At 45.6% G+C, this 71567-nt stretch overlaps 2 protein-coding genes and 1 pseudogene across 2 annotated transcripts; 1 reads left to right on the plus strand and 2 right to left on the minus strand.

The window, feature by feature from the left end:
* Positions 1–4016: 4016 nt before the first annotated feature.
* LOC125346650 (ral guanine nucleotide dissociation stimulator-like) lies at positions 4017–10450 on the minus strand. The gene is made up of 10 exons (XM_048339403.1): positions 8898–10450; positions 8023–8238; positions 7662–7765; positions 7147–7207; positions 6407–6475; positions 5908–5991; positions 5419–5451; positions 5012–5133; positions 4725–4820; positions 4017–4407 (listed from the first exon to the last, which is right to left on the minus strand). Exons 1-10 carry the CDS (start codon positions 10119–10121, stop codon positions 4149–4151), a joined length of 2268 nt encoding a protein of 755 aa, XP_048195360.1. The 5' UTR covers positions 10122–10450; the 3' UTR covers positions 4017–4148.
* Positions 10451–13376: 2926 nt separating this feature from the next.
* Positions 13377–33847, minus strand: LOC125346651 (biliverdin reductase A-like). Its single transcript, XM_048339404.1, is given in 9 exon segments — positions 13377–14640; positions 14643–14692; positions 17552–17723; positions 19665–19772; positions 20116–20213; positions 21976–22095; positions 24533–24654; positions 30618–30650; positions 33829–33847. Coding segments are annotated over 8 exon segments (888 nt in total). The 5' UTR covers positions 30630–30650; positions 33829–33847; the 3' UTR covers positions 13377–14434.
* A 17305-nt stretch (positions 33848–51152) lies between these two features.
* On the plus strand, positions 51153–57903 carry LOC125344522 (annotated as a pseudogene).
* The last annotated feature ends 13664 nt before the right edge of the window (positions 57904–71567 follow it).

Consider the following 71567-nt stretch of genomic DNA (forward strand, 5'->3'; position numbering starts at 1 on the left):
CATTGCTTTAATATGGTTCATCGTACATGCATCTAACTTGTAATGATTCACTCATACTTATAATGAGGGAACAAGGATATATAGTGGAGGTGAGCTTCTCAGGGCTTCAGGATGCTAAACGGAGACTGCAGAGCCACAGTATAAATGAGAAGGAGGAGTTGCACAATAAGCACCTGCACCCTCAGCCTTTGCAACCCTTGCCTCCTGAGCCTGACAACTGTGTATTTTCTTGCCAAAGCACTTCAGCTTGTGGCATGGTGGGTGAGCTGGCAGGGGCACAACTTTCTCCTCAGCAAGATGGGGTACCAATGTCCACCTCCCCAGTGTAGGAAAGAGCTCAGGGAAGGCAGGAAGGACTTGGTAAAGACCGTGGTCCCCAGTAGCTGCTCAACCGGTGCCTAGATGAAGACAGCAGTGTTGGCATCCTGGCCTGGTCATGGTCTCCTAATTCAGAAGGCTACATGTTTCCCCCTTTCTTTATTTGTGAACATCTTCAGAATCTTTAGTTTCTACAGATAAAACTAAAAAAGGGAATTCTGCTGCTTATCTCCTATAGCAAACCATTCCAAACAAAAACTAGCAGCTTTATATCCTGTATTAATATTTTCACATAGGATATTTTGCGAGGGGAAAAGTGTCCTAAGCAAAATCATTTCCTCTCATGTGTAAACTAACATGTGGACTTGAGGAACTCTTTTCTCCTACAACTGGGCTCTGAATAAAAAACAAAGTTTTGCCTGAATATCTGTAACTAAAGAATAGTCATTGGTAGCTAAGGGTCTTGATGGAACTGTTTTAATAAAAATAATTGCAGTGGAGATTATAATGCTATCAGGACAGAGCCATTATTTTCAGAATTGAAGATTAGTCAGACTTTGTCTTCCTTGTGATTTGATTTCTTTTCCATTTCAATACTATGAGGTCATTTTAATATGGACAGTTTGTATCTGTAGATACTCAAAACACTGTCCTCAATGAGGATCCAGGCAGGACTTAATCAAATGACTTACTTTGCTACCATAGATTCTTGGAAGAAAAAGACAGAGGCAGGATGTGTTCTGTGACCAGGTAGCAGGAAGTGTTAATGTAAAGTCAGTCCAGTAGGCAAGATACAGAGAAGCCACATTTTGAGAGGTCAGATTGGGAGTCAATTAAAAAGCTGCTGCCTGCAGGCAGACTCCTGTCACAGACCTGCAGCCCATGAATATACTTAACATTGTTAGAAAACTGAGCCATGACAGCAGAAGAAAGAGCAGAAAAACAATGCCAACAGCCCTGATCAGCCCCAGTGGGTTGCTGAAGTGGGAGGCCATTTTGATCGGGGGAGAGCCAGGAGATGGGACACAGCACAGGAGGCCTCGCTTAATGGCTTCTGAGCTGTCTGACCCCAAGATAGGGTCAGGTCACAGGGCAGGGTCACAGGAAACTGAGAGTCTTCCAAGACACAGGATTGCAGGGCCACACCCATCACCTGGGAGGTGGGACTTCTCCTTCTTTCACCATGAAGACAGCACCAGTTAAACCCTATTCCCTATCCACCATGTGGCCAAGATGGTACCGGGAGATCCAGCATCCTCTTACTTCACTAAGATGCTAGAGATTGAGAGAATTGCAGTTTGATGCCAGCCTTGGCAAATGGCACTGGAGATCTGGCTTTCACACAATCTTAAACACAAATGAGGTCAGGTTAGAGAAATTCTTTCCTCTCCTGCCTCAGGGAGTGTTTTCATCCTGCTTGGAAGTTGCACTGACTGTGTGAATCTTCCTCCACTGTCCATTGAGATGACCCTCTGGGGTTCTCCATTATCCCATTAGTATGGAAATATGTACTCAATGAATTCCTGTGGAATGTTGAAACTACTGCATTCCCAGGTTAAGAGATGAGGACCTGCTGGATGTTGTTATCCTCTCTTGATCTCCTGCTGGTGTCCCTTTGCCACTGTTCTGTGCAGGATTCTAGGACCACAAGCCCTACTTTCCTTGCTTGTCATGGTTGGAGTTTGGCATACTGCAGTTTGGTCCAGAGAAATTCTGCTTTTGTGAAGTCAAAGGAATTGGGAATGGCTCTGAAGGGGCCAGTCTAAAAGCCCAGGTGACTCCATTTTGACCCCAACCTAGAATGAACTCAGAGTCACCCTGGCTGATGTAGTTTTGCTCGAATTGAGCACAAACCAGAACATCAAGAGTGCGGAACTGCCCCAAAAGGGAGCGGCAATCATTTCCAGACACCTGGGCTGGCTCCTGGCAGCGAAGTCACAATAGGTGATTTTAAAAATAATTAACGATCAACTAGGTAACAGCAACAGTGCCATGGTGAAGTTCTCCTAGTATGATTGTGATCAAAGGTCAGGCATAGCCCTGTGGTTTGTGGTTTTTCCCTATAAATTTATCCTGTAAGATTGAGTCAGGGTGCTCCTGTTCAGGAGTAGCCCTGGCCGGTCAGTTCTTTCTTGATGCTTGGCGCAAAATAAAGCTCTACTTAACTTTTGCATCTTATCAGACTCATTCCTTTGTTTACGGACTTAACAATTCTTGCTCCGGCTTTCTTTTTTTTTTTTTTAATTCCAGATTTTATTATTATTGTTTTGGCAAGTCCTGGGGCTTGGACTCAGGACCTAAGCACTGTCCCTGGCTTCTTTTTGCTCAAGGCTAGCACTCTATCACTTGAGCCACAGTGCCACTTCTGGCTTTTTCTGTGTATGTGGTGCTGAGGAATTGAATCCAGGGCTTCATGCATGCTAGGCGAGCACTCTATCACTAAGCCACATTCCCAAGCCCCCTGCTACCTTTTGAAACTGTTTAGAACAATGATTAGAACTCCTCTTCCTATAATTGGCATGTGTCAATGAGGGCAACGATGCCTTCTTTTTAGGTCAGAAGGCTCTACACTGTTTGTTTCACTGAGGTGATACAGAATATTTCCTAATAGTGTTATGTTACACAGGGATTCAACCAGAGGAAACAGAGAAGCCACATCTTCAAAGGCTGAATTGGGAATCTTTATTAAACGTTGGTGACTGCGGGTAGATTCCTTTCCCAAAGACCTATAACCCTGAATGCAGTTAACACAAGGCAGAAACCACATAACCAGCACGAGAAAAGTGTTATACATAAGCAAAGGAAACACTGGGTAAATAAGACAGAATGGGGAAAGAAAAACTTAACGGGTTTTTGTAAACTGGTGAGGACTTAATTGGCAAGCTGACTCCAACACCTTGGATGGGAACAATTGAGAAAAATCAGGACCCAACTATTTAGGGGAAGCAAGATTCTCCTGGAGCTTAACAACCAATTGAAAGAATCCATCCAGCCATCCCAAGGGACCATGTGGAGACAGTCACAGATTGGTGGTTTATAAGGAAGCTTATTAGTGGGGCCATATCTCCCACGGGAGAGGGAGCAATATGGCATCTGCACTTTATCCTAGGGGTAACTTGTAAGCATGGGGCTAGAAGGGAGGCAGGTAGGTCTGGGTGGAGAGTAGGATGTCTAACTATCCCAGTGGGAACTTCAGGGCAGGGAGTAGTTCAGGTCCAGTTATGCTTTTGTGAGCTGTGGTAGATTGTATCTTCGAAGAATTATTTTATCTCGATGAAATCCCAAGGAAGGAGAATTTGAAACTTAATAACTTATCAGAGAAGCCATGTTCTGAGAGATCGAATTTTGGTGTCCTTATTGAAAGGCCTGGGAAGGCATAGGAGACTCCTGTCTCAAAGACCAGCAGCCTGAAACAGCTTGCACCAAGCTTTTAAAGACAAAGCTACTTGTTGGGTGGAGAACAAGCCTCGCCGAAACAGAGCACAAGGGGTGGGGGACCTGTTCTTCCATACTCTGCAAGACATGACCACAAAGCCTGAGAAGATATCATCTTAGAATTGGATATGTTTGAGTCTCTACCATTAACTTAAAACATACAAAACCTTGCTCTCATAGAAAAACGGTTTAAATGGACTAGGTGTGTTTTAACTCAACATTTTAATCTAAATCACCCACCCACCCACCCACCCTCCTTTATTGGTAAACCATGACATTTGAGGCTTTGCGCTTCACACACTGTGTTTGCCAGGATGCACTGGAAGTTGGTATTTTCTTCTGTTCAAATCTACACCAATGAGTGTATGCAGGCATCTGGGGTGAAGAGATGCAGCTTAGGTTATCTCCTCCTGGCCAACTCTCCTGAAGGTCTGGGGGCTCAGGAGTGGCAAGATTCCATCGTATTCTTGAAGTATCTTTGACCTGTAGATGTTTGGGGCAGACTGGTACAAACGATAGCAGTGGCAGTAAGGACGGGGTGAGTAACCCAGCTGCACGGTGGGTGGAGCGCTGCTAGTCCCACTGCGGAGCCGGTCACTTGTCTTCACCTGGGAGCTGCCATCTCTGCTGAGCTGTCTGGTAGGAGCCTGGAGACTGAACGGAGAGGCTGTCTTAATTCCAGGGACTCCCTGAGCACACATGGCTGCCCCAGACCCCACTGCCCTCCCACCCCCATGCCTGAGGTAGCCTTCATTATTCTGCTCCCTTCCAAGTAGCCCATCTGCCCAGTGCTCTGAGGGCCACCATGTGAGCCCAATGAAGAAAGTGAGCTGGGCAGAGCTCAGGACACACAGCCTAAGCACAAGGTGGCTGTGTGGAAGTAGGTGGGATGCCGGGGCCAGTTTCTCGGGTTCGCTATGCCACCATGCAGACCCTTGTGATTCCCTTGCCCAGTGGGCCCAGGCACTCACTGTCTTGAGGGCTTCCTCATGAGAGGGCTCCACCTGGGGTTCCTGTCCAGGCAGCATGCCCTGACGGGAGGCTCCAGCTCCATAGACAGCTTGGCACTAAGACAGGAAGTGGCTGTGAGGATAGCAGGCTCCACACTGGGGCTCCCTCCCAGGAAGCCTGGGGACTCAGGAGCCCCTGCACCCTGCCTTCCATGGGCCCCAGTGCGATGCTGCCTCAGGATACAGGCTGTCAAGGTTGGTTCTGGACATCCCCATGTTTGCTGCCCCCAGGATCCGCTGCAGCTCACCATTCACTTTCACTGAGGCGTTTCAGATTGGTGAACCATGACACAAAGTTCACCTCAGGAACCACATGGAGCTCCTGACACGTGCCCTGCAGTTCCTTGATGAGGGACATCACCTTGAACTCCTGGTTGAGAGAAAGGCCAGGAAAGTGATGGGCGTAGACCAGAGCAGGATAGGCCTACCCTGGGGTCTTTACCTGGGCTTACTCTCCTCTCTCTGTCTCACACTCAGTGTTCTCCTCATTTTTCTGCCAGGATGCAGTGCCCACCCCCAGGAAGCTGTCCTAGATGCCCCCTCAGGACCCCATGTCCTATCCTCTGTACCAAATGTGGCCATCTTCAGAGGCAAGGAAGGACCTCAGGGGCCTGCACAGCTTGCCTCCCTGTGGTGGAAGGCTTCATCTTCTCACCTCTCGTCTTTGTTTCATGGATATCCAAGTGCCCTGAAAATCAAAGAGCCAATGTGTTTGGAAAATGGGGCTTCCACATTGAAGGCAGCCTGGTCACTTTGTGCCCCCAACTCAGGCTGGCAGAGGGCAGCATGGGTCCACACCTGGACCAGGGTTGCTCTCAGTCTAGGGCAAGGAGTCCCTGGGGTCTCAGGACAGGGATCTGACTGCTCAACAGTCTCTGGACATTGCGTTCACCCAGGCTTCCAGTGACAAGGCCACGCTAACCCCATAGGCTTTGTCACCTTAAAGACCTGGTGTCACATTCTCACCCTCCCTTACCACCCACTGAGAAACGTCCCCAAGTCATCAGCAGGGGGGATGGCTGTGGTGCTTGGCACCCTGGGGCTGGGGAGGACTGTGTCCCTTGCTGGAGGTCAAAGGGTCAAGGTCAGCAAGACACTCCTTTCCCCAATGTGATTTCCCAGCCCGAGCCCCCTGCTCACTCACATTCTTGGAGTCCTTGTCTTTTTGCAGTGAGGCCAGGTGTGTGAGGATGGTGCCCAGGTGAGGGACCGTGCCCTCGGGATAGTCCTGTGGCAGTGGGTGGAGAAAGATCAGAAGGGTCCTCTTAGGCTCCTCCCTGGCCTCCCCACATTTACCCCATCCCCATGGAGCCAGCCACCAGGAAGATCTTGTGATACACAAGCTCATTCCCCCAATGATCCACCCTTCAAGCCCAACCCAAGGCCTCAGCCCTGCATGTGGGAATCACTCTGGGTCTGTTTCATTCCTGGGCTGGCCCTTGACAGATGTGCAAGCTGTGTAGCCCAGACCATCACCTTCCACTGAGGTGGCTGCAGCTCCACATGTTGACTCTGGCAACATGCCAAGTGGACGGAGGCCAGGTGTGATGGGGAATTCAGGGAGTGGGCCAACAGGTTGGCTGGGCTGTGGGAGTCCCCTCCACTCCTCCTCGAAGTGTCTGGCCTCAGGCATATACACTCACCAGTTCCTTCGGTTTCCTCTGGCCTCTCCTGAGTTTCTTCCAAATGGCCATATATTTGGATGGTCGCCCCTGGGAGGATTTCACATGCAGTTAGAAGACACTTATCCTCTCACCATCCAACACTCCAGAGTCCCCACTTGCTATATGTTGGGACAGCCACAGCCTTGTCTCTAGTATCTCAGGCTCCAGGTAGCCATCAGGACTCTTTCCTTGGGATGGTCAGAGATTCGACCAAGGCCTGTCTACACTGTGGTAGTGGACATTTGGATCCCCAAAAAGATTTCCCTCCGGCTGCCTGGTCCCGAGGACTCCCCACCCCTCCATCCCAACCCCATGTTCCTGGCAAGGCCTCTGTCCTGGGATGTGGATCCCACATAGAATTAGAGCAAGGCATGATTGGCTGGGTATAGAGAGGCTAGCCTCTTCATAGGCCACCCAGTAGGAGGAAGGTTGATAGGAAATCCCAGCAGGATGCTGGAGATCTCCAATCCTGACAGTTCCTCCACCTTCAGACACCCAAGTTGGCTCCTCTTACACTCATTCACTGTGTTGCCAGGGTTGGCCTTTTGCTCCCCTTACAATATACCCCATACCCAAGCATAGAATAGATGCTTCTGGTTTCTTAGGAGTCATACAGAATTCATACATGATTCCCACTACAATTTGGGAAAGGGAATCAATGGGGAGAGAAGTCTTGCCCTTCCTCCCCTGGACAAAACTTATTCCAGGGCTCACGGCACCTTGTAAATTGTCTCCTTGGAGAACATCCTCTTCAGCTCCTTGAAGACCGCGAGACTGTCCCTGGAGGATGGGCAGAGACAAGGTAAAGGTGGGAGAAGGAGGGAGAGGAGGAGTGTGAATGGATTTCCTTTTTGAGGACAGACTTTATCCTAATGGGAGAGGAACTTTGGGTGTGGCTCTTGCGGGGCCCTTAGGGCCCATGGTCTGGAGCAAAGCCTTGTGGGAGAACCCACTGAAACCCCCCCCCCCCTGCAAATTCCAGAGTGTCTTTGTTTGCAGAACCCTGTACAGACTGGTGTGGCTACAGTGTCTACAAAGGACAAAGTCCACTGTGGCCTTGTGCCATATGTGACAGAAAAGGAAGCCGAGTCTAGCAGGCAAGTCCTGGGCCAGGCCCCAAGGTGTCTGAGTTGTGCAGAGTTGCAGTGCCTGTGCGGGATATTGCCATGGGGCTCCCAGAGGAGGGCTGCTAGGCTGAGGAACCAACACTTGCCCAGGAGAAAGGCACACCCACCTGGACACAGCTCTCCACGTCCTCTTCAGGCCTTGGAGAGGGCTGCTCTGCAGAGCAGAGAGTACTGCGAAGAGGGAGCAGACATTCCTCAGCAGATGGCACTGCTAGGGATGAGAAATGTGTGAGGTGAGCTGTGGAGCTAGCTCCCGTGCTCCTGCTTGGGCCCTAGGGCTGGGCCTTGTCACTGGGCTGAAGGGTGTGGTGCTTGGGGGAGATGGCAGAGCAGGGTTGCAAAGAGCCCAGGCCAGGGCAGAGCATGGGCAGGGCTTCAGGCCTCAGGCAGGGGGCTGTGAGTGAGCAGCAGCCTCATGGCATGGGTGGGAGAGGGAAGAAGGGTGCCTGGGCCCCGGCTGCAGCATACCAAGGCCACCTCTATCCAGTGTTCCACCACCTCAGCCCTCTCTGCAGCCTGCGCACTGTGGTCCCCCAGACAGGTGGTGATGACACAGCTGGCCACTTGGTCGCAGTGCGTCAGTATGGCAAGCACAGTGGGTGCCAGGCGCTCCTGTCTCTCATCGTTGGGGTCTGCTCGTACGTAGTGCAGGCAGTGGTAAGGCTTGAGCTTCTTGAAGAGCTCCTGGACAGAGGAAGTGAGTGGTCAGTGAGAGTCTGCCCTGAGGCACCCAAAGCCCCTGGCTGGGCAGGGAGGCAGAGCTAGGGACTGGGGCTCAGGAAGCTGAGGAGTGTGTCTAGGGTTTCAGGAATCTCCAGGGTCTGCTTCTGGATCATTGAGAGCCCGGGAATGTGGGTGAACCTAATGAAAGCATGGGGACACAGGAAGGAGGTCACCCTTTTACTAAGGTGATTTCTTTCTGCCAACCTCAGGTGCCTCGGCCTGCACGCCCCAGGCAGGGCCTGATTTGACTTTCCCCATGCACCTCCCTTCTGTCTCCAGTCCCCTGGCATTTGGGCTCCAACCTCAGGCTGATCCTGTGTGTGTGCCAAGAGATGTCTAGAGTCATCAGGACCCTAGTGTGGGCAAAGGGTGCAAAGGCCAGGGGAAAGACAAATGGGACTAGGGTCCTGCCTGCTCCTCCATGTCAATCCTGGAGCCTTTTGGATCCATGTGGACCCTGTGGCTCCCAAGGGCCCTGTGGAAGTGGAGATGGCTTGACTGGGATTGGCAACCGTCAAGCTGGGATATGGAGGAGAAATCTCCTGGGCAGGGAAATGATGTGTTTGGGCAGTAGAGGTGGAAAGGAAAGACTGCAGGCCCACACCTGCCTAGCTCCTCACCACTGCCATGAGGGAGAACTGCTCTGCCTTCAGCTCAGGCAGCCACTCCAGCACGTGTGCTCGGGTCAGGTCATTTTCAAAATCCTTCATGGAAATCTGCGACGGCTCCCTGGAAGAAACCTGAAAATCCTCCAGGTCCAGGAACTCCCTGGGAGCTGGCTCTACTTCAGCAGGCATGTCTGCCTCTCGAGCTGGAGGTGGAGCGGGCTCTGGCTCTGCAGCACAGAGCAGAGCAGGATGGGTCTCATCAGCCACTGGCAGGTCGTGCTGTGCATCCATGGCACCAGCTGCATCCGAGTCACCTCCTGAATCTGTGGCATCCATGTCTAGGTGTGCAGTTGGGACGGCTGCCACATCCAGGGTGGTGGGTAGAGGCTCTCGTGCAGATGGCTCTGGTTCCTCATCAGGAGGAGGAAGCCAGGCGGCCTCTCCAGCAAGCGAGCAAGACTCCTCTTGCTCCACACAAGGACCCAGAGCAGAGTCCAGTCTTCCATCGCCTGGGTCCTCTAGCTCTGGCCCTGTGTTATATGATGCAATCGCCTGGGGAGCCTCTGGCTGAACGGCACATGCTTCCAGTGCTGGAGCGCATGTTGCAATTGGTTCAGCCTTGCCCTGAGGTGGCTGGTACTTTGGAGTGGACACTGACATGGCCTCTCCTTCTGCATGGCCTGGGTCCTCTAGCTCTGGCCCTGTGTTATATGATGTAATGGCCTGGGGAACCACTGGCTGAACGGCACATGCTTCCAGTGCTGGAGTGCATGTTGCAATTGGTTCAGCCTTGCCCTGAGGTGGCTGGAACTCTGGAGGGAACACTGACATGGTCTCTCCTCCTGCATGGCCTGCTGCTTGGATTCCTGGCGCTGAAGTTGTTGGTGCCACTGGGCTAGGTGACCCAGGCACAGAGCTGCATGTCACCCCTCCTAAATCAGATAGAGGAGCTGAGTCTTGGAGTTTAAGCTCCAGACTTGGTGCTGGGGAAGGGGAAAGGCTGTGGGTCATGGACTGACCTGCAGATGGCTCCATCAAAGATGGTGCAGGGGAGCCAGAATATCCATCTCCCAGTGGCTCATGCTGGAGCTCCACAGCATGTCCTGGGCCTGAAGGGGGTTCTGAGGCTGTACTCAGTTCTAAATATGACTGAGATGGGAGGATTGCTTCCATGCTGGGTGTTGGAGCCAGTGCTTCAGGTGCCCATTCTTGTGCACTTGCATTGTCTGCAAGCATTGGGACTGTAGGCACAGCTGCAAGAAAAGATCCACTCCAGGACCGCCTTCCCCTCAGTCTTTCCTAATGCCAGAAGACCCTTGCCTCCCTGACAAGCACCAGTGCCTCCGTTCCACCCCAGGGAGCCTTGCCAGGCTTCCTTCAAGGCCTCTGGATTCCCTGGCTTTCTCTCTCCTGGGCCCATGGTAGGCCTGAGCTTTCTTCAAGTGGACAGAACTCAGAATCTCACAGCGGTTGTCTCCTGCCCAGCCCATGTACTCACCCTCCAGCTCAGGCTGCTTGGCATGCATGTGCTCCAGCTGGGTGAGCAGACGGCGGGCCTGACGCTCCTCCAGGGACCCGGGCATATTGTGGTGTAGGTACTGGACTAGCTGATTTAAGCAAGTCGCATCCTGTGCTTGAAGAAAGTCTTCTGGGTATTCCTTCATCCAGGAACCCAGGATGAATGAGAAGGCTCTAGTTGCAGGGTGGGAGGGGGGAACAGCAGAGTCACAGGCTGGACCTCTCCTCTCAGATCCCCTCAAGCACATGGGTGGGAGCTTTGCTCCTGAGCCTGCTCATGTCCATAACCCAGGGCAGGCCTGCTGACCTGGCTGGGTTCCAGGCAACCTCTACAGGAGGGTGAGACTAGACTTAGATCACAGGTGTGAGCACCACTCTCCCCTTCACCAAAGCCCCACACCCACCTCCATGTGTCCCTGGGTGCCCTTCCCAAAAGGTCAACTCTGGGCTGCGTGGTCCTGTTTCTTGGTACCCCCAGAACCCTGCACGTCCTCACTGAGGCACTTCCAGTATGCTTCATGAAGTCCTTGAGCCTTGTGTGAACTGTCTTTGTCTGACTCTTGATACAAGTAACACATCCTGACCCTTGAGCCCTCACTGAGCCCCAGGAAACCTACTGAATGCCCACGATGAAGCAGGGTGTGCCTCCCCCTTCTGTGTAGCCCTGATGTTTGCCAGGGCAGGCAAATGTGCCTGGGCTGTCCCGGTGCCAGAGGCCTCTCCCACTCTCCTCTGGCACAGAGGATCACAAACCTAGCTCCTTGTGTGGACACATTTCTGCCTGGAATCAAGCCCTCCTCCAGGAATCTCAAGTCAAGTGGGTGCCATTTGCCTTTGCCCAAGCCTCCCCAAGGCCGGCTCTCCAATGTACCCGCCCTGAAGACAGATGGTCTCCATCTTCTCCCAAGCCCACTCACTGTTGAAGCTGCTCCTGCGCTCCTGCCTCCTCATCGTGACGATCAGCAAAAGAGCCGTATCTAGGGGACACCACGACATGTCACTTGCACTGTGTCTGCTGGTGACATCTACACTTCCTGGTGGTCCCTCTGAGCATTGGATGGAGCTCAGGATGACAAGAATCTCCCTGTTCTTTCCACTGAGTGGGGCCAAGGGTCTGCAAATGCATCCCCACACTAGACCGTGAGCCCACTAGCTTCCTTCCACCTAGCTCAATGGGTGCAGGGTCTCTTCGGTGTCCCCATTGGGCTTCCCAGTGTGGTTTAGTTAGGTCAGGAACTGACCTCTCTTCATGAGAGAGGGGGCAACTCCCAGCAACACCCACAGTACTGGCTACCCTGGTGTGTAAGGCCAAAAGTGGGAAAGGCATGTTGAGGGCCCATCCCACTGCTCCAGCCTCAGGCAGTCTGGATGTTGGTCTTAGCATGCTAGGTCCTAGGATGCAAGTGGATTCACACTGGTACAGCCCATGCCGAGCCCTAGCCCCTGGGCCCGTCCGAGTCAGACCTGGCACATACCGATTGAACAGTAGGCTCAATACTTGGTGGGGGGTTGAAAAAGTCCGGTAGGTCCCCAGAAATACGGGGATAAAGGAGGCATCGCCAAAGAGCAAGGAAGGCACCAAATGGTCGACTAACTTCTCCAACTTGCCTCCTGGAATATATCCTGCTTTGCAGGGATCTGAAAGGGTTGGGGCTAAAATCCGCCCATACTAGGGTGAAGAAAGGAGAAATAGATGAAACATGGAAACAACAGCACATTGGGCAAAGGCTCATGGCCATACAATGAAAACAGCCTGAGGCGTACATCTGCATGTACACATAGGTAAGCTCAGTCACACTCACACACACACACACACACACGTGTACACACCCATGTATCCACAGCCCCCACATAAATGGAAACACACAGGGGGTCTGAGGCTGCCAGAGAGTAGTAGGTGAGTGGAGTACCCCTCTTTCCTCTCCTCGGGCTCCCTAGATTCACCTGTGGCATGCATGGTGGATTTCTGCACAGACGACTGGGACAAGGGATGACCCAGCATCGGCGAATTATCTCAAATTCTTCATTTGGATTCGATCTGCGAAATACTGGGCAGCAGCAGGAAAACATGTTGCTGCCCCCAGTTTTCCTACAACAGAACTGACACAGCAGCATAGAATTGTGGGCTCTGCCTTGCCCATTGTGACATCACCTTTGGATTTGGTGTCATCACTGGAAGTCCCTCCCTTTGAGCCTCAGTCTCAATGGACCTCCTCAAAGGTCCACTGTGTGCTGTCTGGGCCCTCTGGTAGGTCAGCAGCAAGACCAGAAGGACACACACCTCCACACACCTCCCCACTGTCTTCTGTCCATGGTTTGGGGGACACACTGACTTGGGTTGAGACTCAGTCACTTCATGCAGTTCAAATGCCTTCCCGGGCACAAGTGTTTTTGCTTCACAGGAGTCCCCAAGTCACCCCACTTCCTCCTAGTGCTTCCACTTAGCATCCGTTTGTGTGGATGTCCTACGCTGAGTAGGACCCTACGTCTATCCTATGATTGCGGATCCCAAGAGTTCATGTCACCATTTGCACTGCACTCATGTACAGATGAGGTTCCTGTACCTTGTGTCCAGAGAGAGAATAAACTGTAAACCAGTTGTGCAGGCCTCTCATTCCCACAGTGGGGAGACTGAGGCAGGAGGATCCCAAATTCAAGGCTAGGTTGATCTTTGCAAGAGTCTCAAAGTCATGCAAGACAACAATGAACCACAGAAAAAAGGGGGGCCGGGAGTGTGTCCTAGTGGCAAGAGTGCTTGCCTCGTATACATGAAGTTTTGGGTTCAATTCCTCAGCACCACATATATAGAAAATGGCTAAAAGAGGTGCTGTGGCTCAAGTGGCAGAGTGCTAGCCTTCAGCAAAAAGAAGCCAGGGACAGTGCTCAGGCCCTGAGCCCAAGCCCCAGGACTGGCAAAATAAAAAATAAAAAATTAAAAAAAACTAAGAACAAAGGGAAAAGCAAGACTTGAGCTCCACATGGGTGTCAGAAATTCACAAGTGCAGACACAGACAAGGACTTCTATATTTGGGAACTTTCCCATGAGAAACTCCCATGTTCAATACACCTATCTATGGAGAGATGTACAAACAGGACCTCATAGATATAAACAGGGCACAATAGTGATGTACTCCCATCTACAGAGACACAGTGGTGATCATGTGTATTCCTCACATTCATGCATTGTAGTGAGATACTGAATTCAGCTCTGCTTGCTGCAAGGTCTGGGTGCTCAAGAAAGGATGGGTGAGAGGTGGGAAGCTCCGGAGGAAGACCCCTGGCATCTGTCTTCCTCTAGAGTCCTAGGCAGGGCCTTTCCTTCAGCATTACATTCTCCCTTGCACCAGATGTCACAGTCAGTGCTGAAGTCTCTGATGATGGCAAATTGTACTCACTGCCACCATTCACACATTGAGAATCAAGGTAGTCTATGTATTCAGCCTGACTTGGAGCCATGGTACAGGCATTTTCTCAGGAAAACCCAAGGCCACCCTCTAACCCGGTGTGCACCACCATCACTGGGACTGTGCTGCCGGTCCAGCCACCCAAGGCGCTAATCCTGTACCCTATCCTGATGCCATATGGTTGACACCTCCTGCCTGTTCTAGGATGTGACGCCTGTGTGAGTGCTACAGGTATAATCCATGCCTGTGACAAAGTACTTGGTGTGCCTTTTCTCATTCTTTTATAATGATGTAGACTTATTCTTTTTTAATTTCCAAAAGCCAATATACCAATAACCTACTCCACGTCACAGCGCCGTAGGGAGGAGAAAACCGAAGCTGTAGTACAGAACAGCCAATTCAGCTCCACCGTGGTAAGTACTTTCTGTGTCTCCACCTCCAGGACCCCATCCCCATGTGTTACTCCCACAGCAAGTAGAGGCATAGGCATCATCTTTCTCCAACACGGGGATCAGGCTACTGGAAAGGAGTGAGGGCAACTCAGCTCCTCTTAAGAATGGAGGGAAAGGGAAACAGCTGAGAACAGCAAACTGGGATCCGGTGCTGCAGTGCCCATTGCTTCCTGTCCTACTTCTCTGGGCGGCAGCACATCTGGACTGCCTCTGCCAGCGCCAGGCAGTGAAGGATGTGCTTCCTTTCTGTGGACAGTTCCTTCTCAGAGACCTGGCCCAAGAGCTTCTGGACAAACAGCTCTTGATCTTTCAGGAAAATCTTCTGGTTGACTCCTACGCTTGGCAGATTCTCCAGTGATCCACATTTGAAATGGAGCTTCAATATCTGTTTCGTTTGAAGCCAGGCCCCTTCTCCTCAATCCAGGTTAGTGGACTGCAAAAAGACAAGAGAATCCTCATGATAAAAAGCACATGACAGGAAAGAGGTGGGAAGGCTTGCCAACCTCCTGGGGCCAGGGCCTCTGTGGGCACCCAACTTCCTTGCAGCTGTGGCTCAACATGTTGGCTCAGTGACATCCAGATGTTCACCTCTTTGCAAGACATTAGGGACTGCGTTTCCAACTTTGGTGCCAACTGCTCTTGATTACTTTGGTCCCAGCATAGCAGAATCTACTCATTGACTTTGTGGAAACAAGTCTGGCATTCAGACCTTTCCTTTTGTGCAGTTCTGGGGCTTGAACTCAGGGCCTAGACACCGTGCCTGAGCTTGCCTGCTATAAGCTAGGCTAGTGCTCTTCCACTTCAACCACAGCTCCCCCTGTGGCTCTCTTGGTGTTTATTTGGAGATAAGAGACTCATGGACTCTCCTGCCTGCAGTGGCTTCTTCATATGGGGTCCTCAGATCCCAGCTTCCTGAGTAGCGAGAATTACACAACTAATCCCTAGCCCAGAGCCTCTCAGGACTTTTTTCCTGGAGTTTTATTGTTCCTTCCAGAGTGTTCATGTATGGAAGACAGGCCATCCAAGTACCACTTGCAATCATGTGTGTTTAAAGTGTGAACATTTCATGAGGAAGGATCCTTAGTGTTCTTCTCATCACAATCTCAATGACTCTCTCACCACCACCTCCCATGCAGGAAAATGCAAACTATTGGTTCAAAATCAGTCCTCTCTATTCTATTCAGATTCTCACTGGAGCACATATCAGAGCTCCTGAAAACCTAAAATCAAAGTCAGATACATGTCAGTTCTTCAAAGTGTGACCCTCCTTTCTCTGAGTTGGTTTTGGTTGTTTCTTTTCTGGATTTCAGGTAAGAGCTGTGATGTCTGCCTGTGCAAAAGGAAGAATCTTTTCCCAGGTAAATTCTGACCTAAAGGAGAGGCCTGGTCCATTCATATTCTGAGTGTGTACAGCAAGTGATTCCACATGGTCCAACAAAGCCAGACGTGGGCTCCCTAGGGCTTCCTCTTTTTCATCCCTCATCAATAGTGACAAATCAAATATTCACCAACCAGAGCACTGACAGTGCCTCGTCCCCTTTGCAGGAAGCTGCCTGGCCACATCCTCTACCCAGTGTCAGCCCCTGTCTGTAGCGCTGCCGAGGTGGCAATTTTCTAGCCAGTCCTGAGGGACCAGGCAGGGCACAGGCCTGTGATCTCCTTCCACAGCACCTTGAGGACCCGGATACAGTCGATTTAGTCACTGCTTATATACTGGATAGCTGCATGAGTTTGGCTTAAGCAATATCTGAATGCATAGCCATAAAAACAATTGAAAAACTGCCAGTAAGTTAGGAGGGACTAGAGTTTGGGAGTAAGCAGCACTGAAATGTCCTAACTCCCTCTGGGATGTGGGGCCGGTGACCCTTCCCCTCAATGCTAAGTGAGCACTGTGAGGAAGTACAGACAGTAACTCCCGAAGTCTAAACTTGTTTTAGTGTGCTTCCAGCACTGTTAGGGAGAATTCACACAGCTTGAGTGCTGCAAAAAGCAACTGGCCTAGGGACTTCAGAGCCCTGTATCAGTTAGTGGTTGAAGAGAAAATGGCTGCATAGTGTCCCAAGTTGAAGGCTCGCTCCTTTGTTGTGGGTCTATTTGGGGAGGTGCTGAAAACCTATGAGTTAGGGTCTAGTGCAAGGAGATCACTGGGTGTGTGTCTGACCCTGCCCCTTCATGGACTGTGCAGCCTGCTTTGGCCGCAGGAGGTGAGCAGCCTCTGCCACTGCTCACTCTTGATTTCATGATGTCAGCCTCACCACCAGCTCATCACAACTGTGCCTGCACTGAAAGGCCTGAAGGGGAGCCAAAACACACCTTTCCTCCTGAAATCAATTTCTCTCTGTCATTTGTTCCAGACAAGGAAAGGTCTAACAGCGTCCTTGGGAAGACTCTTGGATGCCCACCTCACTAAGCTGGTATAAAGACTGAGTTTGCAAACGCTCGTGAATGGCCAAGCCATGCTAGCCACAAAGCATCGCCTTAGACTGCATTTGTACAACAAGGGTCGGATGGATGACCGCTACTTTTCTAGGTATTCTGTGGGCCATTTTCACGATTACTTTGTGTTCTCATTCACTCAACTACACTGTCTGAAGGTAACTTGAGGAATTCTGTCCTACGACAACAATTATCAGTAGCTCCAAATGTGTGCCCAGACAGTTTCCTTCTTGGAGCTGAAGTGTCTCATTCTAGCTTACAGAATCAGATGAGGGGGAAGGAAGAGAGAAAATAACTGGACACATGCCAAAGCATTCCTCCAAGGCACAGTCACAAGCCAGTCACAGGCTAAGAAGACAGCTGAAAGACAGTGGATAGAACCTGAGGTAATATAAATACTCTGAGTTATCTCAGAAAATTTCTCAAGTCCTTCAAATTTGAGGCAGTGAAGAATGTCAAGATGTTTCTTACACCTCCATTTCCACATCAATAAAGCTACAAGAAAGGAGCTGGGAGCAGGGGTGCAGGCCTAGAGTCCAAACTACTTGGGAGGGTGAGGCAAGAGGATTACCTGAGCCAAATAGTTCGGGACCTTCCTGGGAAAACAGTGAGAACCCCATCTCTAAAGTAAGTACACAAACAAAACCACAGTAAACATGCTTCAATTCCATAAGCCACGACCCACTCACTGGCAAATGGAGACAGCACAAGTGAGGATCCTTCCTAGACTTTGGAAGCTGCCAGCTCTCTGCAGTAAACACCTGGCTGTGCCCCTTGGGGTTTTCTCTATTGTCATCCTTGTGAACAATGGACACATCCCAAAGTCTCCTTCCTATTACTGTCTCTCACAACTTACCATTTGTCCTTGGTCTCCAGATGCACAGTCATTTTCATATATTGCTCCTCTTTTCGCTCTTCCAAAGTGGCAGACACCAGAGAAAGCTCACCAAAGAGGGACACCAGCCAAGTCAGACGAGAGATGCCACTAAATGCAGGAAAGCCAAACTGCGCCTCTTCCAATGGGCCAGCTGTGGGGAAGCACAAATACTGTAAGGACTAGCAAGAAGAGAATGCCTGACAAAGGGCCAGTGGTGGGGAAGCACAAATGCTGAGGGGACTGGCAAGAAGAGAATGCTTCACAAGGGAAAGAGTCCAGCAGCCAGGGGAGAGCAGATGGACACAGGGACCTTGCCTTACCTGGTGGCTAAATGTGGACTCACAAAAACAACTCCCTTTTAATTTTGAAATTCCATTTTGCTAGTAAAATGAGACATGCTACTGGCAGCAGCACTCAATTCAGCTAAAGAGGGTAATAAGGACTTTTAGGCTTCTAATATATTCAGCATATTTTCATGTCCATATATAGCCCCATATGCGTGTGCGCACAAGTGCGTGCACACACACACATACACACATATCTCCATGCTCTTCAATAAATGACTGAAAGTCATCCAGCAGCCAAGCACAGTGGTGCAAACCTGTAATATCACCTACAGGACAGGGACACTTTTGCCCAGGCCAGCCTGGACAAAAGTTAGTAAGATTCTATCTCAAAAAGCAGGACCTGTAGTCCTAGGTAGTCAGGAGGCAGAAGGGGTAGGAAGATCACTGACTCAGGCTGGCACCAGCTAAATGTGCAAAACCCTATCTGAAAAACAAACAAACAAAGCAAAAGCAAAAGCTGAAGCATGGCTCATGTGAAGCAGGTCTGAAGTCCTGAGTTATTTCCCATCACCACCCAAAGGAGACGAGCCACCCTCTATCGGCCCTGAAACATAGATTCTTATAAACTCCACAAGAAATGGCACACATCAGAATATCTTAAAAGACTGGAGTAAACAGCAATACCTTTCATCTAGTTCAAGGTCAACAAGCTGATAGAGTACTAAATGTTTCCTTAAGTCTTCATAAAAGTACACTCAGGTATTAGGATTAAGTATTAGAATTTCTGCTCAAACATGATGCTCAATGCTCACCTCTGGCCTTAGCCCAAATCTTAAACAGAACCTAAACTGAAGACTGTGTATATGTTGCATTATGTTGATGAAACATTTGTTATGACTGTGACATTAACACTTAAAACAATGAGTATGCTGTAGAAGAAGACCCAGAGTATTTGGTAGCTCATGTCTATAATCTTAGCTACTTGGTTTGAGGCCAGCTGGGCCAGGAAAGTCTGTGATACGCTTATCTTTAGTTTACTTCCATAAAGCCATAAGTGGAGTTGTGGCACCTGTGGTAGAGTGCTAGCCTTGAGGGAAAAAGGAGAGAACATTCAGACCTAAGTGCAAGTGACACACAGAAAAGTTCTAAGTAAAAGCAAACAAAAGTTAGAGGAAGCACTAGGCTCGAAGGGAAGCATCAGACTTAGAAGGAAAATCGCCTCTGTCTGGGCTGCTCACCATCTTCTGTAGTTCATCTCCTCTGAACACATTACTGAAAAGCTCCTATAAGTTTCTGCCACATAGTGAAACTCCAGCCTAGCTTGTCACATGACTGGTGTGTGAGCTCAAGGCCTATGAGCATCTATTGTTTTACCTGTACCAAAGGTAATAATGGCCAACTTTACATGACTATCATATGAGTTATATGACACTTGAATTGTTATCCCTCCTGTCACAACTCTTGTATGACATTTTCAATGACCAGACAAACTATGAAGTTGCATTGTTTTGAAACTATTGAACACATGAAGGATCTTACACTCAATGAGGTCGAGGATCCTAAAGATCTGCTTTCCCTAAGAAAATTCACTCAGGTGACTGAGTGATCACTCAGGACTCAGGTCCTGACTCCCACATGAGAATCCATCCATCCATGAGAACAGGAAGCTCTCAAAGAATGACTACCATACAGTATATAGTCCAATATACAATACATGAAATACTGTCCACCCAGCCAATGTTCCTATAACTTCCGGAAGAAGGAAAGGAGCTGGGCATTCAATGTGTCTGCACACTAAAACTGACCTGTGAAGTGAAGGGATCCTTTAAGCAGTTCTTTCCCCACGACTTCTTTTTTCAGGAATGCAAATTCCTCCATCAAGAGTTCTATGTGCTCTTCATGCAAGACCTTTCCTGCCATGACAAAAATGGGAAACACAAGCCAGTTAGGACCACTGTGTACAGTTGAGAGAACAGATGACATTGTGTGGAAGAGAATGTACTTATTTCTGGATGTATGTGAAGGACACTGCACTGTTTATCACCTCTAAAACAACAATAAAGTAAACTGGAAAAGAAAAGTTTACACATTTGCACCCATCCCTGTGCCCGCCATGTCCCTTGCTTGTGTATCCATAGTGGAGGCAGAGCAGCATGGCTGAAATGGGTTCAGCTTGAAAGGTACAGAGATGAAGTCACACTCCTCAAGGTGGAACACCTTAGGAAGGGAGTCGTGCAGACAAAGAGCATACATCACCTTTCTCGTGCGCCAGGTCCCACACTTCCTGAGCGGCTGCCAGTGACAGTGTCATGGGGTATTCCACAAGGACGTGCTTGCCAGCACTTAGGAACTGCCTTGGAAAAACAAGAAACATAACACAAGAACTGTTCAAACGAGTGTCACTCAGGGGATCCTCCAGATGGAGAATAGCATCTGTGTATGAATGATCACTGACAGGGTGGAAGGGAGTGCTGGGAGATGGCTGAGTACCCTTTGAGAGCCTCTTCAGCTCTGATATACATGTCCAATCAGTGGCTTTCAGTTATATACTATTTTTCAGTTACTTTGGGACACACATATATATGTGGGACACAAATATATTCTCAAACAAACTACTTCTTCCACAGTATTAGAGAGACTACAGACTCCATGGCAGTGAGCCGTCTCTGAAGCAGTCTGACCAGGTTTAGCCTAGGACATCTGAATTAGGTCCTGTTAGTAGAAGTCATTTCCAGATTCAGTTTTGCCTAACATGTTCTTGGCATTTTCTGAGATTTTTTTCCATTTGCAAATTTTACAGTGCTGGAGGTAGGCTGGGGAGGGGAGGGGGTAAGGGGTAGAGAGAGAGAGAGATACAGAGAGAGACAGAGACAGAGAGAGAGAGAGAGAAAACGTGCTCGCGCGCACGCGAGAGAACATAGTAGTCCCTGAGGACCATACTTTGAAAGACCTACAACTCTGTCCTGTGGAGTGTGAAAATGATTGTCTTCATACCACGCTGCAGGCATTTAGAGATACCAGAATAAACAGATCACCTTTTCAAGGAAATTTACCCTGGTGCCCAAGAAGTTGGAAGGGGACTCAAAGGAAATTTTTTTGTCCACTTAGAGCTAAACTGACTCTCAGGAACAGCAGTAAGGAGCCTCTGGGTTTCCTGTGAGAACCCAGAAAGGAAGCTGCACCTCAGGGAGGCAGTGATAAGCCTTGTTACCTGGCCCAGCTCTTCCCTGGGCCTCCACCCGGTGTACCAGGCCCTGCCAAAGGCTTGCAGAGCTCTGGGCTGTGCATCCACTCCCCGGAGATGCCCCACTGAGCTTCTCCTGCTCTGCAAGCAGAAACATCTCCTGTCTTCCAGCACAGCATCTCCTTACACACATATGGCAAGAACATTTCAACATGGAACACTTAAAGAGCCAAAAGAGCTTTTGTAAATGTGCAATCTTTCCTGCCCTCCCATTTTTAGGGGCTATAGGGGATCAAACAGACTTACTAGACAGGCTCTCTAAAAGGAGAGATGCCTCCCTCAGGCTTCTTTCCACCGGCTCCACACCTTTCCTCCAGCCTCCCCTCTCCATAGGCCACATGAGCTTCTCAAAATGAAGCCTTGTTGTGGTCCCAGTGAGTCCCTCAGGATCCTTGAGCAGGCTCTGAGCACCAGCCAGGCATGGATATAGTGGCTGTGCATCCCAGATTCAGCATGCTGTCCAGGGACATGGAGAAAGTCACCACAGTAACACACACTATCACAATGTGCACCGTCCCAGTAGAGGCCTGACAGCAGCTTTTTTTTTTTTTTTTTTTTTTTTTGGCCAGTCCTGGGCCTTGGACTCAGGGCCTGAGCACTGTCCCTGGCTTCTTCCCGCTCAAGGCTAGCACTCTGCCACTTCTGGCCGTTTTCTGTATATGTGGTGCTGGGGAATCGAACCTAGGGCCTCGTGTATCCGAGGCAGGCACTCTTGCCACTAGGCTATATCCCCAGCCCCCTGACAGCAGCTTTTAAAGATTCCAAAACAACCACAAGTCTTCTCTTAGCCTTAAAAACCCAGGTGCAGGGTTCTAGCTGGCTCAGCGCTTATTCCGTGCACAGGCAAAGACTGCCTCCAGCAAAGAACCCACCTGATGTAGCACTCATGGCTGGAGGTCTCACTGCAGATGAAGGCCACCTTGACCTCTGGGTTGGAAAGAGCATCTTCCAAAGACATCTGCTGCACGTCTGCGATGCTGCCAAGCTCCCGTCTAGTTCAGAACAGTGCAGAAAGGGTGCTCACAATAGGACTGCCCTTCATCCTTCCCAATAATGCCCAGACATCAGCCTTTGGAAAGGACCTAATGTCCTCCCTCCCACATCTGGGGCATTTCCCATGTAACTTTGGGTAGTCAGGGGATCTGGACCTGGGAGCCAACACTGCCAGTGCTGGTAAGAAGCCAAGAGAGGCTCTGAGTACTATTTCTCTAAAATAAAAGAATAATATCCTTTAATGTCAAAGTAAGTTCCAGACACTTAGTCAAACTTGGGTACAAAATATAGCCTAGATCCAACCAGAACATTCCTGGGGTGCCATTCACCTTCTGAATTCAAGCTCTTTTGCTTACTTCAAGGCCTGGTGACTGTCAAGCAGAAGGTGAGGGTCTCTGCCTCCTCTACCAAGTGCCACAGCTGGATGGGAGCAGGACCAGGACAGGAGCACAGGTACTCTGACTCATACAGGACATGGAGGAGTCCAGAGACGGAAGAACAAAAGGCATGGTAGTCTGTCCCATGCCCAGTGCTGAGGCTGAACAACAGATGACCTCAAGGGACAATGAAGGTGTGGGACAGGCCCAGAGTCAACCAGCTGGTCCCGCCTGTTTCTCAGTCCTTGGGCCACAGGTGGCTAAGATGGCGCGTAACGATGAACCCGGAGGCGGTTCTGTGGGTTGTGACACACCAGCTCTTCTGCCCTTAGGACAGCTTGTGCCTCCCCTTACACCCCTCTCCATCCTGCCTATCTTTAACCTGATTGGCTCCTGTGCCCTATGTAGCTGTATGTACTTCTTCAATAAACAAGATCTTGCACCGACTTGACTCCCAGACCCGTCTGATTGTCCTCCCGTGAGGGAGGGCTGGGTGTGGGCAGTCTGTCGACCCTTTCCTTTCGTGGCTCCTCAGGTCCGGGCATGTTTTCCCCATCTTTCCCACAGGTCGGAGGAGCACGGGAAGGAGGGCGGGGCTAAAATCACAGACAACAAGGGACATAGCCAGCCAGGAGGCTCCAGCCAATCGCAGTCAAGGCAAGAGGAAGGAATTTGGGGAAGTTGGCTCCCCAAGAATAATATGCTATGTTTCCTTCCATGAACCATCCAACTCACTATAGGATGTGACCAGGATTAGTGCATGCCATGGTTGGAGAAATAAAATTAAACAAAATGCTAACCTTTCCATGAGCAGAAAGCTCACATAGGCATACCCCCCCCCCCCCCCACACACACACAATGGAAAACTGGCTACATTAGGACTGTGCTGAAAAGCAGGGGTTCAAGGATAAAAGGCAAAGAAGACTGCTAGCCTAGGGTTTCAGAAGAGGATTCCTGGAGGGACCAGCAGAAACCGGCCAGGAGGTAATGAGGAACACTGTGGTAATGGCAGGGTGTAAGCTGTGTGGGTATAAGGCATTGGCATGAACTGCCCATCTTCCTACCACTATGGGGCTGGGGAAAAGAAAGTCCACTTTATCCTTGAGCTGGAGTGGGGTTCCAATGCAGCCTCAGGGAAGTATACACAGGCTGTTACTGGGTGTGAAACTCTTAAAGTGTTATATGAAGAAGCTTGGCAAAGAGCAATTCTAGAACTTCTAGGGCTTCCTGGGGCTTAAAAGTTCACATACAACACTTAAAGAGGAACAAACAGACTGTAAGAATGTGTCCTGATGAATTACAATATGAAGACTCTCCAGCATGAAAAACTACAATAGTCTGCTTATTTACCTTAGCGTCTCCATCTAGCTGACAATTAATGCTGGTAAATGACATTGTACAGAATCAGCTTGGTGTGATGGTTGGTGAGTTTGTGTGTGTGAGTAGGGTTGGGGAAAGGAAGAAACAGTGATAGGCTTGGTTTCCTATCTGTTGTAGGAAATAAATGGTCTTTAAAGAAAAGTGGGTTTAAAAGTATTAATGTAAGAGAACACCCAGTGTTTAAAAGATTAGCTTTGGAATCATTCAGTCTTACATTCTTAGGTTTTCCAGGTTTGTGAAATCTAGAAAACTACATAACCTTCCTATGGCCTCAGCTTCCTCATTGAACTAGTGATGTTGACTATGTATGGGACTCAGAATGACAGAAGGTGTGAGACTCCTGGGGCCACCATAAGGATGCCTTCTCTGATAGCTGGTGGAATGATAAACTCCCACACATCCACCAGCCTTTTGTAGGCCAACCCCACCCTGTATTTACTGTGTCCCTTCTGTAGCAGACATGCCGGGTGCTCGTTTTCCCTGTTCTGTCTTGGGGTCCCCACTTGATGCCCACACCAGCTTAAGGCCCCTTCCTTTTCAGTTGCAAGTTCAGCTCAAACCTGAGACTTTGTGGGAAAGACTTGTATGGTTTTCTCATCTAGACGATGTCTATGTTATGTTGCCTTATCTTTTACCATGCTTTCTGCAAATTATAGGGTACCAAGCAAGTCCAAGCCACCTGGAAACGAAGCCGATCAATTTCAGGCACACCGAGGATCCTTCTGGATTCTGCAAGTCCCTCATCCTCACGGATCCAGCTCTGCCAACACCAACCACCACCACGCCGAACTTCCTCACAGGCTGAAACACAACAGACCAGGTGGAGTTTGTCATTTAGTAGAGAACAGCAAAGGACAGCCAAGAGGAAGCAGGAAGAGCTACCGTCCCACAACACAGGAAGCTGTCATACTGTGGCTGGACTAAGGCTCTCCTGGGCTCACAGGTAAGTCAGCTCTGCCCAACACATCCTGATGTGGCTTTACTCATGTTTTTGTGTGAAAAACTTTCCAAGTGCCCACCTCCAATTGGCTTTCTCTACCTATTGCCACCTCTCTATTGATGAAAGAATTCTCTGCTGAAAGTTCTGCTACCCAGCCTGAGCTGTGGCCTCGTCCTCTATCTTCCAGGGACGTGAGTATCTGATGAGTCCTTCAGCAGTTACTGCAGCTATATAAGATGCTGGCAGACAGGGGCACTTGGAAACAGGACCTACGTGGTTGACGTCCTTACTATAGCTCTCCACAGGTTAGCCACCATCATGGCCACTCTACTGTGACACCTTAAATACCATCTCAGTGCACTGCTGGAGGCTACATGGATATTGATTAGAGGGAATATCAGGTCTACATTTCAAGATTATGAGACAACTCAATGTAATCTGATTTCTACAAATTACTTCCATGTATCCCTTAAACCCAGGTGTTGAATGTTTCTGAGCACAGAAATAGGAATGTCACCTCAGACTTGTCCCTTCCCTTCACCTTTGTGATCTGTCACCAGCTGCCACCCCTGACACTGCCCCTCTTCTTTTCTCTTTTGCTCTAGCCTTAGCTCAGATTTCTTCCAAGTCTTCCAAGGTATGCTAGAAATGTTCTTATTACTGACATCTTATTTTGTTCCACGTGGCCAGAGAATATTCTTTCAATGATATAAATCTCTTGCAGTGTGCAGAGACTTTTCTTTTGGCATGTGTGCCAGTACTGGGGCTTGAACATGGGGCTTCATGCTCTCCCTTCCTTGGCTTTTGCCCTTAATGCTGGTGCTCTACCATTTCAGCCACACTTCTACTTCTGATTTTTTGCTGGTAAATTGAAGAGCTGCTCAGGTTTCTCTGACCAGGTGAGCTTCAAACCAGGATCCTCAGTTCTCAGCCTCTTGAGCAGCTATTGTGAGCCACCAGTACCCAGTTCTGAGACATGTTTTATGATACAGAATGTAGTGCTATAATGTGGATCTGAAGTGTCTCTCCCAGAAGCCAAGGTATTCAGCATCAAGAAGTTAGCAATCCTGGATTGTGGGGAACCTTTATCAGGCAGGACCTAGCAGGAGGTCTTCTGGTTATTGGGGACCATGGCTTCTCCCTTCTGCTCATGAGTGAACGGCTTTCTTCTGAGACATGTGTCCTGTTGTGTTGGGCCACCTTGCCACTGGCCCAAAGGCAATAGGGCAAATGACCATTGACTGGCACCTTCAATTTCTGACCCAACATAGACCTTTTACTGTATGAACCAATTATCTCAGGCATTTGTTTCAGTAATGCTAACGTGAATAACCTACTTGGTAATGTATAGAGCAGAACTGAAAAGATGGTATTAAAGAAATCAGTGTGGTTTTTGAGAAAGCACAAAGGGAACACACCTATTAATCATAAAAGTAAATCAAAGTCCTAGATTAAACACCCTCCCCTACCCTCGATCTATGAGACACTAATGTTTGGCACTCCGGATCTGAAAACAGAGTTCAAGAAAGTTAGCATTCAGAGCATTATGTTCCACCAACTTAGAGAAAGGAATCTTTATGAGATGAAATGTTTGGAGAAAAAAGGAGAGTCACTAGAAGAAGTTTAAAGTGAAGTGAAGTGAGGACACAGGATGTGGCCATGGAAGAGATATTGAAAACCCAGGTTCTTCCTCTTTGCTTCCTGACTGCTATGAGGCAAAGAGATCAGCTCCTCCACGGACCCCACTGTGAGGTACTGGGACACCACAAACCTCAGAAACTTTGTCATAGTAAGAGAACGCTAGTGAACATGGAGAGAAAAACAGGCAAAGGAAGAGCAAGTTAGAAATAGCCATCATAATAGAAATCGCACTTACCTATTGGCTCCAACAAATCATACTCTGAGAGCGTATCCTACAAGCTACCCAGTAAAAAGAATTTGGCTTACCCTTGTTTATAAGAAGCCAATGATAAGAATAATCAGCTAGTAGTAGAGTAGTTATGTAAGCAATGTTGTAGCTATGAAATTGAATATAACTACACAAAAGAATGCATTGGTTCCCTATGCACTGAAAGTAAATACTCTCCAAGATATATATTTTTGGGGGAGAAAGACAAAGATACATAACAGTATAAATTCTCTGCTACACTTTATGTATAGCCTGGTGGCTCATATCTGTAATATTAGGTACTCAGGAGGTTGAGATCTGAGGATCACTGTTCAAAGCCAGCCTGGGCAAGAAACTGTGACATTCTCACCTTCAATTAACTGATCCCCTTCCCCACACACAAAAAAAACAGAAAACAAAAAACAAAACAAACAAAAAACAGTGGATGTGGAGCTACAGCTCAAGTAGTAGAGTGCTAGCCTGGGGCCCAAAAATTCACAGACAGTGCTCAGGTCATGAATTCAAACCCCAGGACTGGGATACACGGATACACACACACACACACACACACACACACACACACACACACACACACACACAGAGTAAATGGATGGATGAAGGGAGGAGTGCTTGTATGACTATAATCTCTCTGACACGATGGCCAAGAAGAAACTAGCACCATGCCGTAAAGAACATGAGTTACTGGGTAACTGAGAAACAGAGGTAGGAGAAAGAGGAGGGTTCATCCTCAGTCTTTCAATGTCTTTTATCATTTAGAAATAGGGGAAAGAATAAACAACCAATTAAGATGGGTGTGGATAACTGAACGGTGCTCAGAGGTAAAAAAACAATAACGCCAGAGCTGGCAGTGCCTCTACTGACTCTCCTACATGGAGTTCCTATGAGCTGGATGTCCTGTGCTGTTCCATCTCTGGGACTATCTTCGTCTCACCGTGTCCTAATCAAAACTCACTCCCAAATCATTCTGACTCCTCATGCATTTAGGTACAACTTTGGTCTCCTCTCACCTGCTGGGCTCACTGCAAACTTGCTTTCATTTCCACACTTCTCTGTTTCAGCAAGGAATGTGGGCCACAGGGCATCCAAACCCCACTGCCACATTCCAGATTCCTCAGCCTGGACCTCAAAAATAGCAGACACGCCACTGGATCTTCATTAAAACTCTCCTTCTTCATCCTTTCTCACCTCAGGCTGCTAAGGTTTGCTGACACATATCACCCTGTTCCTTCTTCACCCTGCCCTACAGGTGAGCTTATCTCCCTAAGCTCAATGGTTAGGTCTCTGTGGTTGGCTCTCCCCCATCCCTCCAGAGTGGGGAACACCATTCTTCAGGCTTCCATGACCACCTCTGTGCTGAAAGGTTGGAAGGCAGCAATTTGAGTTGTGGGTTGTTCCTTTCTGCCAGATCCAGTTCCAGCACATAATGCAAACTGGGAATTCTGCAGACTGTCTCATCATCACCTGGACATTCATGCTCTGCTGAATTCCAGTCTTTCGCCCACCTAACTGACAACCTTCTCACCTTCTGGGCAAAGACTCATGGCCACAGTTCTATCAGTCTGGAATGCTTGTCATCCAGGGTCATTCCTTAGGCAATCATTCTCTAATAACAAAGGGCTGGTAGTGCTGAGGATCCTCTGCCCTTTGCTCCCCAGCCAGCTTCAGAGTCAGCAAGATTTCTTGACAATTTCTGCCATGTGATTTCCTTCCTCTACATTTTCACTGACCACTCCAGCCCTGGACTGGATGACTGGATTACGCAATAGCCTGGGAGTCACCCAGTCTTTTAGTCAACCAACATTCAGTGAAGACCAAGTGTATCTGAGGAATTTGGTGAGAGGCCATGGGGACACATGGAGGAACCAGCAAGCTGGAAAGCTCAGCTTGAAGTGAGAGGATAGAAGATGAGGAGAGGTAAAGAAAGAGCAATGATCCAGGCAGTGGTGGCTCAAACCTGTAATCCTAGCTAGCCGGGAGGCTGAGATCTAAGGATTGCAGTTCAAAGCCAGCCTGGGCAGGAAAGTCCATGAGACTCTTATCTCCAATTAACCACCAGAAACTGGAAGTGGTGCTGCGGCTCACATGATAGAGTGCTAGCCTTGAGCTCAAGTGGCCAGGGACTGTGCCCAGGCCAGAGTTCAAGCCTCACAACTGACAACGAAAGAGCAATGATGGAAGTGACAAGAGAGATGGTGTCCCCTCCAAACAGACAGCTCTGAGCAAACCCTTCAGCCAGCAGAAATGGCAGAACTGGATGGACAGGATTAGCTAGATGTGGACATGAACAAATGCATTCATCCCTGTCTGCACTTTAGCATCTCATTCCTATTCCTTACAGCAATTGGTGTAATACTCTCCTCCATCCACAAACCACAGATGAAAACAGCATCTTTATCAGCATCCTGGGGATAGGAGGAAATACAAGCACAACCCCATGGGCTTTATAGTGCCTAACTGTATGTTACACTTGGGATGCAGCACCGAATGGGAAAATGGAATGGAAAAATGGTACAAATGTTAAGAAAACTGAATAATGTCAATTAAGGGTATATCACACAGTGGTTTTCAGGTATGAGGAATAAGGAGAAAGTGTAGCTACAATCTGGGGGTGAATTACATTCATGGGTTGTACCCACAGAAGATACTAGTTTTATTTTATGTCATCTTAAAAATTATTGAAACAAAACCACAAAACATTTTCATGAAAAATATAGTAATACAAAGGAAAATATGTAAGACATGATGAGGACAGATGTCTTTGCCAAGGTGAGAACAGCGATGTGGAAAAAAAAAGGGACAACAATAAACATAACTGGGAGGCCTTCCATGGATGACAGAGACAATGGGGCGTGCAGTCTGGAGGAGGGGTCATCTGTGCTGGCAGGAGAGGGAGCAGAGGAGGGAGAGTGTGGTACAGGGTACTAGGTAAGGAATTAAGTGAGAAAGTGAGGAGGCAGAAGGAAACATCAGAAGTCAACAGTCTTGAGATGTTGCATCTATGGCTGCAATTATAAGCAGTGTTCCATGAACAAACATGCCATAACTGTAATGTTTTTTACCACAAAGGTCTCCAAGTCTGATCTAGAGCAACTCATAGTATGGAGTGACACATTTATGACTGGTGAAATCAGGGAGCTACCTGGAATTCTAAAATTGTGGAACTACCTGTTGGAGTGAGGTTCCTAAGGAGGCGACTTGGGACTGGTGACATAGTAAGACCAGGTTGTACTATCATGAGATTGGGGTACCTATGGAAATATTCAGAGTGGATAAGCAACCAGCTGCTGATTATATGGAAAGACCTGCTTGAACAAATCCACTCAGGACTTCCCTACATACACAGCCTAGAACAAATGCTGTGGGAAGAGATGAGTGCACAAGGTCATGGGTAGGACAAGAAGTACCTGAGGAAATACAGACTTGGAAAAAAGAAGGCAAAGGAGCATAAGTAAGAGCTAAGGGAAGTGAGCAGGACACAGACACAAACCCCGAGGCACAAAGGATCAGTACTCACTCAAGAAGCAAGCAGTGATAGTTGTTCAGGGGCAGCATTCCCTCAGTACAGCAAATATCTGAGATAACCAAGGCATTATGAAGAAAGGCTTATCTGGCCTCATTGTGTGGAGGTTCCAGTCCACGACCAGTTGCTCCTTGTTGCCTGGGCCACCCCTAGCTCTTGAGTGTTGTGTCAGGATTCGCTGTCATGGAAAAGACTGAATCCACCTGAAGCTGAATGGACACAGATAAGAACCCAAGGGAGGCTAATTCTTCCTCTATCACCCACAAACATATGCACATCAGTAGATGAAAGACCGTACGTTTTCCAAGTTTGTGCTGGTCTTTCTGTAAGCTCTGCAGGGGGAAGGGAAAACCCTTAGAAGGAGAAATAGGAGGCGCCGCGAATACACAACTCACCTCAGCCTCCATCTTGACCTCTTCTTTCAGGGCCTGTGAAGACAAAAACAGGGGTTCATGCCCTGCTGACATTGCTCCAAACCCCATACTAACTCTCTCCTGTTAGTTCCCATTTTCCCCTCTGATCCTTTCTCTTCTATCCAGTCCCATCGTTCCCCAATGTCTTCCCCACCTCAGCCCCACAAGCTTGGCACTCAGGCTGGGATCTTCTGCTCTGAGGCTGGTGGCAGGGAACCACCTGGGACATCACATCAGCTACATCTCCTACAAAAGAAGGTTCCCAAATCCTGAGGTCCACCTTTCCCTGGGAAGACAGCTGGAAACACAAGGCTGCCACACAAATGGAATGTTCCCACAGCTGATGCTTGGCGATGCCATTGTCTCATCGTACTGTCTTGCAGACACTGCGATAAGAAATAAGTCATCCTTCTTTCTCTTCGCCTATCTGAGTATATTTTGTTAAAAGAACAATACTGGGCTACTGTGAACCCTTCACATGAAGGAGGGAGAAGCAATCAAGTGAGCAGGGGTCAGAGGAACCAGCAGACAAAAGGGAAGAGAAGATGACAGAGGAGAGGAGGAAGAGAAGTAAACAGCCCATAACGACACAGCAGTAGCACCAAACTCGAATGCGCTTATGGGCCAGCTTGACCAAAATGTAATTTCTAGTTCAGAAGGCCTTGAGTAGAGAAGAAGCTAAGAACCTGCATTTTCTTGGGCAGGTATTCAAATGGTCCTTACACAGGTCAGAAGCCCCCCCTCAGTGAAACACTACAATTGTGTAAAAAATAGTTTTGCATTCATTTTTTCAGAGCTGCTATGTCAAAACGGCTAAGAAGAAAGGAAAGAAGCCTCTGGCCTCTGAAAAGACAAAAGGAGCTCCATCATTTGTTGCAGCCCTATCTGATTCCTTTTGGCTACAGGCAGGGATGGTAATCATGACTAACAGTGAAATTAATAACCCTGTTTAGTAAGAAACCTTGGCTCTGGGGAATCCAGTCTGGTGTTGAGAAGATTCAGCTATTTCTTCCCTTTCCTTTGCTCCTACTGCCTTTAGAGGGGAGTCTCATGTGCCGGTACACACCAGGTATACAGAGACCTTTCACAAGCTGCGACCTTTCCTTATCGAGGAAAAATTGTCACCATATATTTTAATTGGTCCTAAAACATCTAAGTCCTAATCCTGTAACAATAAGTTTTAGGTTGGTTCTTTCTTTCTTTCCTTCTTTCATTCTTTGTTTCTTTCTTTCTTCCTTCCTTCCTTCCTTCCTTTTTTTTTTTTTTTTTTTTTTTTGCCATTCTAGTGCTTGAACTCAGAGACTGAGCACTGTCCCTGGCTCCTTTTTGCTCAAGGCTAGCTAGCACTCTGCCACTTGAGAGCCACAGTGCCACTTCTGGCCTTTTCTATATTTGTGGTGCTAAGGAATCGAACCCAGGGCTTCATGTATATGAGGCAAGCAGTCTTGCCACTAGGCCATATTCCCAGCCCCTTAGGTTGTGTTTTTAAATTTTATTTCAAGGACTTATTATTTACGTGGGTAAACATGGAAACATGTTTTCTGACTTTCAGTGCGATGTTCAAAAGTACTTTCTTTCCTAGAGAATTTTTGGAGTACACTTCAATGGTAGATTGCTTGCCTACCACTCACAAAGCTCTGTGTTTGATCAAATTTATAAACTGTGACTATAAGTGTATTGAATTTGTAAATTAAATTAAGGCAAATTAATAAGCCCTCCCAACCAAAGCATGGAATGCCTTGCTAGGAAAAGGGGGGAGGGAGAAGAAATCTTGAATGGGTTCCTGAATTACTACTAAGGTTCAAATGATAGCCAAGGTTGCAGTAGTTGCATAGAAATAAGAAGGGGAAGGTCTACACACTTGCATAAAATAACCTGTTTCCAGGCTTCTCCTCCTTCTGTATCTACTGTACCAGCTTTGGTGTTTGAGTCTTTTATTTGCCCAGGGACTTTGTTTACCCATCTCTGTAGAGATAAAGTAGTATCTTGTGATGCAAGGGACCACCATTTGAGGCTTGGCTGGATATTCACTGGCTATGTGAACCAGGGTCAGATATGTAGTCTTTGGGCACCTTACTTCCTGAGCCTAGAATAGGTTCAGAGGAACAAAGATGAGTTTCCATCGCTCCTCAGCCCTCTTTCATGCTGATAGACTTGCTCTGTAGTTCTCTCTTAGCTTAATTTTCTTGGGTGTTTGGCTTAGTCAACTCAAAGTTCTTCTCTTCTCTTGTGGTCCTGGGATGGTCAGAAAGACCAAGTAAATTAGGTGCAGCCTCAAGTATTAGAGATAGGAAGCTGAGGTCACCCAGGCCCCAGGCACAAAATTGCTAAATGGATGCAATCAGTTCTGGCTTTGCCTTTTCCCTCCAACAAAAGCCATGCACTCCTTCCCCTATCTTTTTCCCAGCCCCTCCCATCTGCCCCATACCCTCACCACAAAAGCTTCTACCTTGCATTGAAAGGGATCTTCATGTAACAGGAAAACATGAGATAATATGCTAATATGATGCCAATTGTTCTAAGGAATACATTTCTAGTATTTTAAAACTTGGAGTGCGCCCATATTTGAGAAAAGCTGATTATTAAGGAAAATGATTGTAGAAAATACACAACACAATTGGAAAACTGGGCTGAGAAGATGGGGGGAGGGTCCCACATGTGGTCTTAGGTGTGGACTATCCTCCCAGTCCAAAAGGCCAGGTGGAACTTGGCCTCTATTGCTGCAACTCCAGCTCCTCCCAGTCTGGTTATAGGGAAAACAGGAACTGCTGGACCCACAGGTGGGGCCCCAAGGAATGCATATATTAAGGTATCTTTCTTTTGTACTTGAGCGAGCACACCTCTCCCTGTTGGATCAGGCCGGTGGCTTCTCCCAGGCGCTGTGGTTGGGCATGGGCAGCGAGGTCAGGGCTGGGCAGCACACGGTCCAGTGGTGGGGAGGCTGCAGGGGGCTTCTGGGCCTCTGCTCTCTGTGCCACTCTGGTCCACCCGCACTGGCCCCGCAAAGGAGACTGCAGGAGCTGATCCCCAACAGTGCCCTCGACCCCCATGTGCTCCATCCCCAAGTGCGCGAACAGTGAGCCTGCAAGAACCCTGCCAGCATACTGGATCCCAATGAACGCACGCCAGATGCCCGGGAGCGCGCCCGATCCCTGCAAGCGTACAGAATCCCCAGGAAACTCTGTGAGCTTACCGGATCCCCGCGAGCATGCACAGTTCTGCGGGCGCGATCCCTGTCAGTGCACACGATCCGGAGGAGCTGGCAGATCCCAGTGCCCTTCACCCTAAGCCACCGAATCGGGCAGCTTGGCCTCCGGAGCCCGCCTACCTCGCAGCCGCACAGTTCTCCCCAAAGGGCGGCCGCTGAGCTCCCACTGGCTGCAGTCTTGCTTTGGGCGGAGACACCTAGGGAGGAGGAGCCTTACGTTCTGTGTTTTATTTTTGGCTATGGGAAGCGGCACTGTGGCTGGAAGTGGTATAGTGCTTGCCTTGAAGGAAATAGTTTAGTGCCCAGGTCCTGAGTTCAAGCCCTAGGAACCCCCTGCCCCCTCCCCCACCTTATATTTCGCTATAGGGAGAGAACGCAAGTCTTTGTATCTTGACATTAAATTTTTATCTCAAGTAGGGCCTCCTCAGGTTCCACTCCTACTCATCTAAAGTACTTCACAATACCAACAGCACCATATTTGTACCCCAGATTCACCATCTGAATGGCAACCCTGTTCTTCCAGTTGCTCAGGCCTGCAACCTTGCTGACTCATGGGTATCTCCGCCCACCTGGGAGTCAGAGAATCTCTGGACTGGACTTTCCTTATGTACCCAGAGTTCTGCTCTATCATCTCCCCCCTGGGGCATTAGTGTTGTCCTCCCTGACCTGTCCCCGCGCAGCAGCCAGACTGACCTTCAAACCCTAAGTTAGTTTCTATTCTCAAATCCAAACCTTCCCAGTGGAAGCTCTGCATCACCTGCTGCTCCCTCACCTGCACATCACCCACTCCTCCCTTGCTTTGGCTCTGTCTCCTCCCCTCCCCTTCCCGTTCCCCCTCTTTCTCCTCCTCCTCTACGGCCTCTCAGCTGTTTCTTGAACAACACAGGCAGGCTTCTGCACCTGGGCTTTGGATTGGCTTCTCTCCTTCTCCGGAATGCCTGGCGATCCCCCACTCTTTCTGATCTTTGCTCAAGTGTTAGACCTCATGGACAACCACTGAATCTACCCCATCAAAACTGTCATCTGCTTTGGTCCTAACTTCCTTAGTTTGGATGATATCTTTCCAAAGCATGTGTGGCCATCTAACATAGTATTTATATTTTTCGCTTACTGTTTTTCATGAATCTCTTCTATGTCTCAATCTCTGTATCTCAGACTATGATAAGCCCTTTATTTTTTTTCCTCAAATTTTTATTATCAAACTGACGTACAGAGAGGTTACAGTATCATACGTTGGGCATTGGATACATTTCTTGTACTGTTTGTTGCCTTGTCCCTCATGTCCCCCTCCCTCCCCCCCTTTCCCTCCTCCCCCCTGGTGTTCAGTTCACTTACACCAAACAGTTTTGCAAGTATTGCTTTTGTAGTTATTTCTCTTTTTTTACCCTGTGTCTCTCGAATTTGGTATTCCCTTTGAATTTCCTACTTCCAATACCAGTAAACACGGTTTCCAATATACTCAGATAATATTACAGAGATAGTGTAGGTACAAACATAGGAAGGTGATACAAAACATTATCTATAATAGAAACTACACATACACATAGGACGTTGAAAGTGGTTACAACTGTGATATATCACTTGTTTCCATAACATGGAGTTCATTTCAATTAGCATCATCTTATGTGTTTCTAAGGGTATAGCTATTGGGCCTTGTGATGCTCTGCTATGGCTTGCCTAAACCTGTACTAATTATTCCCAATAAGGGAGGCCATAGAGTCCATGTTTCTTTGGGTCTGGCTCACTTCACTCAGTATAACTTTTTCCAAGTCCTTCCATTTCCTTACAAATGGAACAATGTCATTCTTTCTGATAGAGGCATAAAATTCCATTGTGTAAATGTACCACATTTTCCTGATCCATTCATCTATGGAGGGGCATCTGGGTTGGTTCCAGCTTCTCGCTATGACAAATTGTGCTGCGATGAACATTGTTGTGCTGGTGGCATTACTGTGATTTTGTTTGTGGGCTTTTGGATAGATACCCAACAGTGGGGCTGCTGGGTCATAGGGGAGTTCTATATTGAGCCTTCTGAGGAATCTCCATACTGCTTGCCAGAGTGGCTGAACCAGTTTACATTCCCACCAACAATGAAGTAGGGTTCCCTTTTGGCCACATCCCCTCCAACAATTGTTATTATTAGTTTTCTTGATATATGACATTCTTGCTGGGGTGAGATGGAATCTCAATGTTGTTTTGATTTGCATTTCCTTTATGGCCAGTGATGTAGAGCATTTTTTCATATGTCTATTGGCCATTCTCATTTCCTCATCAGAGAAGTTTCTTTGTAAGTCTTTAGCCCACTTGATGAGGGGGCTATTGGTTCTTTGCAGTTTTGTTTTGGAAGAAGGTAATTTTTTTAGTTCTGCATATATTTTAGAGATGAGGCCTTTGTCTGTTGAATGTCCGGTAAAGATCTTCTCCCAGTCTGTGGGCTTTCTGTTTATCTTGAGAGCTATGTCCTTTGCCGTGCAGAAGCTCTGGAGTTTGATGCAGTCCCATTTGTCCAACCTTTCTTTGATTTGTAGCCTTTCAGGGTCTTTGTTAAGGAAGTTCTGTCCTGTACCAAGGAGCCCAAGTGTTTCTCCTACTCCTTCCTTTAGTGTCTTCAGGGTGCCTGTTTTGATTTCAAGGTCTTTAATCCATTTGGAATTGATTTTGGTGCAGGGTGATATATAAGGATCTAGTTTTAGTTTGTTGCATGTGTTGAGCCAGTTTTGCCAGCACCACTTGTTAAAGATATCTTTCCAAAGCATGTGTGGCCATCTAACATAGTATTTATTTATATTTTTCGCTTACTGTTTTTCATGAATCTCTTCTATGTCTCAATCTCTGTATCTCAGACTATGATAAGCCCTTTAAAAAAAAAAAAAAAAGTCCCTGCAGTGAGAAGTCCTCTTCTCACTGGCAAGGCCTGGGTCTCAAGCCAAATCCCAGAGTCTGAACGTGTGAGCAGGGTGTTTCCTCTAAATGAAATGTTGAATTGGGGTACAAGGAGAAAGGATGCTGGTTTGGCAAAGTCCATGGATGATGACTTCCTGAGTCGGAAGAGCTTTGGGGAAGTCTGGACCCTACAAGTCCTTGAGAGCAGCGATTAAGCAAGTGACCTCCACACCCCCAAATTCTTGAAATGTTATGTTAGGAATGTGTTAGTGCATGTTATGTTCAGTTCTGACTCTGTGTGTGTGTGTGTGTGTAGGTAAGAGCATCCCACTGCACAGAGTGATTACTTGTTAAAGCCTAAAGGATTTTGTGGTAGGTTAGGGGTATAGTAATAGCTGCCTTAACTCACAAAACACATAAAATCCCCATTCAAATAGTGTTAAACCATAAGAAAATAGCAACAGGCGGGGCACTTATGGCCCATGTATGTAATCCTAGCTTCTTAGAAGGCTGAGATCTGAGCATCAGGGTTGGAAGCATCCTAGAAAGGAAAGCCCATTAGAGTCTTCTCTCTAATGAACTCTCAAAACAAGTCCTAATCTCACATATGGGACTTAAACATTTCCCCAAAGTCCAGCTTTCAATCTGATCACGAGGGGTTTTAGGTTCCAATCTCCACACTTTGTAGGACACTGAAATTCAGACCATACCACATGCATCTCAGAACTGTTACTATAGGAACTGTTCACTGAAGTTCCATATGCTATCCTTTGCCAGCTGGAATCCTTTCATGTCCACAGAATCAACAAATTATTTACAAACTAATTTTGCTTGCTCTATTGCAGGTTTTTAATTGAAGGTATTGTCTCCCTAAATTTACTTCATTGAAATGTCAGACTTGTTTTGATTTTCGGTCTCAGAGATGCTGACTTCTATTTATGGTCACTTGCCAGAATTATTTAGAGGACTGAGATGGTTAAAGAATTAGGAAACGTCTACATGAACTATTTGTCTTTCTCTTGTGTTTCCCAATAGAAAGGTTCCTACTGGATCCTTGGTCCCACAAGTGATAACTTAGAGAACAGGAAAACACACTGGGTAAATAATCTGCTAGTAATATACTGTGCTTCTACAGGAAAACCAGGATTTCACACCAAAATCATAAACACAATGAAACCTACTTGTACAATTACTAACCACTAATTAAAAAAAAATCCACACTGACCAGTTCCGGCAGTTCCTGCCTCTAAGGGCATCAAGTATAATTTTAAGGCTTTATAAACTTGTGCCAGAACTACTCTCATGTCTCCATCTCTCTCCAGGATATTTTGGGAAATGCACTGAATATAGTGTTTAGTGGACCTTATTCTCTCAAACCTTCTAGAGAATAACCAAGCCCATCACTCTAATGTTAGTATTTTCTGAACACATACCATTTGCACTCATCCAAACCATGAGGAAAGCATGTTAAAGGGATAGTTCTGAGAGAGAACCTTGAGGATATTGTAGTTTGGGAGCATCTCAGGCAGAAGCAAGGAGTCACTATCCAGCATGAATTAGCCTGTCTTTGGACCTTTCTGTGAAGTCACCTGAGGAAGATTCCACAGGGTATGGTTTTGTATGTATTTAGAATTAACAAGCTGGAAGACAATGGGGGAATAAATACAAACATGCCCTTGAGAGCATCAGGGGGAAAAATCTTGTCACCCCCCAAGCCCAGTGGATTCTAGGGGAAACTGAAGCCAGGCTGCCCTTCCACCAGGTGTACTTCTGCTGGGGGCCAACAGGCGGCCAGCGATTTGTGCAAACACAAGGAGAAACCCTACCTCACCTTCATTTGAATGAAAGTCTGTTGGGATGGGTGCAGTCGGCCTGGCCATATTCCCATTCTCAATATATAAACTAGGCTGTTGAGCTTGGTTTTCAAGTCAGCTGGAAGACATTGCCCTGTGCTGCCCCCTCGTGTTGTAACACCAGGCTACACAGAAGGCTTCTTCTCAGTGGTCTTGCTCTTTCTCCTTAGTAGAGCAGGCTGAGCTGAGACATGAAGAGAGGCAGCAGAAAAGACAGCAGAGCCACAGTGACCGTGAAGGCAAAAGCAGCAGCAGTGGCAGAGGTAGCAATGGCCGCTGGCCCAGCAGTGACAGTGATAACAGTGGCAATGGCTGAAGACCAGCAGAGAGAGAGAGAGAGAGACAGAGAGAGAGAGACAGAGACAGAGAGTGAGAGAGACCAAGAGAGAGAGACCGAGAGACCAGAGCAGAAACACCAGGGAGCAAAGGGAATGAAGACAGAGGGCTGTGATAAGAGGAAGATGAGAATCAGTGGGCTGTGGTCACTGGAAGAGTCCCAGAGAGCTGCCAAGCCTTATTATGACCAAGGTCTCAGGCACCCTAGGCCGTGAGCTATTACACTTCCTGTGGAGGGCTGAGGATCCCAGCATTCTTCTCTTAAGAACTGGAATACTTACTACTCTAGGCCTGAGGGTTGATCTCAGAGGCCTGTAAGAGAACACCACAACCTTAGGTGCCACCTCTTGCTGCTTGTCCACTTCCCACTGCTGATGGATGCCCAGAATTACAACAGCTGTCAGGTGCCAGGGGTTCTAAAGGCTAAAGCCCAGAGCAATGAACCTCCAACCCAATGCCTAGAGACCCAGAAGGCCCCTAGCTATTAGGATTTGGAGCTGTAGGCCTCTAGGTCTGCCAGTACTGACCCTAGGCCTTAGTCTATTATAGATTTTTTTATAGAATGAACAAATTTACATTTGTTTGAGAACATGTTGACAAATTGAAAATTCTTCCCAAAGACATAGAGAAGTGGAATGGCGCTCTCAAAATTATGTTGCTTCTTCTCAGAACCTCCTCCAACCCCGAATAAAAACAAAAACCCCACTAGTCAGAGGAAAAGGAAGATGACAGTGCAGTTTTGCTTCTGGGTGCCGTGGATACACGTCTACATAGCCAGGGCATTCCAGTATCAGTGAGTTGCACAAAATGTGATGTTATTAGTGTACCAGAGAAAGAACATGGCTAGAGATGAACTTTTGTATTTAATCCATTATCTAGAAAGTTTGCTTACAGTAAGGTACAGCAACTCTTTATACTTCAATAAGAGAAAATAGAAATATGGGGTGATCATATCATACATCATTCAGAAACAGTGTGAATTTCCCTATAAGGAAATCAATGCAGAATTTATTCCAATAATGTGGTATAAGAAAGTAGAATTACTTCCAAGTTTTCAGTATTAAAAGCAGAAACTAGTCTTGAAGACATAATTAAAGCACCAGTCATAAAATTTATGATAGGTATTTTTTTATGAAGCTATAGTACTTTTTAACAAAACAGCCAACACTGCAGCTGGAAGGCCTATGGATCTGTCACCAAGTGAGTTGCATGCCAACTATCTCTGCTGGATCCCTCACCCCTACCAAAAACAAAAACAAAAAAACAAAAAAAAAAAACACCAAAAAACTGATTCAAGCATGAAAGTAAAGGCATCCTGGCAATGTTTTCTGTTGTTATTGTTGCTATTGTTTTGGATTTAATGAGACAGGGTCTCACTATGCAGCCAAAGCTGGCTTAATACTTGCTAGGTAGCCTAAGTTGGCCTTGAATCTTTTATTGTCTTGCCTCAACTTCTTCAGTACTGGAATTATAAGCATGTAACACCATGTTTGGGCTGCAAATATTTTCAATACTTGGTTGAGTAAGAAGACTGGCTAGCTGGGTGTCAGTGGCTCACACCTGTAATCCGAGCTACCCAGGAGGTTAGGATCTAAGGATCATGGTTCAAAGCCAGTCTGGACAGGAAAGTCCCTGAGATTCTTATCAGCAGTTAACCACCAAAAAGCTGGGGGTGGAGCTGTGGCTCAAGTGGTAGTGTGTGTTCACCTTCAGCAGAAAAGCGAAGAGAGAGCGCAAGCACAAGGCCCCAAGTTACAGACCAGTACCAACACACTCAAAAGAAAACAAAAGAGTGACTCTTCAAGGCCTCTTGTTGAAGGGTAGCACAAGTCAGATCAGAAGCTTGTATCATCAGACATGTGGGTGGAAATAGAATTACAAGACAAGGCAGTTCAAGTTTCTCTACAAGGCTTGCATCTTCTATGCCAGGAGGAGCTTCTGTGCCACACTGAATAAAGCTCAGTTTTCTTACCAGTGTAATGTACCTTATTTACCTTCCAGTTTTGAACAAGAAAATAATTTTGGAGCTTTACAATCTCATGTGTAGCTAGCTATGAAATACTACCATGTGGCCATATGCTAAAAGCTATTTAAAACATACGAGAAGTCTAGAAAAAGATTTTTAAAAATTCAAATTGGACATTTGACACGCAGGGCGCTAAGCCAGAGGGCACCCAGAGGCGGGGCTGAAGCGGCGCTCTAGCCTCTGGAGGACTCACTCTGGAAGTCTCAGCTGGGATGGCCCCGCCTCTTCGATAACGCCCCCTGAATGACCGCCTAGCTCTCCAGGGCCTTTCAATGGCTGCCAAGGTAGTCTGTCGCCACTCTGGAGTCCCCTTCAGCCCCTCTCGAGCCATTCACGCTGCCCCTGTCCTGCTCCTCTCCAGGCCGCGTTTGGGGAGCACCGAGCCGCCGCCCCTCGTGTCCCCACCCCCGATTTTACGGAGTCTCCTGGCATTCATGAGTGGCAGGTTGGGGGTGAATGGTGGGCTGGGCCCTTGGGGCGCTGGGACTGTTGTTGAGGTCCAGGTGACAGTACCTGAGAGGGGCTCTGCTAGTGGAGGAAGACAATGCGGTTTCTGGTTTAGGAGTCCTAAAACCCTGCCCCGGTACCGTGAGGAGCGGGCCTCTCCCCCAGCAGATGACTGTTGAGGGCTTCTGGGTAGAGTATGGATGCGAATATCCCCCGTGTTCTCTTGGCCTACGTGTAGGTGACGTGTATATGGTATATCCTCCCATGACACCTGCGGATTGCAGATACATGGGTGTAGCAAGCATGTGTATGGGACCTGCAAAAGACATGTACGTGACATGTACGTGCCACCAGCCACTTTCCAGCCTTTGGTTGTATGTGCTGAGAGAGGTAGAAGAGGAGGCAAAAATGAAAACTGCACGCTATGTGAAAGACTAGGCAGGAATAAAGGAGTTCAAAACATGGCACTGGAAATGAAAACTTCAGTGCTGTTGTCAAGATAATGTGTAGGTAATCTCTCAGAAATTAGAACAAAAGAGCGTAGGCAAATGAACTCACATGCTGGTGGCTTGTATCTGGTTTTGGACCAAAGCCAACCAGGGCAGAAATGAAATGTCCTCAAGACTCCATGGCCAGTTGACTAGCAAAAAAGCTGGGCTGGAGGCTTGACTCATAGTAGAGTGCCAGCTGTAAACAGCCAAGACAAGTGAGATCAAGCACCCTCCCACCCCAGGGAGAGGAAGAGATTCATTATTCAAAGTTGGAGTTTGCAAACTGAATGTGTTCAATAAATGTTTGGTGTAATTGATTAGTCTGCTCATATTTAGCCACTTCAGAAATTTCAGGACAGAGAGAAGACTGAAAAAAACAGGTCCCATAAGAAAGATCAGGAATCCACTTTGGATTTCTCTGTAGCAACTTGAAAATGAGCAGACCAAGCAATGCCTTCAAAATCGTATGGAAGGTAGATGTTAACTGAGAATTGTTATATGTTGTCGAATTAAGGCCAGTTTTTAGACATTCAAGGCATCAAAACATTTACTTCTAGTGCCTTAATTAAAAGCTAAAAGACACCTTGTGTTGAGACTCTGGCCTGAAATCCTAGCTACTCTGGAGGTTGAGATATGGAAAATTGCAATATGAAGCCCAGCCCAAATAGAAAGTCCATGAGACCCCATCTTCAAAATAAGCAGCAGAAAGTTGGGTGAAGGCATGACTCAAATGTTACAGCAAGAGCCATGAGAAAGAACCTAATTGAGCATAAGACCCTGAGTTCAAAGTCTAGTACCAGGAAGAAAAAGAAAGAGAGAGAGGAAGACATGCTAAATGAAAGCTAAAGGGCAACTTTAGAAATCTACTGGAGTAAAGACAGCCTCTTGAACAAATGGTGCTGGGAAAAGTGACTAATGGAAATGAAACTAGAGCCCTATCTCACCATGTACAGGAAACAACTCCAAAAGGACAGAAGAACTAGATATAACATCAGAAATTCTGAAACTGCTACAAGAAAATATGGAGAAGACTAGAAGATGTAAGTAGGATTCGCAATTGCCTCGACCCTTCAGTCAAAATAGCAGTCATAAGAAATCAACAATAAATACTGGCAGAAAAGGGCAATGCGGGAGGAACCATCATGATGTTGGGAAACTAGTGCCACCACTCTGGAATCAATATGATGATTCCTCAAAAAACTGCAAATATACTCATCTTAAATCCTACCACACCACGACTGGCATATATTAGAAGGAGAGTAAATACACATGATAGACATCTGTCCACCCAAGTTTACTGTAGTACTGTACACAATAGCAGACTGGTAGAATCAGCCCAAGTGCCCAACAACTGATAAGTGGATAAAGAAAAAAACAACATACCTGCCCAAGAACTATCTGCAATATGACATACTTATACCATGGAATATTACCCAAACGAACCTAGAATATTAGCCATAAAGAGAGGTATGTCATTTGCAGCTACTGGCTAGAGCTGATGATTATCATGTTGAATGAGATAAGCAAAGTTCAAAAAGCCAATTCCACGATTATACTCACTGGCAGAATGCAGACTTTAGTGTGTGTACACTGACACAGAACTTGATCATAACTATGGGATTTTTGGTGGAGACATGGGAGATGATGGAGAGGGAAAGAGAATGCTGGAGTGTTTGATATCTCTCCTTGACAATGTAGATTAAAAGTTGACATCACTATATCTGACTTGTTTGTTAAGATGGGGTCTTACTAATTTTTTGTATGGTAGGGGCTTGATCACAATCCTGCTCACCAGTTCTCCAGTAGCTGTATGTATAGGTTTCTATCACCACTCTTAGATGTGATACTTAAAAATCGTATTGAACACTTTAAAGATTAGTCAGCAGACATAGAAAAGACTTTGCCTTTGAAAGTTCACATTGTAACTACTTGCAACTCACAATACCATTTTTCAATACTTGACAAATGTAATGAAATACTTATGATTCATTTACTTTTTCTAAATTCCATTCTAGAAAACTTTTCATTTTAATAGTTGAAACCATTACTGTTTGGAAAACTTTTTGTATTGTTTCAAGCATTTTCTTAAACAGGAGATTTGATATTTCATAAGCATTACATTCACGATTAAGATACATACAAAACATTTTCCTAATTACAAACAAATACTTTGAAGTTAATATTCTCTAGCTAGTTGTTGAGTAGACAAAATAATTTTTATAATAACCATCTAATCAATAATTGAACTCATTGATTGATTTTGAGTAATTTCTTGTGTCTATTTGTTTATTTATTATTATTCTGGTACTGGGGTTGAACTCAGTGCCCGGGTGCTGTCCCTTAGCTTTTTCACTCAAGGATAGTACTCTACCACTTGAGCCACAGATCCACTCCCAGCCTTTTGGTGGTTAATTGGAGTTAAGAATCTCATGGGCTTTCATGCTGAGGCTGGCTTTGAACCATAATCCTCAGATTTCAGACTTATAAGTAGCTATGACTACAGCCATGAGCTACTGATTCCTAGCTTATCTTTCTGTTTAGTCATTTGTACCAACTGGTATTATGAGCACTTAGACTCTTTTTTCTTTTTAATATTTTATTGCATACTGCTTAGTCCACAGAGAATTAAAAAATTATTGAAAACATTTGTATTTGGTCTAAGTCTATCTCCCTTTCTTAGAGGTAAAATTTCCCTACATTCTATCCATTGAATTTGGAATATTCCTTTATAGACTTTTCATTAACTCCTGAAAACCAAGGAAAACACAGTAAGAGGATTGAAGCAGAATTTAAATAGACTCAAGGTGTAAACCTGAAAGGAAAATTGTACTGCAAACCCCATTGCCTTTGGAATCAAGATACCTAACCATCTATGGAGCTTCCCCATCTCACTCCCCACCAGCATTATAAAAGAGAAAACTTTCTTTTAGTCAAGTTCATTATGTAAACTGCTTTCAAACTTAATGCTTTTTTTTTTTTTTTGTAGGTCGTGGGGCTTAAATTCAGGGCCTGGGTCCTGTCCCTGAGTCTCTGTTGAGTCACAGTGACACATCCAACTTTTTCTGAGTAGTTTATTGTCTCACAGCCTTTCCTAGTGGTCTAGCTTCAAACTGCAGTCCACAAATCTCAACCTCCTGAGTAGCTAGGATTACAGGCAGGCACCACCTATGTCCAGCTAACAAAAGTGTTTTTAAAGAAAAAAATATGAGCTGGGCACTGGTGGCTCACATCTGTAGTCTTAGCTACATAGGAGGCTGAGATCTGAGGATCAGTGTTTGAAGCCAGCCCAGGTCAGAAAGTCTGGGAGACACTTATCTGCAATTAGCTACCAAAAAGCTGGAAGTGACGCTGTTGCTCAAGTAGTAGAGTACTAGCTTTGACAGGGAGAGAGACCGACAGAGACCAAGACATTCAGAGAAAGAAGCCCTCAGGGACAGGGCCCAGGCCCTGAGTCTAAGCCGAAGGAAAGGGGCTCCAAAAAACATTTGTAATAGGGGAGTAATTTTGTACTCTCAAAATCATTCTTGCCTTTGATGACTTGAATTCTTGCCCCAGTACTGCCAAAAAGAAAATAAAAACACAAAAGGATTTTTGCTTGTAAGTACACATAAATACTTTGGTTTTATTTGTATCCTTATCTTGTAGGGGTGATAGCAGATAAGATAAGCAGGATTTATCAGGGTAGACTCTAGAGTTCCTGTGGAGAGGATCACATTATAATTTCTGTGAGTTCTGGGATCCCCTTTTGCCTTTCCAGTAGCACAGAACACCAAGTTGGTCACCGAGTGCCCAGTGGAAGGTGTTTACCCTAGTTGCAGACCCCAGTGTGGTTCTCATTTCCTAACACAGTATTTGTGAATTCTAGACTATGGGCCACTCCACTTGGTTCTTTAAATGGGACTCCAGTCAGTGTGGACATTGAGTATTACACTATAATTTTAGGTCTTTCCCCCTCTTCTCTATATGGATTCTCCTCATTTAAAAAAAATCCAGGAAGACAGAAGCTAAGCCTACAGAATTTCTCCACGAGACAAATCAGAGGCTTCTTTTCTGTTCTTTTCTATTGTGTTGTACTCACTTGTCATGAAATGTTTCGTTATAATTTGAGGACAGAGCTAACAGACACACATTTTATTCACTGTCTACATTCCGCAAATGTCAGTCTTGCAAAAAAAATTGTGAGATCTCTTCTCAACCAGCAAAAAAAAAAAAAAAAGCTTCATGTGGTCATGTGGTGGGGAAGTATCTGTCATCCCAACTATATGGGAAGTATAAATTGGAAGATTGGGTTCTAAGACAAATTGGGCAAAAGTGAGACACTATTAGAAATACATCAAAAGCAAAAAGGGTGGGAGGCACAACTCAAGTAGCAGATCGCCTGGGTCCAAATCCAGGGCCACACACAAAAAATGTTAATTTTCACTGATTTAGGACTGTCATTTCTGTCTCAACGTTTTACATTACTCATTTTTTTTTCCAGTTTAAAAAGCAAGCTTACCACTAGATGGTGGTAAATATTTAGATACTTATTTTGATCAAGCCTACCAAACCTTAGAGAATCAGTTAAGTCATTGCCTGTCTTTAAAGAGTTTATAAAGATACTCATATAAATACTCATATATTTAACTTAGAAATACTAGATGAAAAGTCAAAAGGACAAAGCAAAAATATACCTAATATAGTCCCACATTCCCATTTATAAATTTGAAAAGACCAGTTAATTATGCTTCAAGAATTCCTACCTTCTGCCTATTTTTTCTTTCAATGTATTTCTCAAATACCTCTGTCAATGACTTCCAAGGTAGTTCAGATTCTGAAATGACAGTGTGCATTATGGTAATTGATTAGGTGTTAGGATTTCAAAAGCATTTGAGACTTCTGCATAGGATATGTTGAGTTTAAACATTCCACAGCAATATTGTTTAATGTTGGCATTTTGAGGGGGAAGCTGTTCAGTAGTGGATCTGTCTATAGTAAATAGGTGAAATCCTTTGAAAACTGGACTCTGTATTAGAAGGAAATATAAAACACACCCATGATAGTTACTACTTAGAAAAAAAAACCTTAAAAAAATAAGCTGGGAATGTGGTTTAGCAGTAGAGTGCTTGCCTAGCATGCATGAAGCCCTAAGTTCAATTTCTCAGCACCACATAGACAGAAAAAGCCAGAACTGGTACCTTGGCTCAAGAGGCAGAGTGCTAGCCTTCAGCAAAAAGAAGCCAGGGACAGTGCTCAAGTCCTGAGTCCCAAACCCAAAAAAAAACAAAAAAATACATTCTTTCTCCCTTATTTGTAGTTCTGAATTATGCAGTTTTCTATATGGACAGCTGTGGTCTGAAAATATTAATTGGAAAATTTCAGAAATACACTGTTCATTGCAAATTACTTTTTATTATGGTATTTTATTATAATTATTGTATTTTATTGTTAATTTCTTATTGTGCCTAATATATAGAGTACACTTTTTCTGGTAGATATGTATGTTACAAGAATAAACAGTATACATGAAGTTCAGTACTCTTTAGTTTCAGGCATTCACTGGGTCTTAGAATACATCTCCAGCCAATAAAGGGGAAGGAACTGCTGTAATGACTTCATGCTGCTCCTATTTTTATTTTTATAATTACTAGTGAGTGTATATATAATTTATTCAGAAGATTAGCTGCGGTTTAAGTGACTAGCAAAGTCCTACATCTTGTAGTCTGGTGAAGGGAAATGGAAATGAGCAGGCAAGAGAATGCATAGAGAGTACACACAGATAGTAAGTGCTCTGGACAGAGGAGTGAGCACAGGCCATGTTAATAAGTGGTGGGAGGAGGAACATTCCAGGCAGAGAGTATTCTCTGCAAATGACCAGACCCTTGTGCATGTGTTCACCACCAGGAGTGCGGTGTGATTGGAATAGTGAGTAAGGGGCTGGGACGAAGGAGTTAGGATGAGAGAATCACTAGGGGGGTCATTGTAAAGACTTTCAGTTGGAGTGTTACCATCTGTACTTTGAGGGGTTTGATCACTGTTTGAAGCCAACCTGGGCAGGAAAGTCTGTGAGATCTCCAATTAACCACCAGAAAACTGGAAGTAGCACTGTGGCTCAAAGTGGTAGAACACCAGCCTTGATCCAGAAAGCTCAAGACAGCACCTAAGCAGTGAGTTCAAGCCCTATGACCAACAAATAAGAAAAGGAAATAGGATCTGTGTATAATGGAGGGTTTGACCTCTGTAAGAGCACAGATTCCTCATCCATGGTGGCAGAGGGAAGGTTAGTAAACTTTGGCACAGATGTAGAGAAACTGATAGGTCTGATTGCTTCTCTTGTTTCAGTGAATTAAGAAATAAGGTCATCTTGGGGCTGGGAATATGGCCTAGTGGCAAGAGTGCTTGCTTCATATACATGAAGCCCTGGTTGGATTCCTCAGCACCACATATACAGAAAACGGCCAGAAATAGCGCTGTGGCTCAAGTGGCAGAGTGCTAGCCTTGAGCAAAGAGAAGCCAGGGACAGTGTTCAGGCCCTGAGTCCAAGCCCCAGGACTGGCATGCATGCATGCATAAATAAATAAATAACAAAAATTATAAAGAAATTAGGTCATCTGTTGTGTCTGAGGGGTGGGAAAAATATGGAGATGAGAAGAAAGGAACAGGTGTGATCCATTCATCATTAGACAAGAGAACTGGTGTGTGATTACAAGGCCACATAGAAAGCCCAATTGGAGTCTGTGGTGCTGAGTGTACAAGGAGGTCAGTCAGCAGTTCTATGTAGAATCTTTCTCTAACTAAATTTATTTGTGCAGATTAGATTTACAGTAGGATTTATCTGCTGATAGCGAAAGAGGAGGCAAAATAATTGGTGGGTCATAGTTTAAGCTAGTTGAAGGATAATGAAATCAGGGTAGGGTCAGCAGATGGAAGACTGGTGTTTAAAATATGAAGGTATGATGGGTGCTAGTGGTTCACACCTATAATCCTAGATACCAAGAGGCTGAGATCTGAGGACCATGGTACAAAGCCAGTCTAGGCAGCCAAATCCTTGAAACTCTTATTTCCAATTAACCAGTGGTAGAGTGCCAGTCTTTATTAAAAAAGCTAAGTGAGAGAAAGAGCATGAGGCCCTAAGTTCACATCCCCTGCCCCCAAAGGAGATAAGGAAGGTTGGTTGGAGAATGATATTCTAGAAATTGAGATTATAGAGAGCCATTTTAATGGTAATGGCAGATACTAGGGTGTGCCTGAGGGAATGAATAACTCAAGCCAACTGGAGTACTATAATATGGGCAGAGAGGATGATATCAAGGGTCATCTACACGGTTATCAATATCTTCATGTGTTCTGCCGGAGAGAATGTCATGACCATCCTGTAAGGATTAAGGTTGAGGTGTCCTCTTGACCACTACAACAAGTAATTTAGGCGATGTTGTGGTCTGATAATGTGATTCTCAAAGCTAGAGTTTTAGAGAGGCAGGTAAAAGTGGCAATGAGAAACAAGAACACTAACCCTGTCTCTGGGCCTAACGGGAAGAAGGGTTTAAGAGAGAAGCCAGTCACCTCCAAAGAGGCCAGCAGGAGAGAGCCAGGTTTCAGCTGGCCATGGCTTCCAGCCAGGGTTGCTTGCACATTTAAGTCAATCTGGTAAAGTATGTAAACATTCCCTTTCCTGATTCCAAATCCTAGCAATTCTGATTCAGCCTGGGGTGTAGCTAGGTAATACTTTAACTCCCAATAATTGAGATGTGTAGCCAGGCTTGTATCCCTGTTTTACCTGTAGGAAAGAGGTTGAGTCATTGGGAATGGTAGACATGCATTTCTGATTGGACAGGCAAAAGGCTTTGGGAGTCTGGAAGGGTGCAACCCCCCACCTTTTTTTTTTTTTTAAATTCAGGACTGGGGCTCAAATCCAGGTCGTTCTGTTTGCTACCTCTCATTGGGCCACATGCCCAGCATCATTTTAAAATCTGTTGATCTTATAAATTATCTATTCTTAGTCACAACTCAATTTTCTCCTTTCTATTGGTAAATGTTGGTTTTAATTTTGACGGGTATTTTTTTGTATCATGTGAATGCTGAAGATGATGTGTCTAAATACATCATGGAATGAAAATCCCGATCACTGGCATCTAGATATTGTACTGGCATCCTCTTCATTATCCTCTTCACTGCAGAACACTTTTATTTATTTTTTTGGCCAGTCCTGGGCTTGGACTCAGGGCCTGAGCACTGTCCCTGGCTTCTTTTTGCTCAAGGCTAGCACTCTGCACCTTGAGCTACAGGCCACTTCTGGCCATTTTGTATATATGTGGTGCTGGGGAATCGAACCCAGGGCTTCATGTATATGAGGCAAGCACTCTTGCCACTAGGCCATATTCCCAGCCAGAACACTTGATTTTTATACAGAACTGTCTTTTGCCCGCTTTGAACAAGATATGTCTCTTTATGTGAAAGTGTACTGTGGGTCGCATGGTGTATCATGGAGGTCTAGCTGTGATACATGTCTTATTTTCCTCTTGAGACACATGGAATATACAGAAGAGGGCTTATAAAATCCAAGATAATCTTAGTTTTCATCTGAAAACCAGCCTGCTGGCAGTCCCTTCTGACTAGGAATATATAAGAGAACATGGCCTTTTCTGCCTGTGCCTGCATTAGCTCTCTTCCTGGCTGACTGAACACGAGCTGTGTTGGCAAGTGGAGGTGTGCCCCAGGTAACAGGACCTCACCTGGCTGGCAAGCTCAAGACTTCTACACCTGCATGATTGTGGTCTGCATTAAGGTTATAAGCTGGCTTAGAGAGACGAGAGCTTGAGGAATGGCACCATGGCTTTCCTGCCCTCTAAAATACATTGAATAAATATAAACTGAGAGTTTCTGCTTTATCAATTTTCCATATTAGAAAAACACCCTGAATTTTTAGTTGAATGAAGAAACAGAAGGAACAAGAGAATGAACTTCATTTTTCATTTCTAAAAGCTGTAGGACATTGTAATGAAGCTCTTTATTGCTGTAAAAAGAAGGAAATACCAATATTGCTTATTTTAACTGTATCTTTAGGGTGTATTAAAGAATAAAATGAATGGCAATGCCCCTCCTTCCTGCCCCGGTAGTCTGAGCACCATGAGTGCAGGACACTTGGCAATCCCTTCTAGCAGGTCTGCAAGATGGCTTTTTCCACCTACTTCAGACCACTCACTGTTGACAGCGCCAAGACTTTTTGAGGCTCTCCAGAGCCCAAGACAGTCCTGGGTTGTCCTACCAACAGATCCATTCCTGTGGTCCTAGCCAATGCCTGCGGAAGTCACTATAATCTTGTTAGATATTGAAGGTACCATAGTTCTAATGCTTTGTGGAAGAACTTTTTTTCTTTATATCAAAGAAAAAGAGTATCTGCTGACACAGTGGAAGAGGAGGAATGCCAATAGGATGTCAGTCTTTTGAGCAAACAGGCTGAGGACCACCGTGTATGGACTGCTGCAATCCCTGCAGCATGTGGGACTAAGATGTATGATCTACAACAGATAATCCAGGCCATGCTAGATAGTGAGTGCTGGCCTATGTCTCTGGACTGAAAATGCACAATGCTCAAACAGTGGCAGGGCCACATGTGGAGACAGCATTCACAGCTGGGTGCAAACAAGCAGAGTTCATTACAGGTGTAGATCCTGAAGTCATGGAGTGGAGAGAGACTGGAAATAGAGGCACAGAAACTACTATTTGGGCATTCTACAGAGAGAGAGATTCCTGAGTTTGTTGACAAGCACTTTGTTGTGTGTGTGCGTGTGTGCATGTCTTTGTACAAAGCGTGGAAATGCTAGAAAGAGTTACTAAAAGAATTGAGGTGTGCTTCACAAATTTTTCTAATGGCTGTGAAACAAATGTTGATGGCAAGAGCTCCGGCAGCCATCTTGACTTTAAAATGGAAGGTACATGTTCAGAACAGCTGGCTATGAGGATGAGAAGAGCCCCTGACACTGAGCTACTCACTGGACTATGTCTTGGCTTCTTTTTGTTTAGAATACAATCAGTTTCTATCTTATATAGGCCCTTGGTAGATCTTGTTTTTGTTGGGTGTGTAGTTGATCCTAATGCTAACTAAGGAAGGCAGTGTGATAGAAATAGGATAAAAACCTAAACTGAACAGGTAGTGACACATTTTGTGATATTAATAGGACACAGAAGAAACAGACAGGTTAGGTTTGGTTTGCCTGTTAAACAACTACAATAATGATGTGGATAAACCTCTGTGATTTAAGAAAAAGTTTCATCCAAAAAAGATTCAAGTTTTACTTGAAAGTCTTTTGTTATCCTATGCATATACATTGACTTCATGCTCTAATTACTTTAGGAATTTGATGACTTACACTAATGTCATAGTAACATCAAGGCTTCTCAGCTTCATTTTCCTGTCTGCTAATGGAGATAGAATTCTCAGCCACATTCTTGAATTATAAAGAGATAAATTAAAATAACATGCAAGTATGCACAGTGCATTTGTGCTATTTATGTGGTGTTATTTTCTCTTTGGATTAGATCTCTAGCCTTATTCATCAATTGCTAAAGAACTTTTATCATATGTTTTGAAATTTCATGTGAAAATTATTGCTTCATATTTTGGGAAAATTAAATTTAGTCTCTCCCCTTAATTTATTACCATAAAACTTTTCAGTGCTGATACTTTTTTTTTTTTGGCCAGTCCTAGGCCGTGAACTCAGGGCCTGAGCACTGTCCCTGGCTTCTTTTTGCTCAAGGCGAGCACTCTGCCACTTGAGCCACAGTGCCACTTCTGGCCATTTTCTGTATATGTGGTGGTGAGGAATTGAACCCAGGGCCTCATGTATACGAGGCAAACACTCTTGCCACTAGGCCATATTCCCAGCCCAGTGCTGATACTTTTAAAGCAAAGATTTCACTGTGATTTTTCTTTTATTCTTCATGCTATTGGAAGAATGTTCAGGATGCAGGTATATATCAGTCTTCCCCTCTGATCTTTCTCCCTCAGGACAAATATGATGGATTTGTACTGGTGACTTGAAGCTTAAAGCTATCAAGGAAACACTTCAAAATGTCTTAGGCAAGCCCATTTTCTCTCTGGTGATATTAATGAAAGCTGAGGATTTCATGTGTTGTCTAGAGGATGGCAAACAAGTTGGCACATGAGAGACCCATGCAGTCTTTCCTAGTTATGACCACAGGTGGGAAACAGAACCTGTAAGGCATTTTCTTAGCTGGAGCTGATGTAATGTATCGTGGGAAGCAGTGGTTGAATTCAGCAAGCTTTGAAGATGTAATTTAATACCAGAAGATACTGCTAGAGAAGCACAAGGACTTTAAACAGTAAGACTACTGATGGCAAAAACAACAACAAGAAAAACAGGAGAATAAGATTAGGGGTCTCGGGCTGGAAATATGGCCTAGTGGCAAGAGTGCTTGCCTCATATACATGAAGCCCTGGGTTCGATTCCCCAGCACCACATATATAGAAAATGGCCAGAAGTGGCGCTGTGGCTCAAGTGGCAGAGGGCTAGCCTTGAGCAAAAAGAAGCCAGGGACAGTGCTCAGGCCCTGAGTCCAAGGCCCAGGACTGGCAAAAAAAAAAAAAAAAAAGATTAGGGGTCTCTATGCAAACCCTTAGAAACCAGATGATGTATATTACACTGTTTCATTTTTCTTTTCATGTAAGACTCTCAGTACTTAAGAGGCCTAGGCAGGAAAATCTTTTTGAGGACAGCTTTAGCTATATAGTCAAACTTGTCTGGAAAATAATAATAACAGCTAGGTGCTCACACCTGTAATCCTAGCTATTCAGAAGGCTGGGATCACAGTTCAAAGGCAGCCTAGGCAATAAAGCCCATGAGACTCTTATCTCCAATTAATCACAGAAAGGTCTGAAGTAGGGCTGTGGCCCAAGTGGTAGAGTGACAGCCTTGAGAAAAAGGAGCTCAGGGACAGCTCCCAGGCCCAGACTTCAAGCCCCAGGACTGGCAACCAAACCAAACAAAAATGTAATAATAACAGGAAGACAGGCTAATGTCAATGTGGAAACTCTGGGTATTATATCAACGTAGTTTTTCATACTTGTATTATAACACTGGGGCCTTTCAAAATCAATTGACAGTTTTGTGTCTATAAAGATGAATAGCACTGTTCTGGTAGATAATTCATGAATCATCAGTGAACCATCCAAGGACAAAAAGTGCCATATGGCAGCCTGGTGACAATTGGGGTGATTCTCATATCACTTCCCCACCTGTTTCCTTCTCTAATTTGTTGAAAGAAAGCCAGGCTTATGTAGTCAAAACACAGTACCTTTGGAAAATTTTACGTAGGCAAACATTAACAGAAGCATTTGTTTAGTAAAAACCCAGCCCAAGTTGTTTGTGTTAGTAGAAATTTTATTCAAAATGAAAGCCAGATTTAAACTATTAATATAAAGTAAAACTGGTAAAGCGATTTTTATTTTTTAAGACAAGTACAAAACCAGTAAATATAGATAAATTATACTTAAACAGTTATCTTAGTTTTCTGGAATCATTCTTTGTAAGTAAACCACGAATGTATCATAGTTGACTATGTTTCTATACTTTTTCTAGCATATAAACCAAAACAGAAGCATTCTTGATTTTTGTTTTTGGTATTAACCAAAGGTTTGTTAAGGAATACTACTACTGATTTTATTTATGTATTTATTTATGCTGGTACTGGAGCTCACTTGGCTTTTTTTGCAATGCTCTACTATTTGAGTCACAGCTCCATCTTTTGACATTTCGTTGTTTTTTTTTAAGAGATGGAGAATTTCCGACTTTTTCCACCCAGGCTGTCTTTGAACCATGATCCTTTACTCTCAGCTTCCTGAGTAGCTGAAGTCAAGCAAAACCTGATGTTAAGCAGTGGCCCACATATACTGCTTGAATAAAATGATTGATTCTTGTATCTTTGATACAAATTATGTCATTGTTTTTCCAGAAAGGCACTAGTGAATAAGACTCATGAAATTTAGGGTACTGAATTATTTGGCTACACAAAAAAACAAAAGGAAACAAAAAAATGCTGATGAGCTACCCTTTAATCTTATGAAAATCACAACTCAACCGTATTTAAGAGCATAAAATCTGGACTAGAAGCTACTTTTTTATATGTTTTATACAACCTAGGACACCATTTGAGTTCTCAATTTAAGACATTAATGAAATTTCTTACTACCAATAATAATGGTGAACTAGGTTTTAGAAATCATTTTTCCTGCTGAAAATAGTTTAAAATATATTTTTATTGCTGGGCCCTGGTGGTTCACGCCTGTAATGCTACCTTCTCAGGAGGCTGAGATTTGAGGATCGCAGTTCAAAGACATCCAGAGCAGAAAAGTCAGTGTGAAACAATGATCTCCACTAAACTACTCAGAAAGCTGGAAGTAGCACTGTGACTCAAGTGGTAGAGAGCTAGCAAAAAGAAACTCAAGGACAAGGCCCAGGTCCTCAGTTCACTCTCCATGACTGGCACTAAAACAAACAAAGAATCTTTCCAAGAAGGCTAAGAAAGTGAGCCAAAAATGGAATTGCCTACCCAAAAGTACAGGGAGAATTCAACAAATGGCACTGGAAAAACTAAGCATCCACATATAAAAGAATGAAGTTGAAGTTGAGTACTGGTGGCATATACCTATATGGTAGCTATTCCTGACAAACTTCACTTTTTCATTTAAATTCTCTGCCCCCTCATCCCTGACACCTACCAGTGGGGCTTGAACTAAGGGCCTGGGCTCTGTTCCTGAGATTTTTTTGTTTGTTTGTTTTTTGCTTAAGGCTAGTGCTCTACCACTTTGAACCAAGCTTCACATAAGATTTCCTGATGATTAATTAGAGATAAGTCTCACAGACTTTCCTGCCTGGGCCAATTTTGAACTGAGACCTTCAGATTCCTGAGTAGTTAGGTGAAGAGCCAGACTTTGAAGTCAGGCCCCAATTTTCCATGCGAACCTGAGATAAGCAGGCCCTGTGAGCAAACCCAGGACAAGGTTATTAGGGCCCAGTGGGCCAAGACCTCTAACCACTGGGAATGCCTAACTCTAATTACCCCCAGAATGCCTCGAGCCCTGAGCCAATCAGATTTGTACCCGTGTCCTAATCTTGCTTGCTTGAACACCTGATTGTACCAGAGAAAGAACATGGCTAGAGATGAACTTTTGTATTTAATCCATTATCTCTAAAGTTTGTTTACAGTAAGGTACAGCAACTCTTTATACTTCAATAAAAGAAAATAGAAATATGGGGTGATCATATCATACATCATTCAGAAACAGTGTGAATTTCCCTATAAGGAAATCAATGCAGAATTTATTCTAATAATGTGGTATAAGAAAGTAAGATTACTTCCAAGTTTTCAATATTAAAAGCAGAAACAAGTCTTGAAGACATAATTAAAGCACCAGTCATAAAATTTATGATACGTATTTTTTTATGAAGCTATACTACTTTTTAACAAAACAGCCAACACTGCAGCTGGAAGGCCTATGGATCTGTCACCAAGTGAGTTGCATGCCAACTATCTCTGCTGGATCCCTCACCCCTACCAAAAACAAAAACAAAAAAACAAAAAAAACACCAAAAAACTGATTCAAGCATGAAAGTAAAGGCATCCTGGCAATGTTTTCTGTTGTTATTGTTGCTATTGTTTTGGATTTAATGAGACAGGGTCTCACTATGCAGCCAAAGCTGGCTTAATACTTGCTAGGTAGCCTAAGTTGGCCTTGAATCTTTTATTGTCTTGCCTCAACTTCTTCAGTACTGGAATTATAAGCATGTAACACCATGTTTGGGCTGCAAATATTTTCAATACTTGGTTGAGTAAGAAGACTGGCTAGCTGGGTGTCAGTGGCTCACACCTGTAATCCGAGCTACCCAGAAGGTTAGGATCTAAGGATCATGGTTCAAAGCCAGTCTGGACAGGAAAGTCCCTGAGATTCTTATCAGCAGTTAACCACCAAAAAGCTGGGGGTGGAGCTGTGGCTCAAGTGGTAGTGTGTGTTCACCTTCAGCAGAAAAGCTGAGAGAGCGCAAGCACAAGACCCCAAGTTCCAGACCCAGTACTAACACATTCAAAAGAAAACAAAAACAAGAGTGTCTCTTCAAGGCCTCTTGTTGAATGGTAGCACAAGTCAGATCAGAAGCTTGTATCATCAGACATGTGGGTGGAAATAGAATTACAAGACAAGGCAGTTCAAGTTTCTCTACAAGACCTGCATCTTCTATGGCAGGAGGAGCTTCTGTGCCACACTGAATAAAGCTCAGTTTTCTTACCAGTGTAATGTACCTTATTTACCTTCCAATTTGGAACAAGAAAATAATTTTGGAGCTTTACAATCTCATGTGTAGCTAGCTATGAAATACTACCATGTGGCCATATGCTAAAAGCTATTTAAAACATACGAGAAGTCTAGAAAAAGATTTTTAAAAATTCAAATTGGACATTTGACAGGCAGGGCGCTAAGCCAGAGGACACCCAGCGCCCGGGCTGAAGTGGCCCTCTAGCCTCTGGAGGAATCACTCTGGAAGTCTCAGCTGGGATGGACCCGCCTCTTCGCTAACGCCCCCTGAATGACCGCCTAGCTCTCCAGGGCCTTTCAATGGCTGCCAAGGTAGTCTGTCGCCACTCTGGAGTCCCCTTCAGCCCCTCTCGAGCCATTCACGCTGCCCCTGTCCTGCTCCTCTCCAGGCCGCGTTCGGGGAGCACCGAGCCGCCGCCCCTCGTGTCCCCACCCCCGATTTTATGGAGTCTCCTGGCATTCATGAGTGGCAGATTGGGGGTGAATGGTGGGCTGGGCCCTTGGGGCACTGGGACTGTTGTTGAGGTCCAGGTGACAGTACCTGAGAGGGGCTCTGCTAGGGGAGGAAGGCAATGCGGTTTCTGGTTTAGGAGTCCTAAAACCCTGCCCCGGTACCTTGAGGAGAGGGCCCCTCCCCCAGCAGGTGACTGCAGAGGGCTTCTGGGTAGAGTATGGATGCGAATATCCCCCGTGTCCTATTGGCCTACGTGTAGGTGACGTGTATATGGTATATCCTCCCATGACACCTGCGGATTGCAGATACATGGGTGTAGCAAGCATGTGTATGGGACCTGCAAAAGACATGTACGTGACACGTACGTGCCACCAGTCACTTTCCACCCTCTGGATGTATGTGCTGACAGATCTTACCTTCAAATCAAGATGAACTACATCATGAGTGTGTAGAAAGTGCACACCTTCTAAAATCTGTCACATGAGTCTCCGAACATCTTTTTCTTTAAAGGCATCTTCTCGGTCTGCGACACACTGATCAAAGATTTCACCCCCTGCAGCACTAGAGAAGGACAAATTAACGTAAAATGGGATTCATAGGAAAAGAAATAGTCACTGGATGTCAGTGTCTCATGCATGTAAATCCTAGCTACTCAGGAGGCTGAGATCTGAGACTATGGTTCAAAGCTAGCCTGGGCAGGAAAGTCTGTGAGACTTTTATCTCCAATTAGCCACTAAAAAGGCTGGAAGTGGAGCTGTGGCTCACTGGGCTTGAGCATAAAAGCACAGGGACAGCACCTAGGTCCAGGTTTACACATGTGCGCATGCCGCCCCCCCCCACACACACACAGAAAGGAAACAGTGAATGAATAATACTAAAGAGGGATCATTGGCCGACCGTAGATTGTGTGTGAACAGAGATGAAAAGAGCTGGAGAAGAAGAGTGTGAGCCAAGCCCATCCATCCCAGGAGCTGAAAAAGCCAGGATGATGCAGTGTGCTGTCCCCACTGCCTCAGGAGCTGCAGACAGCAAAGCAGTGTGGAGCAGAGGCTGTGGAATGGTCCCAGGCTGCGGCCCTGGCTCTGCAATCTGTCGTAGGACCTCAGGCTGATGATTTTTCCTGTGCCTTGTTTTCTCACATGTAGAAATCTTATTAGAAAGCTTAACAACATAAAGACTAATCTGTAAACAATGCCCACAAGGCACAAAGCAAATGTACTGGCTCAAGGCTTGACCAAGTGGCTGGGACAAATGTAATTCATCATGGCCAGTAAACTTTGTGCTCAGGAGCATCCTCAGGAATTTCTGGTAAAACACCGACAAGACACATCTCCTAGGAGACCTTTAGCACCTGGGGGGTAGAGCTGTGTATTTTCAATTTTATATTATTAGTCCTGACAGCACAAGTCAGAGTGTCAGGAATAGGTAAACATAGTAATAATAAGCTGCCTGCTTCCACAAGTACAATCCATTAATGTGGTTGAGAAGTTTAATACCTCACTATCCAGGGTGTGTCTCTAGGCCTTCCTTTCTCAAACTGAAAGCAGAGTGTAAAACCTTACAGCCAAATTGCACTAATCTGGGTTTTAGAAACCTGGTCACTAAATCCAGACAATCCACCTCTACAGTGGGCTTCTAAGCAAGATCAGCTTCAGCACATCTCTGTTTCCCTCACTTATCTCACAGCAGCAGAAGGGCCAACCTAGGCGGGGAAAGTCAAGGGATAAGGGAAGGAGTTACTGGAGAGGCTGAAGGAGGTCACCCACTCATTTATCATGCACGACTGTTAATGTAGATAATGGAATCAAGGATGGCTGCAAGGTTTTCTGGCATGAGCAATGAAAGAAAGGAGACAACAGAGGAAATGGGGAACAAAAGAAACATAGATCTTAAAGAGTCTGAATTTGGAATGAGTTAGAAATACATGTAAGTAACAGACAAAGCTACTCAAAAAGATGTACAGAACAAACACAAATAACAGCATCAATAATGGAACCATGGGGAGTACTCAAAAACAGAATACAGTAAAATTAAAACAAGGAAGAGTATAATTTTAAGAAAAAAATTATAGTACCATATTTAAAAAGAGTAAAGAAATGGAATGATCACTAAACTGAGCAGAGGAACTGTCAAAAAGGGCTAGTTTTTGGAAGAGCAGTGGCATTGAGTTGAGTTGTGAAAAGGGCACTGACTCTTGAGCAGGCGAATGGTTCAGTGAAGGAACACGGTGGACTGACAGAAGGGGAAGAGAGCTGTAGACTGTTCCTGGGAGAAGTCATCATGGTAGTTGAAGAGCCAAAGCTGAGGAGGGATTTCCAAAGAGATGGAAAGGACAGAGGGTGTGAGAGGACAACCAAAGGAAGAGGTCTGAAACCGAGAAAGACAGATCTCAGAAGAGGAACTATGAAGGACACAGATAAGTCATGGAGCTGAGAAGCTGACTCTCTTTCTTCTTTAAAGGGGAAGGGCAGGGGCTGGGGATATGGCCTAGTGGCAAGAGTGCTTGCCTCGTATACATGAGGCCCTGGGTTCAATTCCCCAGCACCACATATACAGAAAACGGCCAGAAGCGGCGCTGTGGCTCAAGTGGCAGAGTGCTAGCCTTGAGCAAAAAGAAGCCAGGGACAGTGCTCAGGCCCTGAGTCCAAGCCCCAGGACTGGCCAAAAAAAAAAAATTTAAAATAAAATAAAGGGGAAGGGCAGGAGGAATGGGGTGCCAAGGGTGGGCCTCTCACCATCTTGTTTCTTCCACAAAGGGAGAAGAGGCTGGCCAATAAAAGCTAGGTACAAGTGGCACAGTAAAGCAGAAGAAGGTGTTTCTGAGGATGGAAAGGTGAGACCCAGGCCCTGGCTCACCAGCCAAAGGGAACACTACTTACTATTCCAGAACCAAGATCATTTCTGATGGAGTCTCATAGACTTCATGTAAGTTAATGACCCAAGGGCTGTCCTGGGCCAGCTGGAGCAGCACAATCTCATGAATAATTTCCATCTGACAGTCTTGGCCTTTTCTTCTTTTTCTCATGAACTGTGCTGCAAATTCTTTTCCAGAATCTTTCTTTACACATTTTCTCACCACTGCAAATTTCCCCCTAGGATCAAACACAAACACTCACTGTTAGAATGCAAAAATGTTCAGATGGTCAAGTTTTTCCTTCCCCAGCAGGGCCTGGGAACTGCTCCTTAGCTTTGTAGCTGAAGGCTTTAATTTGGCCCACGAAAATCTAACTTCTAGGTTTGCGCTCACTACTCTAGACTACTGATGTTGCTGAACAGAAGATCTTCCTTCCCTGCAACTGTTGACCACAAATACGCTTTTCATTCCTCTACATTTCTGTAACCATTTTAACAACCCCAAGTAACAGATAATTTGGCACAGACCTATGCCTGCACAACCTGCTGAGTCTACCCAGCACCACCCTTACTCAGATCAAAGTGCTTTTGTCTATAGAAATCATGAAGACTACCACCTCTTTTTATTGTATTCCCCAAAGTATTGAGTTGCACCTCCACCAGAAGCTTGGTTCCTAATGACCTGAGACCTTCTAAAAAAGAAAAAACTTCACTAATGATTTGATTCTCTTCATACCTATGTGTCACGAGAAGTTTCAAAAGAAGAGAAAGTTCGTGTGTGTGTGTGATTGTCTTGGGGCTTGAACTCATGGCCTGGGTACTGTCCCTGAGCTTTTTTGCTCAAGCCTAGTGCTCTAACACTTGAGCCACAGCTCTACTTCTAGCTTTTTGGTACTTAGAGATAAGAGTCTCATGGACTTTCCTGCTTGGGCTGGCTTTGAACTGCGAACCTCAGATCTCAGCCTCTTGAATAACTACATGTATAGGCATGAGCCACCAGTTCCCAAATAGCTGTTACTCTTAACCCATTAGAGTTTCAACTATTAAAAACAGCTAAAGAAGAATCTTTGCTTTTGAGTGGCACAAAACTTGTCTGCAGTTAGCTGACCCTGCACCACAGCATGCTGAAGAAAACTTTCCACTTTTCTGCTACTGCACTTCAGGAAACGAACCATAAGATAGCAGAACACATGTCTGATGGAAACACGAGTGCCTTCACTCTAAATGACTGGTGTTATGGTGGGGTAACCCTTAAAGCCATTCAAGAAGACGACAAAAGGAGATTTCTTGGGTACAGAGTAAACCTCAGAGTTCCGAGGCCACACCTGCCAAGCAACCATAATGCACACCTTGCCATGACTACATGGAAAGAAAACTGCTGTGTCACAAACCTTCACTGCAGATCATGGAGACCTGTGTAACACACACCACAGTACAGCGGGTCAAGGAGGATTCAAGAGCAGATGCTGTTTGTTGCATATCGCTTTTCTTTGTTGACTCAAACAGCCAAACTTTTTCCTGAATACTTTCAGAATTACTCATTCATTTCACTTATCTTCAGCTGACTGCCTGTGTACAAAATTGGGAATGCAGGTATTCATGGAAGATTCTAGGGTAAAGTACTCAATGACACAATCCAGAGTAGAGGTAAAGAAAAGATACATATAAGGCAATTACTGCAAAAGGAAATGACGTTTCAGTGGTTGCCACCAGTCCAGTTATTGGAAGAGCAAAGATTGAATCTTTTTCATCTCTCCATCACCAGTGCTTACCACAGTGCTAGGATGGTGGGCTGAGTATCTGTGGGGAGGTATGACTTCCTAAGGAGTTTGGACATTTTTCTTTTGTGTGTGTGAGTGTTTGTGGGGCGGTGATCCTGAGGTTTGAACTTGGAGCCTGGGTGCTATCCCTGAACTTTTATGCTCAAGGCTATAGCATTCTGCAACTTGAGCCACAGCTCCATTTCTGGCTTCTTAGTTATTAATTGGATATAAGAATTTTGTGGAGTTTCCTTCCCTGGCTAGCTTTGACTTGTGATCCTCAGATCTCAGCCTCCTGAATAGCTAGGATTACAGGCATGAGCTACTGGCACAAGGCAGAGATCATTCCAATAGATTATGAAGAGCATATTGCCAAATGACCCTAAATGGAGAAGCTACTGGAAGAACTCAAGACTGTGAGCTTGAACCCATGTAGCAGCAGTGAGGCAGGGAAGAGAGAACATTTATAAAACATTCAAGATTCAAGAGCACTGAGGCAGAAACAAGATGGTAGTGGTGGATACTGGCTTCTAGATTTTTTTTAATGCAGGTATTATGCAACTGTACAGCTAAATGCTATGACAAAGATTAGAAATGTGGCAAGAAGGTTTAGCAAGATTATGTTTGGGATACAAGTGTGAGGTGTCTTTTGTGGTAAAGAGAATCCTTTTCATTGGATGTATATCAAATATCAGTTCAAGGGCTGATTTAAAGGCAAAGGTGAGAAGAGAATGTAGATTGTTATTTGAACAAAACATGGAGCAAGCAAAAATCAAGCAAGGTTCTAGGTCCTGTGTGAGACCAGCTGACAAAGGAATTATCTTGTTTAGACTTTATTTAATCAATCTGATATGTGACAATGTGTTGTCCCAGGGTCTCCTTTACCAGTCACCTCACATCTCTGTTGTACCAGCTAGCACATTGGACCAATATCCGCCCTTTCATTTTACTGGACAAATATTTTAGGGCAACTTGACATCATAACCTTTAACCTGCTGGACTATTTGCTATCCTCTCTTTATTGAACTTTGCTGCTACTGTCAATGGCTGGTGCATCTTATATCACATCCATTCTTTATGGCTCTGTTCAAATGTTATTTTGCTATAGGATCTTCTGGTGACATGTCATCTTGCCTGTAAGAGGATGGTGACTGATGGGTTACATTTGGAAATGACTTTTAGAGCCCAGTGTAGTTTTATGTGCTTCACATGTAAGCATGTCACAGTCATACGTCACTTAGATGGTGGGGACATATTCTGAGAAATGTGTCCTCAGGTAAGTGACACCACATTACTTACAAACCCAGATTAGAACCCAGATAGCACACAACATACTAAACAGAGCGGGTAACTATAACTCAGTGCTATGTACTTGTGCATTAAAAACATATCTAAACTAAAGGGTCCAGTAATAATACATTATGAAAAATTTACTTTTAAGTAGTTGCAGTACAAAAGGGTTTCCAATTCAACAACATTTCTAAAGTGCATAGTATTGAGCAAATCCTAATAATCAGTATTTTTCCTATGCTGGACACTAATTTCAGATCTATGATATAATCAATCGTAATGATTTGTACAAAGTATCATAGAAGAGAGCAGAGGCCTCAAGGCAAATTTAGTTTTAAGTGGAGGTCAAATCCAGGCCTTGTGCCCATTAGGCAAATGGCTGTCTGCCACTATTCCCTCAAGCCTCAGGAGGTGATCTAATTTGAATTCCACACGTGCAAATTCACTTAATAAATTTAGCTCCTTCTAACTTACCCTAAGAAGTGAATAAATGACTATCACTGTTTAGCTAACTAATGCATTTGATTCAAATATCAGATGGGGGGGGGAGCACTGAGTTTGCACTCTGGTACGCTACCATTTGAACCATGCTCCCAAGCTTTTTCCTTTCATTATTTATTTGGTTATAGTCTCTCTCCTTTCCTCTCCTTTTCTTCCTTTCCCTCTCCCTCTCCCTTTTCCTCTCCTTCTCCTTCTCCCTCCCTCCCTCCCTCTCTCTTTCACTCTCTCACCCCCCTCTCTCTCTGGCCTAGGGCTAGCCAGATCTCCATCCTCTTAGTTAAACCTCCAGCATAGGTGGGACTACTCAGCTTGGCTGAGATAGGGTATTACTAACGTTTTAAGGCCCAGGTTGGCCTTGAACTGTGATTCTCCCATTTCCCACCAAGTAGATGTGGTTACAAGCATGCATCATCATACCCAAGCCTCAGAGATCAGATTTCTGTTATTCATAGTTTTAGAAAGTAACTAGAATTAGTTTCCCTTTTATTTGTCCAAAATGATCAGAGTACCCCCCAATAATAAAGGAATGTGAAAGCACTTATAAAACTGTAAAGCCAGGGGCTGGGGATATGGCCTAGTGGCAAGACTGCCTGCCTCATATACATGAGGCCCTGGGTTCGATTCCCCAGCACCACATATACAGAAAATGGCCAGAAGTGGCACTGTGGCTCAAGAGGCAGAGTGCGAGCCTTGAGCAAAAACAAGCCAGGGACAGTGCTCAGGCCCTAATTCCAAGCCCCAGGACTGGCCAAAAAAAAAAAAAAAAAAAAAGAAGAAAAAGAAACACTTAAAACTGTAAAGCCCACATACTTAGGAAGGACCAGTTTCAGAAAGGAGCTAATATTTGTAACTCCTTTCCCATATTAGGAAAATTCAACTATGAGTATGTAACACAAAGAACAAAACATGGTCATTTGGTATGTGTGCATATGGTGTGTGGGGTGTGTGTGTCAGGATCAAATCAGGGCTTTTGCACGTTCTAGTCAAGAACAATTTCGCTGAGCCAGGTGGCTTAGTGCTGGTGGCTCACGACTATAATCCTAGCTACTCAGGAGGCTGAGATCTGAGGTTACAAGTTCAAAGCCAGCCAGTCAGGAAAATCTCTGAGATGCTCATCTCTAATTAGCCAGCAAAAAGCCCCTGGTAGTCCTGTGGCTCAAGTGATAGAGCATTAGCTTCAGCGAAAAAAACTAAGGAAGAGTGCCCAGGCACTGAATTCAATCCCCAGTACTGGCACAAAACAAAACATGCTACAGCCTCAGTCCTTGACCTAAATTTATAAACATGTTTAAAATAATGTTGTAGTTGAAGTCTAGACAAGGAAAATATATCTAAGGCATCATCTCATGTGAAATCAACATCATTTTAAACATAAAAAACCTTTCTGCTGCTCTATTACCAACAAACTCAAGGTGAAATCAACATGCAAAACTTCTAAGTACTCAAATCCATTTATCTATCTCATGCCTCAGTAATGAAATCATGAATGTGGGTTACATTGGCACACATCCGGACTTAGAGCAAGTCAAACTTGAAGCCATAGAAGAAAGCCTGACCTTTTATATCGACACACAAGAAAGGTTGCTATAGCCTCAGCTAGGCACATGAAAGAAGGTGCATTTTTTTTTTAAAAGATCAGCCTCACACCTTGTTACTTTGCAAACAACGCTGACCATCTTGGAACAGCCATTATAAGCAACACCTAAAAGAAATAGATTTCTGACTGAACACTTAGCTCTCTGAGCCCTTTTCCATTGTACTACATTAAAGTCTGTATTAGAATGGATATATCTTGTTTTTCCTCCCACATCACAGAAATATAAAAGAGGGAATTTTGCAAGTCATAAACAGTCCCATAACATATTAAATTTACTGAGGACTTCACCTCAGCTACGCACGGCCTTAAGGCTATAGATGTGTTTTCTTTCAACAACTCTATGAGGTAATCGATGTCGTGAGGCAATGTAACCAAGTGCACAGAATTATAAAAGCCAAGATTCAATCCCAGACCTACTAACTACAAAGCTCACACTAGCTATTCAAAGACTTCTTCCTGATTAAAAGAAGGGGACCAAAGAGGAAAAAAATGGATTAATAGTTTTATTGTTCAGTTTCAGGCTTTGACTTCAAGTATCTAGCTCTATATTGCTCAGCCACTTCAGAATTTACTCCTACACACACACACAGCAACTTCAAAAAGTACAAAACAGAAGTTAAAGCAACACTGGGGGACGGGGAATCAGTACCCTAAGAGGTGGTAGGAAGAAAATCCAGCTTTTCATCTGAAATCACTCATTATGAAGTGTACAAGACAGGTCTTGCCACCTGAGGACGTTTGGGAATGCCTGACTTCCTTTTGTGGAACACAGCCCGACAACTCAACCAAACAATGGAAAACTCACTTTTCCCTTTTCAGGTAATCAGGGTTACTTTGGAATGTATGGAATCTCAAGGAATCCCAGTCCCTTGCTGAGTCTAGCTGAGTTTTCTCCTGGTGTCATAATCAAAGCCTGCACTGTGTGTCAAGGCCAAGAGAGAAATCAATATTGTTCTGGAAGGCATATATTTTCCCCCTCTGTGAACATTGAAAAACCTTTTTAAATTTCACACCTGTCGGGAGGGGGGGTGGACACTAAAAACATTTAAAAGAAAAAAGACAACATTCTTTCTATACTTGTAAAGTTACCTTAATAGCTGCCAAGATGGGTAATTTTTGGTTTCTGTTGGAAGTAGAGCTTTTCCCAATACCCCATCTGCAGGCTGTCCTACCTGGAAGACCCTATTCCAGTTACAACACGGCAGTATTATGCAACTCTGACAAAACTTCACGATAACAACAAACACAAATGTGATATCCAGGCCCAGATGGCAGGAGGTCACAGGCATCGCGTCTGTCCAACCCACGCACGGTGAGGACGGCAAGTGAGACTGCTTATTTAAGGGCCAGACAAGCCAGGCTGGGGAGTCCACGTCCCCTACCCACGTCAAACACAAGCAGCTAACTTGGGACCGACCCCCATGCCAACGCACCCACCACTTCTTCCAACTGTGCTCCCGGGCGGCAGCCCACCCGCCCGCACCACGCCAGCTGCAGGCTCCGCCTAACTCCCCGAAAAGCAGCAGGTCAGGGCAGGGCCGGCTCTTCGCGGGGCACTGCAGCGGTGAGTCCAGGGCCGGGAACCGAACCCATGTGCACTCACTCCCAGGCAGGACTGACACATTCTAGAACTAAGAAAGGTACAAACCCACCAAGAGAACCACCGCGGCGGAGCCGCAGAGGCGGCGGGCCGAGGCGCACCCCGCTCCCCTATCCCCCTCGGCGGCTGCGGGAACGCCAAGCAAGCCACGGAGCAGAGCCGAGGCAGGAAAAAGTCACCCTGATCCACGGGGACCTGGCTTGATTTCACCCCAGCCTCTGAGCGGGTAGGAGGTGCACACGCGCCTCCATTAAACCGGCGCCTACGGGACTGCAGGTGCTGCAGAAAGGGCGCGGGGTCCCACCGCGGACAGCCGAGCCTGGCTCCTTTCTAAGCGGCACACCCGGGCCAAGAGGAGACTCGCCGGGCCGCGGCCCCACCGCCCAGTCTTCGCCGCCCCCAACTTCGTGCAGTCCCCGGCGGTGTTACCGGCGCCCCTCACCTGCCCAGCTCCCGGCCCGGGCTCACTTTAGCTGTCCTGGAAGGGCTCGGTGCGCACCGCGGCGCGGATCTCCGTCAGCAACCCTCGAGCCTGGGGCGGCGGACGGTGACGTACCGTCCGACCCCTGCTGACCGGGCCCAAGCCGGAGGCGGCGGCCGACGAGGGGCGGCCGCTGCCGGGCTTCTCCAGCGGGATCATGGTGGTGTTCGGGCGTTCGTCTTTCCCGGCCACCCGGCTCGCTCCCGGCAGCAGGCGGGTAACCGGCCCGCCTCCGCCTCCGGCTGCTGCTTCCTGCCTGCCCGGCGAGCCCTACACACCAGTCTTCCTCCCGCACTAAGAAGCGACCGCGGCGGGCGCCCAACCGCTATCCTCGCCCACGCAGGCCCGCCCCGCGCTCGCAACGCCACCAACTCGTGCACGCCCCCTCTAGCCACGCCCCACGCAGGCCTGCCTCATGCTAGAGTCGCCCCCAACGCATGCACGCCCCCACTAGCCACTTTTGAATAAAAGTGGTTCAATTGAATATGCAATAGTTACTGTCTCCTACTAAGATGATAGTTAAACTCATTATGATTAGTTTACCTGATAGGTGATTATGTGCTATTTTAATATAATAAGGTTTCCCCCCTCCCCCACCCCACCCCCACGTTGTGCTGGTCCTAAGGGCTTGAATAGAAAGGGACTGGGCAGTGTTTCTGAGCTCAAAGCTGGTGTTCTACCAGTTAAGCAATGGCTCCACTTCCAGCTTCTTTAGTAGTTAATTAGAGATTAGAATCTCATGGACTTTCCTGCCTGGGATGGCTTTGAACTGAGATCCTCAGATCTCAGTCTCTTGCATAGCCATGATTACTGGTGTGAGCTATTGGTGACTGGCTCATATAATCGTTTCTTAAACTATTATGTGTTGTGTAATTAAAACAAACACTAGAATATAAAGAATTTGTTTGACAATAATGCCTCTTTAAAAAAGGGATAATTTGAAATCATTTCCACTGTATTCTATGATCTCAAAAGAGATGGCAGGAAATTATTAGGGCAACAATAATTCTCTTTGAGTCAGGTTGTTCCAGAATCAGGGAGATTCCAAGGAAGCCTCCAAAAGGCAGAAGGCCTTTACCTGGCCCTCGTGTACCAGGTGGCTAATGTTATTGCAGAAGACAATGTGAGGACACAGTGAGGTAGAGACCAAGAAGGCTGGTTGGGGAAGCCGAGGCAAGGACGGCGGGGATGGCACTCCTGAGAAGAGGCATGCCAAGTGCTGTGACATCAGGGGTATTTATGGTGAAAATGGGGATGATGTTTGTCTCAAATTAAATTCAAGCTTGCCTTGGTGCTCCCCTTGGTTCTGGGCACCTGGTACAGTTTATCCTCCTTACTGTAGAACTGTCATGGCCTTATCCACTGGGTGTAGGGATATCCAGTCTGGTCAGTCCACTAAATGTGTGTCACGCTGACATAGATGTCTGCTTTCCCTGACTATCCCTTTAAACAAAGAATGGATTTTATCAGATGCTTTGGGAGGAGGGGCTTCTCCAGATGTCAGCCTCCTGAGTAGCAAGGATGGTAGGCAGGAGTCACTAGCACTTGGTGACTAATAGGTTTATCTTTGAATTCCTGGTTTCTGTTTCCAATGCCTTTCTTCCCCTATCCATTCTGCCTTGATGTGAATTTTTTCATGTTCTTAGTATTTCCCAAACATCCTTAGTTGAATATATATGTATATGCGTGTGCATGCATGTGTGTGTATGTGTGTGTGTGTGAGAGAGAGGGAGAGAAAGAGAAAGAGAGAAAGAGAGAGAGGGAGAGTGCTAGGGCTTGAAGACAGGGCCTTATGCTCTCACTCATTTTATTCACTCAAGGCTGGAGCTCTACCACTTGGGCCATATCTCTACTTCTGACTTTTTGCTGGTCAATTGGAGATAATAGTCTCTCAAATTTGTTTGCCCAGGCTGGGTTTGAACCAGGATCCTCAGATCTCAGCCTTCTAAAGTACTGGGATTACAAATGAGAGCCACCAGCACCTGACTTTTGTAACTAATCAAAATAAACTATTTTAAAGTATATTCCCTGCATATAAAAGCTGTATTTTCCTTAAAATACGGCTAGACTGTATAACTATTTCAGTCACATCTACTCAGTTTCTCCCTGCCTCTCCCTTCCCTGATGAGGACTAGGCTCATATACTTCTTTTTCCTCATCAAGTTAAAGCTTCCTTATGCTGTTATTCCTCTTTTTTTTTTTTTTTGGCCAGTCCTGGGCCTTGGACTCAGGGCCTGAGCACTGTCCCTGGCTTCTTCCCGCTCAATCCTAGCACTCTGCCACTTGAGCCACAGCGCCGCTTCTGGCCGTTTTCTGTATATGTGGTGCTGGGGAATCAAACCCATGGCCTCATGTATATGAGGCAAGCTCTCTTGCCACTAGGCTATATCCCCAGCCCTGTTATTCCTCTTTTAAAAATATTAGCCTTCCAAGAGTGCCTGCCTCGGATACACGAGGCCCTAGGTTCGATTCCCCAGCACCACATATGCAGAAAACAGCCAGAAGCGGCGCTGTGGCTCAAGTGGCAGAGTGCTAGCCTTGAGCGGGAAGAAGCCAGGGACAGTGCTCAGGCCCTGAGTCCAAGGCCCAGGACTGGCCAAAAAAAAAAAAAAACAAAAAACGAAAGGAAAAATATTAGCCTTCTACATGCAGCTCTTCAAGGAAAAGCTCATTTATGAGATTAGAAGTTCAGCTAAACACCGTCATTTCCTTTGACAGCTGCTGTATGAGTGAAAACCCTGTTAGTTATTTTATACAGGAGGTTCTTGTGCCAGAGTTCACCTTCAGATGGCATGTGAGAGTGGACTCTGGTCTCTCAGAGATGAGTTTTCAGAATTTATCTCAGAAAATGGCAGCTTGTGCAGGTCTTCTCACTTTTCCTTTACCCTTTGGCAATTTCTAACCAAATATGATATTTGAAAGGATGGCAAGATTGTTGTTGGAGCTGTCTGTCCACAACAACTCTGGCAAAGAGATGTATTCTGAAATGAAATAGAAATGTACAGAGAGCCAAGGATCAGGAATGGGAGGCAGAAGAAGCTGAGAGAACATTCCTTGGGACAGTCACGCCATGTCAACAAACAGTTGCATGATAAGCCAATAGCTTGGAAAGGCTGGTGAATGCGTTTCCAGGTTTAAGCTTTGCATGTGGCTTCTGATTTATTCATGGACTAAGAAAAGAAATAGAAGGATATATCATAATATGTTGTATTAGGGTTCTCCAGAGAACCATAACCACTGGAAGTGTATGTGAATGTCTATGTCTATGATGTATATGCTTATATATAATTACGAAAGGGGACTTGTGAGATTGGCCAGTGACTAAGGTGGAGTCTCTTAAATTTTTAGAGGCTGGCCTTGAATCACCACGCTTTGATCTCCCAAGTAGCTAGGATTACAGGCTTGAGCTACAGCAACTGGCTTCTTTTCTATTCTGAAGACATTATACAGGATTTTTGAAAGTAGATATAATATTTTACACTCCTGTCAGTAATATATAAAATGTGTAGTTGCTCCAGGTCCTTACCAATTTGTTGTTTTGTCTTAGTTTTAAACTATTAGTCAGTCCAGTAGATCCGTAACAGCTGCTTAATTTGGACGAAGATAGTTTCCCAGTTCTTTTATTTCACTGAATATTTTTTGTTCTCTTTCTGGACTGTCTATTCCTTGGCCATTCTGTTTTTTTCCCCCTTGGTGCTGGTCCTGGGACATGAGCTCAGAGCCTGAGAGCTGTTCTTGAGCTTCTTTTGCTCAAGGCTGTTGCTCTATCACTTGAGACATAGCACCATTTCTGACTTTTTCTAAGTAGTTTATTGGAATAACACAAGAGTCTCACAGATTTTCCT

Source organism: Perognathus longimembris, chromosome 2, assembly GCF_023159225.1.
Source record: "Perognathus longimembris pacificus isolate PPM17 chromosome 2, ASM2315922v1, whole genome shotgun sequence".
In the NCBI taxonomy this organism is placed as follows: Eukaryota; Metazoa; Chordata; class Mammalia; order Rodentia; family Heteromyidae; genus Perognathus; species Perognathus longimembris.

Bases quoted from the DNA above. Each gene is read 5' to 3' on its own strand.
- LOC125346650 (XM_048339403.1), bottom strand. From the start codon at position 10,121: ATGCTTGCAGACAATGCAAGTGCACAAGAATGGGCACCTGAAGCACTG. The intron at 5,134-5,418 runs GTGAGAAGATGA...TCTCTCAACCAG, and splicing joins CCATGAAACAAAGACGAGAG to GAGTTCAAGGTGATGTCCCT. The intron at 4,821-5,011 runs GTGAGCTGCAGC...TTCCTGTCTTAG, and splicing joins CGCCTCAGTGAAAGTGAATG to TGCCAAGCTGTCTATGGAGC.